Source organism: Dermochelys coriacea, chromosome 24, assembly GCF_009764565.3.
Source record: "Dermochelys coriacea isolate rDerCor1 chromosome 24, rDerCor1.pri.v4, whole genome shotgun sequence".
NCBI classification, from domain to species: domain Eukaryota; kingdom Metazoa; phylum Chordata; order Testudines; family Dermochelyidae; genus Dermochelys; species Dermochelys coriacea.
In genome coordinates this window covers 11,087,926-11,152,507 of record NC_050091.1, presented here as the reverse complement: position 1 = coordinate 11,152,507, position 64,582 = coordinate 11,087,926, and the positions used below count along the sequence as shown (strand labels likewise).

The 64,582-nt window shown below is 49.8% G+C and overlaps 2 protein-coding genes across 2 annotated transcripts; both read left to right on the top strand.

Moving 5' to 3' along the window:
• The first annotated feature begins 13,397 nt into the window (after nt 1-13,397).
• Nucleotides 13,398-31,802, top strand: ACKR1 (atypical chemokine receptor 1 (Duffy blood group)). The gene is given in 3 exon segments (XM_038382551.2): nt 13,398-13,543; nt 30,742-31,689; nt 31,691-31,802. Coding segments are annotated over 3 exon segments (1,011 nt in total). The 5' UTR covers nt 13,398-13,519; the 3' UTR covers nt 31,730-31,802.
• A 24,278-nt stretch (nt 31,803-56,080) lies between these two features.
• LOC119847630 (mucosal pentraxin-like) lies at nt 56,081-62,199 on the top strand. Its single transcript, XM_038382562.2, has 3 exons — nt 56,081-56,221; nt 61,182-61,383; nt 61,635-62,199. The coding sequence occupies exons 1-3, from the start codon at nt 56,158-56,160 to the stop codon at nt 61,636-61,638; spliced, it is 270 nt and encodes an 89-aa protein (XP_038238490.1). The 5' UTR covers nt 56,081-56,157; the 3' UTR covers nt 61,639-62,199.
• Nucleotides 62,200-64,582: the final 2,383 nt, after the last annotated feature.

Sequence of the window (64,582 nt, the reverse complement as noted above, 5' to 3'; positions counted from 1 at the left end):
GAGACATATGATCCCAGCTGGGGAGACACACACACACACGCTGAGACATATGATCCGAGCTGGGGAGAAACACACACACACACACACACACACACACACACACACACACACAGACATATGATCCCAGCCAGGGATACACACACACATACACTGAGATATATGATCCCAGCCAGGGATATACACACACAGGAAAACTACATCATAGGGGGGAAAATTCTCTTCCCCCTGCAGGTGACTGGCTGAAGCCCTGAAGCACGAGAATTTAGGGACATAAGACATGAACCAGAAGGGACCCTAAGAACTGCTGAGTCCTACCCTCCACCATCACAAGTAACCCCATTGTACAATCCCGCTCAGACATTTATCAGGCTCTCTTTTAAAACTAGTCAGTGTCTTTGCCGCACAACTCCCATTGAGAGCTTGTTCCAAAAGCTCACTCCTCTGATGGTTAGAAACCTTCTAATGTCCAGCCTACGTTTGTTCATGGCCAGTTTATCCCCATTTGTTCTTGTGCCAACATTGTCCTTTAGCTTAAATAGTTCTTCTCCCTCCCTGGTATTTACCCCTATAGAGAGCAAGCAGATCGCCTCTCAGCCTTCATCTCACTAGGCTAAACCAGCCAAGCTCTTTTAGTCTCCCTTTGTAAGATCAGTCCTCCATCCCCCTGATCGTCCACCTAGCCCCTAGCCCCTGCATCTCTTCCAGTTGGAATTTATCTTTCTTGACTATGGGAGACCAGAACTGCAGTGTTCCAGAGGAGGGCTTACCAGTGCCTTGTACAATGGCATTAATGCTTCCCAGCTCTACTGGAAATGCCTCCCCTGATACATCCAAGAGTCTCAGGTCTTTCTCCTCCTCTGTCACGTTCAATTGATGAGCCCCCAGTGTATTGCCGAAATTCTTGTTATTAGTTCCTAAGTGCACGACCTTGCACTTCATACTATTACATTCCATCCCATTTCTATTACTCCAGTCCTCAAGGTCACCCAACTCTGCCAGTCCTCTGTGCGGCTGCCTCCTAGCATTATGTCATCAGCAAATTTCATTTGCACCCTCCTACTTTTTGTGTCAAGGGCATTTGTGACCCCTGAGGAACCTGCCAAAGAACATCTCTCCAGCCCCACAGCTCATCTTTTCAGCACAGCCTGTTGTCAGCTCCGCCATCAAGTGCCTTTCTGAAGTCCAGATACATTCGATCACCTGCATTTTCCTCCCCATTCTGGCTCTGAGTTTCTGAGGCTGTAATTCACCTGGATGGCCTCTGAGCAATCCCGCGCTGGACAGAGCCACCTTCCCCTCTGCCTGGTGAGAGCCACGCCTGCTCCTGCCCCCTGGCTCGGTGGGTCTCCCTCCCTGGCTGAGGAAATGAGCTCAGGGAGGGGAGTGTACGGCTCTGTGACTAGGCTCCTCACCCCCTCAGGAGGACACCACACTTTGCATGAGCTGGGCACTCACCACTGTCTCACTCTCGCTAGCTCAGCGGGCTGTGGGCTGTGCCAGTTCTCTGCTCTGGGGCAGCCTGAGCACACACCAGCTGGCTCCCAGCTTGGTAGTCGGAGGTGCTGCACAGGCCCTGGCTGATTTATAAGCCACCAATGAGAGCCGGGTGCCCCGAGACATCGCCCACCCTGCCTCTGAGTAGCCTGAATGGCAATGGCTAGAACGGAACTTAATTAAAACCAGTCACAGCCGACCCCAGGGAAAGTGCTAATTCAGGGAGAACAGAGTCATGGTCGGGGGAGCAGGGGAACCTCACCAGATACCAGATAGGAGAGTGGCTGCACCTCACAGAGCCAGCACAGACAGGGCCAGGCGGCAACTCCTCACATCATGGCCAGAGCTGGATAGGAGCCAGGGACCCCCCCACCCCCAAACCTAGCAACATACACCCAAAGTGCGTGGAAACACACCCCATGTCGTGCCCCTTCCATGGTATCCAGAGACATGCATACATGCACAGACAAGCCTGGGCACAGAAACATGTTCATGAGCTCACGTGCACACACACACACCAGACTAGTTAGCCTGGACTTACAAGGCCCAGCTTGTTCCTTTTAGCTGATGTGCATTTCAAGCAATGCCCCAATGCAGTGGAAAGCAAAGCTCCCGAGGGGACATGTAGCCAGGGAGACTGCAGCAGGGACACGCTGGGGCACAAACAAGCCACCCAGAACATGAATTGTTTTGACTTTCCAAGGGATACTGGTAGGGTGACTTCATGTCCCAAATTGGGTGGGACAGTCTCAAAATGCAGAGCTCAAGTCCCTGTCCTGGGCTGAATGACTCCGGGACAGTATTTGTCCGGGATTCCTGTGGCTCTGTTATGTACCTGCTAAAGGATGAGGGGCAGCACCAGCCTCTTCCCGGCCCCTCTTCACCATGAGACACCCACCCTGACCCTGCTCCTCCTCTCCCTTCTCCCCGCTCTGAGGACCTGCCTCATGGTCAGGACGGAAGCTGGAGCCAGGCCGTGGTAAGGGCCGCCCAGGAGCCCAGGCTGCTTTGGGATTACACACAAAAGAATGAAGTTAAAATATTATTAAGGTTGAAAAGTTCAGCACCCTAGAATGAGGAAATGCCAGAATTTAGGTTCCCCATTGAATCTCAGTTCCACCCTCTGTTGCGTAGGCATTATGATACAGCCTTTCACTACATGATCACATACTGTTTTTTCCACAGGATCCCTGTCTCGTTAAGTGCACAGGCTGCTCTGGGGATGAAGCAGGTCTCTACAGTGAAGGAGGCGGCAGGACCCCTGCTTCATTTGTTAATTATGTGTTCCTCATTTTCCAGGTGCCTGACTTGATACCCTGGGGTCTGACTGGCAGAAGAGCTGAGCTCTCACTGCTGCAACTGACACCACTGAGAGCTTTGAACATAGGACGTGCTAAATAATGCTTGTGGCACCTTAGAGACTAACAAATTTATTAGAGCATAAGCTTTCATGAGCTACAGCTCACTTCATCGGATGCATTTGGTGGAATGCATGCGATGAAGTGAGCTGTAGCTCACGAAAGCTTATGCTCTAATAAATTTGTTAGTCTCTAAGGTGCCACAAGTACTCCTTTTCTTTTTGCGAATACAGACTAACACGGCTGCTACTCTGAAACCTAAATAATGCTAAGTACCCTGGGAAATCAGGCTTAGCATCTCCAGTTGGGCATCAAAAAAAGTAGAAACTTTTGACTTTAATCTCTATGCCTGAGTTCTCCCCCTGGGAAGTGGAGCCAATGCTCCCCCTTCCCCCTCCTCCCATCTGGCAGAGGAGTTGGGAAGATAAATGAGTTAATGTTTGTGAAGCACTCAGAACTAGCATGATGAGTACCATGGAAACTAATGGTTCAGTCTTCAGAGCAGGGTTTGTGTAGTGGGCAGCAAATCAGGGCTCGGGCCACCCATTGAACAATGATGGGAAAACCAAATATTAACTAGCTGTGCATTAAGGGAGCCCCAGCCACCCGGTGCACTGAATAAGGAAGGGGTCCTGTGGGAAAAAGAGTGTGCGATCAGGTAAGAGAACTGAGCCCTATGGGATCTCACTAGAAACTCCCCTGATGGTCCATGATTCCACAGTGCATTCCATAATGCATCCAATGAAGTGACCTGTAGCTCACGAAAGCTTATGCTCAAATAAATTTGTTAGTCTCTAAGGTGCCACAAGTACTCCTTTTCTTTTTACGAATACAGATTAACACGGCTGCTACTCTGAAACCTGTCATGATTCCACAGTGATCATTATGTTTTGTGATCTATCCTTCAGCCAGCTTCAAGCCAAACTATGAAGATGCAAGGCACAAACCCCAGACTGGCTGTGAGTTCTATACTTAGATTTCACCAACCGAGTAGCAAGTGTGAACTCCTCAAGTTCTATAGCAGCCTTAACATGGAATCACAGACTGATCTAGCTTGCTGCCCAGGTAGGCCTGCCTTTGTGATAGATGGTCCCTTATACCAAAACCCACAACATTCAGGTTACGCCCAGTCCCAAAGGATCAGGCACTTACTCCAGGTCAATTGCATCTCAGATCCTTTACCAAAGATAACATTGTAGCCAATCCTATAATAAATTAACTAAAGATTATTAACTAAGAAAAAGAAATGAGAGTGTTATTTACAAGGTTACAAAAGGTTACAGAGCAAACACTTACGTACAATCTTATAATATGAGGTACAGATGATATAAGTAAGATTAATACATGCAGCCTCCTACAAGCTAAAAAGTCTAAAGCAAACACATTTGTATAACTCTGATACCTATTGTAACAATACTAACACACAGGTGAGCCAGACTGGGTCCAGCTCTGCATTCCTCAGAGTTCATTTGATGCCTAGGGGCCTTGGCATGAGCTGGCACCTGGTCTGCCAGAGTCACAATCCACTGTATAGATTTTGTACTGAGCTCATTTTTACATGTGTCTTTGGCAGCTGCCTCGTCCCTCTGCCCACTAAGCTGCATCCCCTGGGGTTGCCTCTAATATCCCAACTGTCTGAGCACTTCCAAAATTTGCCATTTATTTTTAAATCAACCTGCCAGAGAAATGTTCCTTTCTTTCCTAAAACAGATTGCATGTCTCCCCCAAATGACATTGCTCTAACATAAGCCACTAGGACTGGAATTGGGCACTTCATACTCTTGGGGAGAGACTTTCCAAGGGCACATAGAACCGGCTTAATGCACAAGCTGCTGGGGTAGATCTGTAACTAGTGAGTCTTTCTGGTTGAATCAAGAAGAATTCAGCAGCAAAGGACCCAGCGGGCAAACAAAGAAATGAAGACTCGACACAGTTCAAGGCATGCCTAAATGCATCATTTCCTCACAGACTCTCCTGACAATGAGTTTCCTCTGCTTCTTCCTCATCAGAAATCATCCCAGGTTGGTAAATCCAAGAATGGATACGCTTGTTACACCTCTAATTGTCTGTGAGCATCCAAACCAAGAAGCCAGTCCACAGCATGCGTGTGCTGTGCAAAATGGAAACTGGCTAGCCAGCTAAGTGGGCTGACTAGGGACTGTGATCACAGCAACACATTCCCAGTTGTGAACCTTGAGCCATGGGAGAACTCAGCTGTGAGTGGCGCCCATGAGGCCAGGCCCTCCTTGCTGCTCCCACCAAAGTCTCTGCGGAGCAGAATTCAGCCCCAATGGAGATCACTGATGCTGCCCTGAAACTTTGCTCCTCCACAGTCCCCTTTCTGGAGGGGACAGCGTTTTTAGCAGCATCAATGATCGAAGCCTGAAATATAACGAAGCTGCTAGAATAGTGTGGGCTTGGAAACTGAGGCAGGGGCATGAGGCGAAGGGAAAGGGGAGCCCGGAGAAGGAGAGGAGGGAGACATACAAGCTTTCTCTGGGGAGAGGAGGCAGCTGGGTGTGGCTGGCAGAGGGTCAGGAATGGAACGGGCAGCGACAGCCGCATGAAAGAAGCTGGAATGCTCTGGGGCACAGGAACAGCAAGCCCCAGACCCAGAGCACCCCAGTGGTGGTCTAGGAGTGCTGGAGCATCCCTGCAGCTCCCAGGCATGGCAGTTTGGAAGGGAATGCAGGGAGGATGGCCGTGGGGGTGAGGGGCTCACTCTGTGGAGTGTTCAGTGGATATTCTCCCCCTCGGGTCACCCGCCCTGTCCACCCAGCCTGGATGGCTACGTGCTCCACAGAGGCAGTGGCTCTGGCAGGAAGACAGGCACTCAAGCCAGGGGATGCCTCTGCTGTCTGAGACTTCTCCCTCATCCCCATGGCAGTGCTGGGTGGGTGCAGCTCCTGGCTGGCTCCCTGCATGGCACTTGGTGGCCTGGCTTAGGTTACCTGGGCCTGTGGTAACAGCCAGTGCCATACCGCAGGGGTGGGTGTGTCAGCCATGAGAGGCAGACAGATCCCCCAGAGCTGCCCGGCTTGCTGGGCTGCTGGAGCCCAGGCCTGGAGCAGGACAGGTGCTGGCTGTGTGCCTATGGCAGCACCTCCAGTGGGAGGACACCTAGTGCTAAGAGGGGGACCTCACTTGCAGCCTACATTCATGAGAGATTGGCCTGGCCGCACCTTCCTGCCCCCACTCCCAATAGAGACACACAATGACACATACAGGCAGACACAAATCTATCGGTGTCTGCACCAAGCTCCAACCTGGACCTGCCAAAACCTGAGGGTCCAGACACCGCACGAACAAAGGGTCTGAACCCCAACCAATAAGCAATTGAATCAGCTGGTTGTATACAACGTTATCATCTATAAACACATGCCACGTAAGGTCTTGTATGAAGTCGTGTAACATTCTGAGCATGGTGGTCGGTATGGATATGCAGACATATGAATTTATGTTTGTGTAGGTATCAAAGTGTGCTCCTAATCTGTGCTGTGACATTCACTCCACCTCACAGCAGGGAGGTGGTCAGCAAGAAGCGAGGGTCGGCCTCCCCAGCCAGGTGACACTAGCCATAGGCACCGGCTTCCTCCGGGGTGCTCAACCCCCACTCTGCCCCAAGTCCCGCCACCACCCAACCCCTTCCTCCCAGCCCGCATCTCCGTCCTACCTCTTCCCAGCCCTGCTCCACGCCAGGTCCTGTCCCCATCCCTTCTCCCAAGACCTCACCCCTCCTCTTCCTGCCCTGCCTCTGCCCAGTCTCTTCCCACTCAATCCCATGAGCATGCCCCGCCCCATCCCCGCTCCTCCCCCCCCCCCAACACCTCCTGCAAAACAGCTGATTGTGGCGGGTGGTAGGCGCTTGGAGGAATGGGGTGTAGTGAGGCACTGGGGGGAAGGAGGGGAGCAGCTTGGAGCCTATGACACTAGCTCCAAGCACCTCGCATTGTCCAACCCAGAAACAGACAAGTGATGGGGAACCACTGAAACAACCTGAAACTGAAAAGAAAATCCCGGTCTTACAAAATGAAGGGCTTGTCATCACGTACAACCCTACAGTGGCACAGCTTCAGAGAAGAGGCTCCCACAGCTCTCCCGTCAGCGAAGTGAATCCACCTCTGTGAGAGGCCATAGCTATGTTGATGGGAGACGCTCTCCCGCTGACACAGCACTGTCTACATGGGGGGTTAGGTTCGTGTAACTATGTAGCCTAGGGGTGTGGATTTTTCACACCCAAGCGATGTAGTTATCCCGATATAGGGCTGTAGTGTAGACATGGCCTAAGAAAGGAGGGAGTTTCCCCACCGTGAATCACCATCATAGGGTGAGAGAGAGAAAAAACCCTGCAAAGCCTATTAAAGGGGAAAGGGTTTGATGCGGAGGCTAGCCAGATATTGAGGGCCAGCATCCAAGTGGGGTGCTATCCATGCAATGCTGGATCCCCTCTAGGACAGAGGGCATGCTGGGAAAGTGAACAATGGCAATAGGTAACGTGTTAGAAAAGGGAATTTTATCTATTGTATAAGTGTGAAACCCTGAGGGTGCGTCTTTATGTTTGTTTTCTGGGTAACTTGCTGAGTTTGCTGTCCTTCACCAGCCCATCTCTGAATCGGGGGCTCTTCTAATCAATGAACCTTTTGTTTATTTTTCCCCTAGGCAGGTCTCTGTGGTGCAAACTGTGTGGAGTGCGGGTCCCAAAGAGAACTGATAATGGGGAGGAGAGCAGAAGGGGAAAGTGAAAGTGTCTGGCAGTTAAGAACTCGTGCAGATTGTTTTGGGGGCACTTGGAACTGGAAGGGCTGCCGAGGTCACCTTGCAAGGAGTGACCAGGGTGAGACCTTTATGCTGGTACGCTGGCTACCGGTGCCAAGGCTCTGAGCCATGGCAGCATGGCAATAAAGCACCCAACGATACAGGGCAGGAGGTGACAGAACTCCTTACTGTCCTGGGTGATCCTCAAAACATCACAGACACACAGTTAGACAGACAGACGCATACACACAGACACATACTGACACACAGACACACTGATAGACAGGCGCACACACAGAGACACAGACACACAGGCACACAGAGACACAGAGACAGGCACAAACATACTGACACACTGATAGACAGGTGCACACACACAGACACACTTATACAGACACACACACAGAGACACACTGATAGACAGATGCTCACACACACACTGATAGACAGACATGCTGACACAAACACACTGACACAGACACACTGACAGACACACACACACACACACACAGACACACATGCAAATCAAACTGGTCTGCTTCAGGCATCATCCAGGAGCTTGCAAAAGCTGCTTCCTTCCATCCTTGCTGGTGCCAGGCTGAGTGGGCCATGCTCCTTGACTCTCTCTAGCTTCTCACCCCCGTCCCGCACAGCCCCACTCACCCCAACCTTGTCTCTCCTTTCTCACATGAGGACTGACCAGTCGTTCACTTTTGCTGAAGTTGCTGCAAAACGTCTTTAGACATTTTATTAAATGTTTAGTTAGGAGGGAATGACTACAGGGGGAGCTGCCCCGATGTCTGGAGCTAAGTTTGCCTAACGCTTCTTTCAAGGTTCCTTCCCCACTCTGAACTCTAGGGTACAGATGTGGGGACCTGCATGAAAACCTCCTAAGCTTACTTCTACCAGTTTAGGTTAAAACTTCCCCAAGGTACAAACTATTTTACCTTTTGCCCTTGGACTTTCGCTGCCACCACCAAACGTCTAACCGGGTTTATTATTGGAAAAGAGTACTTTGGAAACATCTTTCCCCCCAAAATCCTCACCAAAACCTTGCACCCCCCTTCCTGGGGAAGGTTTGATAAAAATCTTCACCAATTTGCATAGGTGACCACAGACCCAAACCCTTGGATCTTAAGAACAATGAAAAAAGCATTCAGCTTCTTATAAGAAGAATTTTAATAGAAGAAAAGGTAAAAAAGAATCACCTCTGTAAAATCAGGATGGTAAATACCTTACAGGGTAATTAGATTCAAAACATAGAGAATCCCTCTAGGCAAAACCTTACGTTACAAAAAGACACAAAGACAGGAATATCCATTCTATTCAGCACAGCTTATTTTCTCAGCCATTTAAAGAAATCATAATCTAACGCATATCTAGCTAGATTACTTACTAAATTTTAAGACTCCATTCCTGTTCTGTCCCCAGCAAAAGCATCACACAGACAGACCCAGACCCTTTGTTTCTCCCCCCCTCCAGCTTTGAAAGTATCTTATCTTCTCATTGGTCATTTTGGTCAGGTGCCAGCAAGGTTAACCTAGCTTCTTAACCCTTTACAGGTGAAAGGGCTTTTCCTCTGGCCAGGAGGGATTTTAAAGGTGTTTACCCTTCCCTTTATATTTATGACAGCTTCCTGTTATCAGTTGCTCAGAACTTTGCCGGACTTTACCTGTTTGGCTGAAATATTCCCTACGCTCTGTCTCAGACAGTATTTACCTTGCTAGCTAGTCAGTTAGTAAAAGTCTGAACAAAAATGGTTCAGCTGTTTCAAACGACAGGCCAAAATAAATTGCCTCACTGCTGTTAAAGACCATTCCAGCCATTTTTTGGAAAAGCTCTAGAGCTTCCATGCTGGTGAACAGAGGCTTGGACTTTTGTAGGGATATTACACTCAGGTCAACAATGTGCCTCTTGCTAGCCATATACAATCCACTCAAGCTTGGTTGAGGTAGAAACCTCCAAAAATCTGTGTTTGCCCGTGCTCTCTAGGGTCTGGTAGCCACTTGCCGATAAATTCTTGGAACAGTCCTTATGCACTGAGCACGCTCCCCAGTGCCACTGACCATCACCTGCACAGGCCAATTGCATAGAAAGTGCGCTCAGGCCCAACAGAGCTGGAGCTCCAGAGTGGACACAGGTGCAACAACTGCAACCAGATATGCTTTGGCCTAAAGGAAGAAATGCTGAGCTGAGAACCAGGAGGAGACCATGAGATCTGGGGCCTGATTTTCCTCTGGCTACACCTTGGGCCGTTATTTGCGGCTATGCAAAGTGGGTATAAAATGTTGCCAGCTTGGATGTAATACCCACTTTGCAGGTGAAAATGACAATATAAGAGGCTGGACAATGGAGAAGTTGGCCTCTAATTTCAGCTCTTACACTGGGTGGTACTGATAATTCTGTGCCCTTCACAGCATGTGCACAGGCCCCCATCTGAGAAGCAGGCAAGTAGTATAATGACCCCATTATACAGAAAGATTGCACAAGGTCTCTTCTGGCACCGCTAGGTAGTAGACCTAAGGCTCATCCCTGCCTTTCAAAATGGCTGTGCCAAATCTATGTGCTTGGCTGTGCTGTTTGTAAACACCAGAACCACACACCCCTCCAATGCCAAGCATAGAACCCAGGAATGATGTGTTAGGATATAGATATTCAGGCCTAAATATCTTTGGCTAAGCAGCAGAGGCAGCCATAAGCTGGGAAGCGACCGGTCACCTCCTCACATTCCAAACCAGTCACATGGAAATAAGGTGCTATTGGGTTGTTAGGATACAATCCTGTCCTGATAGTGCCTATCGCCTCCAGAGAAAGGGAAGTGCCTAGAAAATGTAAAAGGAAACTTAGTTTGATAGCATCCTGTCTGGCAAGAACTCACTTATCAATAGCTGGGATGTGAAATCCTCATTTCTTTGTTGTTCTATCACTGTAGTCCCATTTTTCCCTATTGTTTGTCTGTATAATCTCTGTCTGGTTCTGTGATTGTTTCTGTCTGCTGTATAATTAATTTTGCTGGGTGTAAACTAATTAAGGTGGTGGGATATAATTGGTTAAATAATCATATTACATTATGTTAGGATTGGTTAGTTAAATTTCAGTAAAATGATTGATTAAGGTATAGCTAAGCAGAACTCAAGTTTTACTATATAGTCTGCAGTCAATCAGGAAGTGGGGGGGGGGAATGGGAACAGGGAATGGGGGTGGGGAAATTGGAATCATGTTTAGCTAAGGGTAGGAATGGGAACAGGGACACAGGTAAGGCTCTGTGGTGTCAGAGCTGGGAAGGGGGACACTAAGGAAGGAAACTGGAATCGTGCTTGCTGGAAGTTCACCCCAATAAACATTGAATTGTTTGCACCTTTGGACTTCGGGTATTGTTGCTCTCTGTTCATGCAAGAAGGACCATGAAAGTAAGTGGGTGAAGGAATAAGCCCCCTAACATGCTGGTTCCCAGCAGATAGTTGTGTAAGTAACTGATACAGTGTGTGCTGCATTTCCTTCTAGTTCTGGTCCACATAGAAGGTAAATCCTGCCACTGCTACCAGATACTTTTTTAGTGCATGTGCTAGAGGTGGATGCTGTGTGACTAAAGCATCCACCCCTGAGGATTCCACATGATGGGATTCCTCTTGTTTCTGTTTTAGTTTTAAAAAGCTAGAAAATTACCTACAAAATACGTGAGCAGGATGTTAAGTTTGCAAAGTCAAGCACTCAAAAGTCAGGAAATGCCCATGCACAGTGGCCCATGAAATCTTAGCGCTACCCCTTTGAGTGTCTGCATTAAGACATAGTCGTTATAATCACATGATCACATGCTATTTTTTCCACAGAACTCCTGCCTCATTCAGTGCACAGGATGGACAGTGAGTGAGAGAGAGGACTATCTGAAGAAAAAGACATCCCTTGTGGTTAAATTGCTGGACTGGAGCCCAAGCTAGCTGGATTCTGTCCCTGGCTTTGCTGCAGAATCCCTGCACAATACTGGAAAAGACCTTTTCTTAATGTAGACGCACACAGGGGCAGAATTCAAGTTACACGGGCAGCCTTAATTCTGGCATTTCCTGACTTCTAAGGGCTTTAAATGGTAACCGTACTGGTTCTTTTATCACTGTTGTTATATGTAATGTGAAATAGTTAGGGTGAGCTGTTTGATAGATAGTTATTGTTTGGGCTATTGCCTAGTTGCTGCTATTTCACTGTACATGTTGCAAAATTATGCTGATGACTGGGAATTAACAATTCAGTTTTTTACAAACAGATTTACTTGTTCTGTGAGTAGTTCACAATAAGAGTCACTCATTCCGATCAGTGCTAAGTAGTGAATTATTTAGTATTCTCTGGTAATTAAAGAATAAGTCATTTCATTTATTTAATAAAATTATTGCAGAATAACCCAATTGCTTAGTGTGTAATTAGTGTGTAATTACTAAATACTACAGTACGTTATCCACGAAACAGCCACATTCTTTTTCCACCCCTCAGAAATTTGAAGGCTAATTACAAGTCATTAATTTTGGTGGCGCCCAGACTCCTTTCGGAGGCTTTGGTAGGCTCATAAGGGGGGTGAGTTAGTGGAGGAACCACACCCTGCTCTTTGCCCACTAGGGAGATTACACCCCATGAGTGTATGGTGGAGTGGGGGGAATCTGATCTTAGATCTGTGTCATTTTGAAGCTATTTGATAAATCTCAAGATCTATTTACTGGCTCTTGCTAATCTCTAGGGAGCAGGAAGCCATCACTTTATTCAATGTCAGTAAAAGAGTACAGACCCAGTGAAGGGTAATGATTCCTGGAGATCTGCTGGATCCCAAGGGATCCATAGGGGTCCCTGGCCCTGCTGTAATCCCACACTGGCTCTACCTTTGGTGGGCTCCCTCCAGACCACAGCAGCCCTCAGGGATTCCCGCAGGGGTTGGGGACAACATAGAAAAGGTCACTGACTTGGGTATTTGTTCCTTTCCTGAGTAACAGCTGTGAGGATGGGCAACAGGCACCCCCTTCTTGGCCCTACCCTTGGCCAACACAGCCCTCACTCCCCTGCCCCATATGGACCATGCACTGCACTGAGCACAGTCTGTGTGCAGCTCAGCACAGAGGGGGAGAGATATAGGAAGATTCCCCTCCAGGAGCTTACAAAGGGGAGGGACATCCGGTGATTGAACCTATCTTGCTCTAGCCTGGGAGGAAAGCCAAGGAGATGCTGAGTTCTCCAGGGTATAGCTGCAGAAAATCAGTGCTAGGATCCCGAGCCTAGGGGCTGCTGAATAGCTTGGGTGCTCCAGCTAAATCTAGAAAGCAGCTATAGACAGACACTGCCCAGCCAGGTTACTGAGGAGCTGACCAGCAATGGGATGAAGAAGGGCCTATGCCTTTATGTGTCCTGTTTGATTATAAGGATGACGAAGGCCTGAGAGTTTGTCTTTTTGACATGAGAAATGCAAATCTAATCTGCCCAGGCACATAAGAGATAGCAGCAGAGTGGGGAAGGGAGATGTAGTCAGACTGTCTGAAAAACTGTAGGTTGGTGCTACGTGTAGTCTGAGATATGGAGTCAGTCGGGTCATGTCTTTGGCATGCGTCTGTCTCAGGGCCTGGAACATGTATATGAAACATTCAGACAGGAAGCCTGGAAAAGAGATGCATTCCTTGGCACTGGGGACCCTGGCAGGATATCCATTACATTGGTCCCCTCCAGGAGTGTTTCCTGCCCAGAGGGCTCCAAGAACTTACTGGCAGCCCTGCCTCCGCCTGTTTCCTTCACTTGGGGGCATTTTACAGGAGCAGAAAGTTTGTTTTTAGTATCCCAGCTTTTATCTTGTAGCAGCAGCCTGTCCCCTCCCTTTGGAGAGACAGACAGAGGCAGAGAGAGCTCTCCTGTATCAGTCACAATTCACACAGCACGCGGACACCATGGGGAACTGCATCATCATTGTGGTGAGTCCAGGGGCTCCTTTGCCTAACTCCACTGTCCTCCTAAAATAGATTCGCTCCCGTAGTGAAGGTGAGGGGCTGAGAGTAAAGGCAGAGTGTGGAGTAGTGCAGGTGTAACCCACACAACTTCTGGGTGTGGTGTTCTGTCCCATCTAGTGGCACCGAGACCACTTAGAGAGGGAGTTAAATGAGTCTGCTCTATAGCCTTAGCTAACAGCCAGGTGGCTTTTAGCTCATGCGGTAGAGGTTCATGCACTAAGGCTAGCTTCAGAGGTCCCCAGTTCGATCCCACCCGCTGACCACCAGGGTCTGTCAGCATTACACAGGCACCTGCTGGGTTAACGCTCCTTGGTCCTGAGTACAGCTGGTCAGGGCTTTCTGACAAAACAGGTTTTCACTGGAAAATGGTGAGTCGTGGAAGGAGACTTTCCTGGGGAATGTCTTGGCATCTGTGAAACTGCTCAGGAAGGTTTCTCAGCTCCAGAATAAAATTTCTGGTCAAAGCCAGACAGGGCCTTGACCCAGTTGCTGACAGCCCAGTGCTGCGGGCACTCGTCTGGCCCACATCTGAACCTGGGCTATAGGACCTCTCTCCAGCATGGCTGTCTGCACTGTTCTGCTTAGTAGGAGTAATTAAGTCAGGACAGATCCTGGGGTTAGGGTACTGAGGGGAGCCCCAGATTCAAGGCCCTGCACCAAGCCAGGCAGTGCTGGGATGTGATCCCAGGTCTCCAGCAGAGCTGCTGAACCTCTGGACTATTGGATATTTGAACGCTGCTCTCACTCGCTCTCTGGTTTTTCCAGGAAAACATTGACAGGGCTTGATATTCAGCTGATGTGGAATGGGAAAAAAATTAGCTCTTGAAAACTTCCATGAGATGGGAAAGCATTTCCCCCTTCAGCTCTCCTCCTGCCTCCCCCTCCACCTGCCAGTGCCAAGGTAGAGATGCCCTGTACCTATGATTTGTGACGGGCGCTTTCCACTCACTCAGCTCCCTGCTCCAAGTGGGACAAAGACCCAAACAAAGGAGCACGCCAGCTCTCCCTGCAGGAAGGGGAAGGTACTGCAGGATTCCTTCCTTTGGGGAAAGTAGCTCGAGAATCTCCTTTGCAAGAGTCATTATTTCTGATGACAATTTCCTCCAATAAAGTGAGGAGACTCTGAGTTTGGGGGTAATGCAGGTGAGACAAAAATGAGTGACATCTCTCCAAACATGGGACACTGGAGAGGGATGTTCCCTGCTTCCCTGGGCTTCCCATATGTCTCAATCCCAACCCCCAGCCATTCCAGTCCTGGGCCACTCCTAAGTCGTCAGGAGTGGATTCCATGGGGATGAACACCAACAATGATGGCCTGGGAGAGGTGCTGTTTATCCAGAGGTGTCACCTTGTGGTTCCCCCTCTTTCCATCCAGGACAGGAGCTCAGGGGGTTGCAGTATCATTTGTACTTGCAAACTGAACCCAGACAGCTGGCTGGTACACAGATCACAGATCCCCCAGCTCCTGCCTGATCCCCTGGTCAGTGAGTGGTCATCATGTGGGGCAGACTGGATCTTGTCTGCAGAGCTAGAGCTGGGAGCTGCTGTCACTGGCTTGAGAGCTGTGCCCCGCATGGCTGGCTGGCTGGTATCATGGCTGCATGAGCCATGGCATCTGTGAAGCATCCAGCACCGAGCCTGCCTGGCAGCTTCACTGCAGCCTTGTCCTGGGGCCCTGAGCCAAGCACTGACCATGATTTATGGCCTTTGCCCCAGGAAAATGGCTTTGTAGAAGCACTACTCCTGATGCTGCTGCTCCTGCGCCCGGGGGGGGGGCAGGCAGAGGGGCCAGCTGGGCACAGGACTGGCTGATTCCCATGAACGAGCATGTGCCTAGGCCCACACTCACCCCATCTCCAGGCCTGGCTTTGGTTCTGCCCCCCTTGCCTGAATGCCAGCAGGGCCCCAGTGTCACAGGCTGGACAGCTCTGCCCCCTGGGGCCAAGCACGGCAAACAAGCCTCAGAGAGCCAGCCTGCTCTTCCCAGGGTCCCTCCTTCCCCACCTGCTGCAGCTCCAGCCGGTTCTCACTGGAATTTCCTCCACCCTGTTATTATTCTCCCCTGTCTCTTGGCTGGTCCTGCCTTGCTTTCCTCTCTGGCCCCACATTACCCCTGAGTCTTCGCTGAGCCTCCCCCATCTGTTCCTGACCCCTAGGCTTCCCTGACTGTTCCCCACATTCTCATTATGCCCCATTTCACCCCTCCCCAGCCTCCAGATTCCCCTCCAACGCTTCCTTTCCCCCTAAGCTAGGTTCACCGGGGGAAGGAGACCAAAGCCCTGGGGTAAGTGGGGATGTGGGATACCAGGAGGAAGCATGAGCAGGAGAGTGTGAGAGGGGAGGGCTCCTGCCTCATACTAGGAAAGCAGGACAAACAGCAAGTTATCTCAAGTGCCTATACACAAATGCAAGAAGCTGGGAAACAAGCAGGGAGAACTGGAAATCCTGGCACAGTCAAGGAATTATGATGTGATTGGAATAATAGAGACTTGGTGGGATAACTCACATGACTGGAGTACTGTCATGGATGGATATAAACTGTTCAGGAAGGACAGGCAGGGCAGAAAAGGTGGGGGAGTTGCATTGTATGTAAGAGAGCAGTTTGACTGCTCTGAGCTCCGGTATAAAACTGCAGAAAAACCTGAGTGTCTCTGGATTAAGTTTAGAAGCATGAGCAACAAGGGTGATGTTGTGGTGGGAGTCTGCTATAGACCACCGGACCAGGGGGATGAGGTGGACGAGGCTTTCTTCTGGCAACTCACGGAAGTTACTAGATTGCAGGCCCTGATTCTCATGGGAGACTTCAATCACCCTGATATCTGCTGGGAGAGCAATACAGCGGTGCACAGACAATCCAGGAAGTTTTTGGAAAGTATAGGGGACAATTTCCTGGTGCAAGTGCTGGAGGAACCAACTAGGGGCAGAGCTCTTCTTGACCTGCTGCTCACAAACTGGGAAGAATTAGTAAGGGAAGCAAAAGTGGATGGGAACCTGGGAGGCAGTGACCATGAGATGGTTGAGTTCAGCATATTGACACAGGGAAGAAAGGAGAGCAGCAGAATACGGACCCTGGACTTCAGAAAAGCAGACTTTGGCAACCTCAGGGAACTGATGGGCAGGATCCCCTGGGAGAATAACATGAGGGGGAAAGATGTCCAGGAGAGCTGGCTGTATTTTAAAGAATCCTTATTGAGGTTACAGGGACAAACCATCCCAATGTGTAGAAAGAATAGTAAATATGGCAGGCGACCAGCTTGGCTTAACAGTGAAATCCTTGCTGATCTTAAACACAAAAAAGAAGGTTTCAGAGTAGCAGCCGTGTTAGTCTGTATTCGCAAAAAGAAAAGGAGTACTTGTGGCACCTTAGAGACTAACAAATTTATTAGAGCATAAGCTTTCGTGAAGTGAGCTGTAGCTCACGAAAGCTTATGCTCTAATAAATTTGTTAGTCTCTAAGGTGCCACAAGTACTCCTTTTCTTTTTACAAAAAAGAAGCTTACAAGAAGAGGAAGGTTGGACAAATGACCAGGGAAGAGTATAAAAATATTGCTCGGGCATGCAGGAGTGAAATCAGGAAGGCCAAATCACACCTTGCAACTAGTAAGAGATGTTAAGAGTAACAAGAAGGGTTTCTTCAGGTATGTTAGCAACAAGAAGAAAGTGAAGGAAAGTGTGGACCCCTTACTGAATGAGGGAGGCAACCTAGTGACAGAGGATGTGGAAAAAGCTAATGTACTCAATGCTTTTTTTGCCTCTGTCTTCACGAACAAGGTCAGCTCCCAGACTACTGCACTGGGCAGCACAGCATGGGGAGGAGGTGACCAGCCCTCTGTGGAAAAAGAAGTGGTTTGGGGCTATTTAGAAAAGCTGGACGAGCACAAGTCCATGGGGCCGGATGCGCTGCATCCGAGAGTGCTAAAGGAGTTGGCGGATGTGATTGCAGAGCCATTGGCCATTATCTTTGGAAACTCATGGCGATCGGGGGAGGTCCCAGACGACTGGAAAAAGGCTAATGTAGTGCCCATCTTTAAGAAAGGGAAGAAGGAGGATCCTGGGAACTACAGGCCAATCAGCCTCATCTCAGTCCCTGGAAAAATCATGGAGCAGGTCCTCCAGGAATCAATTCTGAAGCACTTAGAGGAGAGGAAAGTGATCAGGAACAGTCAGCATGGATTCACCAAGGGCAAGTCATGCCTGACTAATCTAATTGCCATCTCGGACAAGATAACTGGCTCTGTGGATGAGGGGAAAGCAGTGGACGTGTTCTTCCTTGACTTTAGCAAAACTTTTGACACAGTGTCCCACAGTATTCTTGCCAGCAAGTTAAAGAAGTTGGGCTGGATGAATGGACTATAAGTTAGATAGAAAGCTGGCTAGATTGTCGAGCTCAACGGGTAGTGATCAATGGCTCCATCTCTAGTTGGCAGCCGGTATCAAGTGGAGTGCCCCAGGGGTCGGTCCTCGGGCCGGTTTTGTTCAATATTTTCATTAATGATCTGGAGGATGGTGTGGATTGCACCCTCAGCAAGTTTGCAGATGACACAAAACTGGGAGGAGAGGTAGATACGCTGGAGGGTAGGGATAGGATACAGAGGGCCCTAGACAAATTAGAGGATTGGGCCAAAAGAAATCTGATGAGGTTCAACAAGGACAAGTGCAGAGGCCTGCACTTAGGACAGAAGAATCTCATGCACCGCTACAGACTAGGGACCGAATGACTAGGCAGCAGTTCTGCAGAAAAGGACCTAGGGTTTACAGTGGATGAGAAGCTGGATATGAGTCAACAGTGTGACCTTGTTGCCAAGAAGGCCAACGGAATTTTGGGCTCTATAAGTAGGGGCATTGCCAGCAGATCGAGGGACGTGATCGTTCCCCTCTATTCGACATTGGTGAGGCCTCATCTGGAGTACTGTGTCCAGTTTTGGGCTCCACACTACAAGAAGAATGTGGAAAAATTGGAAAACGTCCAGCGGAGGGCAACAAAAATGATTAGGGGACTGGAACACATGATTTATGAGGAGAGGCTGAGGGAACTGGGATTGTTTAGTCTGAGGAAGAGAAGAATGAGGGGGGATTTGATAGCTGCTTTCAACTACCTGAAAGGGGGTTCCAAAGAGGATGGATCTAGACTGTTCTCAGTGATAGCAGATGATAGAACGAGGAGTAATGGTCTCAAGTTGCAGTGGGGGAGGTTTAGGTTGGATATTAGGAAAAACTTTTTCACTAGGAGGGTGGTGAAACACTGGAATGCGTTACCTAGGGAGTTGGTGGAATCTCCTTCCTTAGAAGTTTTTAAGGTCTGGCTGGGATGATTTAGTTGGGGATTGGTCCTGCTTTGAGCAGGGGGTTGGACTAGATGACCTCTTGAGGTCCCTTCCAACCCTGATATTCTATGATTCTATGAAGCCCTCCTCCTCCATCCAGCCATCTCTGCGGCCGTGCGCCAGGGGCTCTCACCGGTTATGTCTGCCCTGCAACAGGAAGCGAGTCTCCCAACTGGTCAGGAGGCTCATGCCAGCCGGCCGCAAGCTGTGCTCTAAACAGCAGTGGGCAGCTGCTGCAGTGGAGATGAATGCAGTGACTGCTTGTGCAATGCCCATGCTGCAAAGCAGCGGCTTTCAACCTTCTTTCATTTGCTGACCCCTACAAAGTTTTGAATGGAGGTGCGGCCCCCTTTGGATATCTCAGACATAGTTTGTGCCCCCCAGGGGTCTGTGAGCCACAGCTTGGAAACCACTGCTGCAGAGAGGCTAGGCCATGGCATCCTAGGAATGCAAGGCTGGACGAGCCCTCCAGAGCTCTTCTAACCCAGCCCCCAGCACTGCGGCAGGACCAAGTGATCCTGGACCATCCCTGATAGGGGTTTGTCCAGCCTGTTGTTAAAAACCTCCAGGGATGGGGCTCCCTTGGGAGCCTTTTCCAGAGTTAAACTCCCCTTAGTGTTAGAAAGTTTTTCCTACTATCTGACCTAAATCTCCCCTGTTGCAGACTTAGGCCATTGCTTTTTGATCTACCTTCAGTGGCCATGGAAAACACTTGATCCCCCTCTTCTTTATAACAGCTTTAGTGTGTTTGAAGACTGTTATCAGGTCCCCTCTTAGCCTTCGTTTCTTAAGACTAAACATGCCCAGTTTTTGTACCTTTCCTCACGCATTCAGTTTTCTGAACCTTTTCACATTTTTGTTGCTCTCCTCTGGACTCTCTTCAGTTTCCATTTCTTGTCTAAAATGTGGTGCCCAGTACTGAACAACATCCTCTAGATGAAGCCGCTCCAATGCCGAGTAGAGTGGGACAATTACCTCCCGTGTCTTACATACATCACTCACGTTAATACACCCCAGAATGGTATTAGCAACTTTTCTGCAACAGCATCAAATTGCTGACTTGTTCAATTTGTGATCCACTATAACCCCAGATCCTTTTCAGCAGTAGTACCACTAGCCAATTAATCCCCTTTTTGTAGTTATGCATTTGATTTTTCCTTGCTAAGTGAAGTGCTTTGCACTGACCTTAGTTGAATTTCATCATGTTGATTTCAGACCAATTCTCCAATTTGTGAAGGTCCTTTCAAATTCTTCTCCTGATTTCCAAAGTGCTTGCAACCCCTCCCAGTGTCATGTCATCTTTAAATTTTATAAGGACACCCTCCTCTCCATTGTCCAAGTCATTAATGAAAATATTGAATGGTAATGGACCCAGAACTGACCCCTGCAGGATTCCACTAGATATGTCTTCCTAGTTGGACAGCGAACCATTGATAACTACTCTTTGACCATGGGTTTTCAACTAGTTGTGCACCCACCTCATAGTAAATTCACCTAGACCACATATCGCTAGTTTGCTTATGAGTAAGGCTACAATTTAATCACTATTTTTAGTAAAAATCATGGACAGGTCACGTGCAAAAAACAAAAAAATCATGGCCTGTGACCTGTCCATGACTTATAACATAAATACCCCTGATTGAACTGGTGGCCGGGGTGGGGGAGAGGGAGTGGGGAGGACCAGGGGGCTCGTGGCACCAGCTTTTGGGACTGGGGGAGGAAGCCCCAGGGATCCTGCTGCCACCCTGGCCACCATTGGGGGGGAAGCCCCGGGGGTCCCACTGCCACTCCGGATGCTGCCGGGGGGTGTGGGAGAAGCCCCAGGGGTTGTGCTGCCACTCCAGCCGCCACCAGGGGGGAAGCCCTGGGGTTCTGCTCTGGCGGCTGCTGATGTGGGGGAAGCCCCAGGAGGCCAGTCACTACTCTGGCCACCCCAGGTCTGCTGCCAGGAGCCCCCGGGACCCTGCTCAGATGGTCCCAGGGGACAGCCACATCAGCAGCTGCTCAGGTGGTCCCTGGGGCCAGCTGCCCAGGGCTGCCAGAGCAGCGATTGGTGCGGCTGGCCTCAGTGGCTGGTGCTGCTGGCTGCGGGGCCACCCAAGCAGCTGGCTGAAGAGCCGCTCCAGCAGTGGCTGGTGTGGCTGTCCGCAGGGCTGCCTGAGCAGCTGTCCCTGAGGCCTGCACAGGCAGCCCTAGGTTCAGCAACACTGGCTGCTGCAGAAGCCACAGAGGTCACAGGAAGTCATGGAATCCATGACTTCTGCAACCTCGGAGACAGACCTGGAGCCCTACTTATGAGAATGTCAACAGCCCCTTACTAAAATCAAGATATAGCACATCTTGGCTTTCCTCCGCTATCCACTAGGCCAACTCTGTCAAAGCAGGAAATTAGGTTGGTTTGGCATGATTTGTTTTTGACACATCCATGCTGGCTGTTCCTTCAAACCCTATTATACTCTAGGTGCTCACAAACTGTTTAATAATTTTTTTCCAGGATCATAGAATCATCGAATCTTAGAAGATGAGGGTTGGAAGAGACCTCAGGAGGTCATCTAGTCCAACCCCCTGCTCAAAGCAGGACCAACACCAACTAAATCATCCCAGCCAAGGCTTTGTCAAGCTGGGCCTTAAAAACCTCTAAGGATGGAGATTCCACCACCTCCTTAGGTAACCCATTTCAGTGCTTCACCACCCTCCTAGTGAAATAGTGTTTCCTAATATCCAACCTAGACCTCCCCCACTGCAACTTGAGACCATTACTTCTTGTTCTGTCATCTGCCATCACTGAGAACAGCCTAGCTCAGGGGTGGGCAAACTACAACCCGTGGGCCACATCCGGCCCATCAGACCATTTAATCCAGCCCTCAGCTCCTGCCGGGGAGTGGGATCGGGGGCTTGCCCCACTCTGTGCGGCTCCCAGGAAGCAGCTGGCATGATCACCCTCCGGCTCCTACGAAATATGTGCAGGTGCAGACAGGTGGCTCTGCACGTTGCCCCGTCTGCAAGCGCTGCAAGCGCCAGGATTCCCAGCCAATGGGAGCTGCAAGGGTGGTGCCTGTAGATGGGGCAGTGCGCAGAGCCGTTTGGCTGTGCCTTGCAGCCGGAGTGGGGACATGCCTCCGGGAGCTACCTGCAGTAAGTGCCACCCAGACCCTTTACCCCTGATCCCGCACCCCAATCCCCTGCCACAGCCCTGAACCACTCCCAGCCTCCAAACCCCTCAATCCCAGCCCAGAGCCCCCTCTTGTACCCCAAGCACCTCATCACCAGCTCCACCCCAGCCAGAGCCCTCACCCACCCCCATGCCCCAACAGTCTGCCCCATCCCTGATCCCCCTCCTGCCCTCTGAACCCATTGCTCCCAGCCCGGAGCACCCTCCTGCTCCCCAAACCCCTCATCCCCAGCCCCATCCCAGAGCCTTCACCCTCGTACACCCTAACGCAGAGCCCCCTCCCACACCCTGAACTCCTAATTTCTGGCCCCACCCCAGAGCCTGCACCCTCAGCTGGAGCCCTCACCCCCTCCCGCACCCCTACTCCCAATTTTGTGAGCATTCACGGCCCACCATACAATTTTCATACCCCGATGTGGCCCTCAGGCTAAAAAGTTTGCCCCAGCATGGTCTAGCTCCATCCTCTTTGGAACCCCCCTTCAGGTAGTTGAAGGCTTCTATCAAATCCACCCTCACTCTTCTCTTCTGCAAACTAAATAAACACAATTCCCTCAGCCTCTCCTTGTAAGTCATGTGCTCCAGCCCCCTAATCATTTTTGTTGCCCTCCGCTGGACTCTCTCCAATTTGTCCACATCCTTTATAGTGGGGGACCCCAAACTGGACTCAATACTCCAGATGTGGCCTCCCCAGTGCCGAATAGAGGGGAATAATCTCTTCCCTCGAACTGCTGGCAAAGTTCCTAGTAATGAAGCCCAATATGTCCTTAGCCTTCTTGGCAACGAGGGCACACTGCTGACTCATATCCAGCTTCTCATCCCCTGTAATCCCCAGGTCCTTTTCTGCAGAGCTGCTGCTTAGCCAGTTGGTCTCCAGCCTGAAGCAGTGCAGGGACTCTGCTCTTGTCCTTGTTGAACCTCATCAGATTTCTTTTAGCCCAATCCTACAACTTGTCTAGGTCACTCTGGACCCTATCCCTACCCTCCAGCAGATCTACCTCTCCCCCTAGCTTAGTGTAAACTTGCTGAGGATCTTTCCAGGTATCAAAGTTGGCTGACTGGTCTATAATTCCCCTAATCCTCTGTTCCCCTTTTTAAAGATAGATACTATGTTTGCCCTTCTCTAGTCCCCTGGACCCCACCTATCCTCCATGAGCTCTGGAAGGTAATTGCTAATGGTTCTGAGATTGCTTCAGCTAGTTTGTTATTCATTTCATCAGGCACTGAACACATCCAGTTTATCACAATATTCTTTAACCTGTTCTTGCCCTGTTTTAGCTTGTGTTCCCTCCCCCTTCTTGTTAACAGTAGTCCTGTTGCATATCTGGTCACCATTAATCCTTTTAATGAAGCCTGAAAAAACAATTTGTCATAAAACACTCCAGCTTTCTTGCTGTCCTCAGTTATTAGCTCTCTTTCCCTGCTAAGTAGAGCACCTCCGCTTTCTTTCATCTTTCTCTAGCTCCTACTGTATTGAAAGAGGGCCTGTGTTCCTGGGTGCCCCTTACACCTGGCCTGCTGCGTCTCTGGGCCTCCCTTACACCTGAACCCCCCTAGCCCCTGGACCCCCCTTACATCTGGGCCTGTTGCATCCCTCAGCCACCCAATAACACCTGGGCCCCCCTCATCCCTGGGCCACCCTTGCACCTGGGTCCCCTTCACTATGGGCATGCCTTGTCCCTGGACCCTCCTTGAATCCAGGCTCCCCTTTCACCTGTGCTTGCCTTGTCCCTCTACCCCCACCTCCCCTTGCTCCTGGTCCCTCACTCTCTCCCTCATTGTGGCCTCCTCTGCTGAGAAACAGGAAGCCAAGGGAAAGACTGGGGCCTGGATCCCACACCAGAGCAGGCAGATCACTAGCCCTCAGTCAGGCCACCAGACTGGGCCCATGATCCCCCAACAGCCGGGTGCAGTGCCAGAGCAGAGGGGCTGTTTTCGGGAATGTCCCGTTCCAGTCTGGACTTGTCTGAAGGGCTTTTGGTGGTGAGATCCCTGCCCTGGGCTCTCTAACACTCTGTATCCAGAGACAATCCAAACAGCCAAACCCAGACTCAATTCTGTGGGAGCCCCGGCTGCCCTGCTCCCCGCAGTGCCAGGCATTGCTGGCCCCCCATGCTTCACTGCCAAGCTGTTCTGTTCCTATCTCAAACGGCCTCAGCAATCCAGTCTGAGGGGCGAGGCCCAGAAGGGGCCACCTCTGAGGGGAATCTGCTTCTTGGATTTCCCCACTGTCCGTTGGGCTGAGCCCAGCAACCGACCAAGGAGTGTTCACTTTGTGCTGGGAAATGAGGCCAGTTGTTCCCACTGTGGATGATGAGAGGGGCCCTGCCAGGCCATTGTTCTTGTCTTGTGTCACAGGTCATAAATCACAGGCCAATTAGGGAAAGGCAAGGGAAACTCTTGATTGCATGGCTGCCTTCCTGCCTGCCGCCAGTTCTGCCACAGCAGCCTGCCCTGTTAGGGTGGAGAGACCTGGGGAACTGGGTGGAGGAGGTGACTCCAGCTCCATGTCTAAGCTTTAACATTGTGAGGTGCCCAGAGAACACTACACTGGCAATTTGTGCTGTAGGGAAATGGAGTCTCCTGGCCGCACTCCATGACTGTCCACACAGCCTGTGCTGCTGGAAGCCAGTTTGCTCCTAGATCCAAATTGCAACAGCACCATCTACAGGACGGTTTCACTCTCTACAGTTAAAAATCTTTCCAAAAACTAAGAAAATTATCAAACAAAAACTCTGTGATGATAGAGTTAAAGTTCTAGACAAACATCTGTTTAGTGAAAACCTCACTCGTCACGCTTTGCAGTTACAGTAACACAAATTGGTGTTGAATGAGGGTTAAAAAACAAACTTTACTGCCCCACTCAGTTGGTGAATAGCTGGGCTCTAAGATGCTGTAGAGACTGGTGTCAATGGCTGTCCATCACTGACTCGAGGAGATTCCAGCTCATGTCACAAAACATCTGCTTAATGAAACAGCCCCAGTTGCTGCCTGACAGAGTTCAGCTTGCAATGGGATGTTAGGAAAAGGCCACTTCTAGGCCTTATTTCCTATGCGTAATGAAAGGCATTTATAGCTGTTACCTCCAGTTCAAGTGTAGCCAAGAGACACCTTTTCCTCACCCAGCATCAGACGCCAGGTGATCACTGCTTGTTTTATGGTGTTTGTCTGCCCCTCCTTCCCTCACACCAGCTTCCCCCTCTCCTGGACTGTACCGGCAGGTGAGGCCCCAGGCCCAGCCCTGCCCAGCCTGCCTCACACATAATGAATGTCACACTCAGATAACACACTTGCATAAGACATAGCAATAGTTGTAAATAAGCTCCATTAATTCTAAGCATCCTGGCTATGAGACAGTTGTTGTAATAATAAATGTTGGCAAGGCAACTTCCTCTCAGTCACAGCTATAATTCTGCCTGGGGCCCAGCCTGGCCTCAGCCCACAAAGCAGCAGCCTTCTCCTGAACCCACCAGCCTTTCCAGCATGGGCTATGAGCCCCCTGTCCCCAAACACATAGAGCCCATGGCCCATCCTCCAGCTCAGTCTCTCATTAGGGGCACAAATGTCTTGCCTTAGACCAGAGACTCAACCCTTCCCCCCTCATCCCAGCTACCCAGCATGGCCCAGTGGCTACAACATCTCACACTCCTCTTCACGTACAGCCCAGAAGCCCCACCCTCTGCTCTGACCAAAGAGACCTCTCCCAATCCTCCACCCTCCTTAGACAGCCTGTAGACCTCCACACTGCCCCTTCCCTAGTCCTTCCTGATGGGAGTCCAGATACAGCCCCTCAGCCATCTCTCCCCAGCCCGTTCCACACTTCTCCAGAGGCTGATGTTCAGAGGTGAGATGCAAGGGGCTATGACTTAGACTCCCTGGCCCTCAGCTCCGCACTGTGGCACTGGACTGTAAATGAGGGCAGAACTAGGGTTACCAGATAGCAAGTATGAAGAATCAGGACAGGGGTCAGGAGCAGTAACAGGGTCCTATATAAGACAAAGCTCCTTATATCCAGACGTCTGGTCACCCTGAGAAAACAGCTCCTCACATTGACTCAGGCAAGGAGAAAGTGGGACTCAGCTGGGGTGGGTTATAATGCAAGCTGGTTAGATTGAGAGAGCCATGGTCAGAGGTGATGTGGAAGCAGAAGGGCATGGGAGTGGCAGGCTAGGAGTTGGGGTGACGTGCTGAAAGGGCTGAGAGAAAGGGTAAGTTACATCAGACTGGATTTGTCTTTGAACTTGGCCCAGTGCCTACGTGTGGTCTAGATGGGACACTGCTTATTCACACAGCTGGATGTTACCAAAAACCCCAGTCCAAAAGCATGACACCACGGAGGTACTAGGAGATACTAGGATGTGTGACTGCACCTTTCAAGCCAGGACTGCCCATGTCCACATAACCACAATTACTTTGTGTGAATATTGCAGGAGAACAATGAATGCAAAGGTGACTATCAACAGCCAGTAAACCTTGCTCCTAGTGATTGAATGCAAAGGCAACTATAAACAACCAATAAATTTGGCTCCTAGTGGTTTATGCCTTGCTGTCACTGCAGACAGGTGTTTTTTGAATGTGGGGTCAGTGTATGCAGCCAGGGGAAAAGTGTCTGTGGAAACGGGGAAAGGAAAAGGGTCAGCCTGGCATGAAACTGAAGACCTGGGAGCATACCAGTGGACTGGCACAAAAGCCAGCGAGAAGGACACACTAAGAGGACAGGTTTCAGAGTAGCAGCCGTGTTAGTCTGTATTCGCAAAAAAGAAAAGGAGTACTTGTGGCACCTTAGAGACTAACAAATTTATTTGAGCATAAGCTTTTGTGAGCTACAGCTCACTTCATCGATGCATTCGGTGGAAATGTCCCTGAGAGTACAGGGATTTGTGACCTTTTGGAGTCCAAAAGGAACCAGAGACAGAAGCTGTGTGAGAATGAGACAAATATGAGGACTTCCCCCTGGCGCGGCAGTCTGTGAGAGACCTAAAGTGATGGAGCTGCAGGGCCAGGTGGGACATTTCAGGGGGGCCCATGGGGGCTCCTTCAGGCAGGCCCCCAAGCGATGCAGCTTCATACAGAGAAACGTCTCGCTATGAAACAACCCTGTGTTTGTGTCTGAGCAGGACAGCCAGGTAGATGGGGCAGAACTGAGGAGGCACCAGGAATCAAACTCCACCCCAGCAGCTGGAATCAGACTCTCGCAGGGTTGCCAATTCCACAGAGCAGGAAGTCACCAGACAAATCCTGAAAAGTTACTAGATGTAGTTGTATATATATATATGTATATATATATTTGCGCCCAGGTGAGTATAGTCACAAAATCATTCACAAGCAGCTCGATAGTGTTAATAAAATCTATTCCATGCTCTTCTTACTACATTCTGCTGCACACCAAGCCAATGTCATTATGTCTCAATTGAGCATGTCCTCGGAAGGAATCGCATTCCAGGGCTTCTTGAGTTGAGATCACAGTAATCTGCAGGCGAGGGAAAGAAGTTTGTGGAGGCTAAGTAAATACTTTGTTAAAGCCAGGTGCACTTTGGAGAGAGCAGCACATTTGCCAGGGCTTATTTTTACCCAAATGTTCGCTGCTCAGTAGTAGGTAGCACAGCCTTTGATGCAGGGAAAGATGGCTAATGAAGTGGGCTGGGTGGGCAAGGCAGCGAGGAGAGGAGCACGGATGGAAGGTGTGGAGGGATGAGACAGGGTCATGTGCCCCAATGGGGCAGGCGACACTGTGTCTCCAGGAATGAAGCCCTTATTACAGGATCAAAGATGGAGCTAGCTTGATTTTGGCTCCCCTTTACTCCTTCCCCTGGCTTGGCTGGGGGTTAGTTGCCCAACTGTTTTCAGAAATCAAACCCTGGAAGCGGAGGGATTGGGAAGGGGTCTAGCTAGCAGATTTTTGTTTTTAAATCTACTTTCTTGGCTCCCTGCAGAACCGAGCTCCAGTGAAGCCCTCTTCTCCTCAGCTCTGAGCTCTTCCTTTCACTAACCTGTTGTGATTTAGTTGGGGTTGGTCCTGCTTTGAGCAGGGGGTTGTACTAGATGACCTCCTGAGGTCTCTTCGAACCCTGATATTCTATGATTCTATGACTCTGAAAGTAAACAAAAATCTGCTAGCCGAACTCCTTACCAATCCCCCCCCCCCCCAGTGGGGCAGGTAAGGCCAGCCAGGTGAAGGAATAAAGGGGAGCTGAAATCAAGCTAGCTCCGCCTTTGATCCTGTAGTAAGGGCTTCGTTCCTGGAGGCACGGTGACCCCCATCCCCTTGGGTCACATGGCCCTGTCTCATCCCACCCCACCTTCCATCCGTGCTCCTCTCCTCACTGGCTAACCTGCACTTTCCCAGCCCGCTTCATTAGCCATGTTTCCCTGCATCAAAGGCTGTGCTACCTACTACGGAGCAGTGAGAAAGAACATTTGGGTAAAAACAAGCCCTGGCTAATGTGCTGCTCTCTCCAAAGTGCACCTGGCTTTAACAAAGTATTTAATTAACCTCCACAAACTTCTTTTCCTCGCCTGCAGATTACTGTGATCTCAGCCCAAGAAGCCCTGGAATGGGATTCCTTCCAAGCACATGCTCAATTGAGACATAATGACATTGACTTGGTGTGCAGCAGAATATAGTAAGAAGAGCATGGAATGGATTTTATTAACACTATCGAGCTGCTTGTGAATGATTTTGTAACTATACATATTGGTGACTTCTTTCTCTGAATGTCACAGTAATTGGCAGCGAAAGTCGCTAGATTTGTCACTGGTCACTTTGACCCTTATTTTATCACTAGGGAAACCAAAAAGTTGTTAAATCTAGTGACAAAATAGCTAAGTTGGCAACACTCAGATGTGACAAATGGATGTAAGGAGGCTCCCTCTGAGCCATCAGTGCAGAACTTGGTCAGAGACTAAGACATAGGAGTGCAGCCTTTAAAACTCCTTGTCCAAACACAATGGCACAAACCAGAAGGTTCCACAGGCTGGATTGTGCAATACTTGTCACTCAAACGTATGAACAGAGTACTCGCTAGCAGCAGGAAGTGTTGCACAATCTAGGCCCATGTCTGTGTGACCAACAACCTCTGCTCAATGGAGCAGAGATTTCCAGGATGGAGCAGGGATTTCCATGGCACGCCTTGTAAAGTAGAGTTTGTTGGGAATAATCTGGTGCAATGATTTTCTGACAGAAATACGCAGTTTCCACAACAATTGAAATTCTCCGCAGGAAAATTTTGATTGTACTGAAAAATTTAAATTTTCTGTTGAGTAAACTGAAATGTGATAGTTCATTGCAGGTCATTTTGAGCCAAATCAGAATGTTTCATTGGTTTAAATGGCCCATTATACCGTTTCTCACTGTCACGTTGCCTTTGGGTAGGCCCTACCAAATTCACGGCCATGAAAAACGCATCACAGACCATGAAATCTGGTCTCCCCCCATGAAATCTGGTCTTTTGTGTGATTTCACGGGAGACACCAGCATTTCTCAAATTGGGGGTCCTGATCCAAAAGGGAGTTGCAGGCGGGTCATAAGGTTATTTTAGAGGGGGTCACGGTATTGCCACCCTTACTTCTGCACTGCATTCAGAGCTGGGCAGCCGGAGAGTAGCAGCTGTTGGCCGGGCGCCCAGCTCTGAAGGCAGCACTGCCACCAGCAGCAGCACAGAAGTAAGGGTAGCAGTACCGCAACCCCCCCCCCACAATAACTTTGCAACCCCACACCCCCACAACTCCTTTTTGGGTCAGAACCCCTATAATTACAACACTGTGAAATTTCAGATTTAAATAACTGAAATCATGAAATTTAAGATTTTTTAAATCCTATGACCGTGAAATTGACCAAAATGAACCGTGAATGTGGTAGGGCCCTACTGAACTCAATTCCCATAATGCAATGTGTCATTATGGGAAAATGCAGTTTAATGTTGCAATGAAGCATTTTGATTTCAGGAATATTGAAATATTGAAATAAATTTTCATTGTTTCATTTTGACTGTATATGCTGAAATAAAACATTGCCACATTTTGGAACTGAAATTTTTCAGAATGTCTGTTCCATGGAAAAAATTAATTATTTTTGCCTCATTTGAGGATGTGGGGAATGTGGGGATGTTGGAATTTTCCAGGGGATGGAAATTCCAAATTTTGCTCACACATGCATTTCATACCAACCCCTTGTCCTTGTGCCACAGTAGTTCCTGCCCCTTTCCCTAAAATGGGCCTGGAGGTGGAGGGGCGTGGTACTGCAGCAGTAAGCTCACCTGATAAGAGCCATCGCCCCAGCAAAAGGCACCATCCAGCTCCAGCAGCACAAGAGTTCATTGGAGGGACACTACCCAGGGCCTACAGCCACATGGCCCAATAAACTCTGAGTCTGGGGTGAGAAAAAGTAATCCCTAGTCAACTCCCATGCTGGCCTCATGTGGTATCCCAAGAATGACACCTCCCTCCAGCACCCGGCATGTAAACCCTGCTACCCACAGAGCTGCCTGGAGTCCAGAGAACCACATCCTCCAGTACCCAATAGGTGAATTCCTGGGACTTGCTGGTGGCTAAAGAATGCACCCCCATCACCCAGTGAGTGAACCCCTGGGGCACACAGAGCAGCCCAGTGATCAAGGAATGCTGGCCGGGTGGGGCACAGGGCTGAATTACCTGATGTTTTTCTTTTCCAGACCAGACATCTGGAACTGAACATGAGCAGCTACAGCTTTGAGGACATGATGGTGAATTACTCCTATGACTCTGAACTGACTTATGATACCCTGGCCTCTGCGCCCTGCCACAGTGGCTACTGTTCATTCTTTCGCAGTTATGCCTTCAACTTCCTGGCTGTAGTCTGTGCCTTAGGTCTGCTGAGTAACCTGGCCCTGGTGGTGGCCTTGGCCAACTACCGGAGTCTTTGGAGCTGGCCCCCTGGCAGAGCCTCCCTTTTCCAGCTGACCCTTGGCACCACCATCTTCACAGCCATGCTGCCATTTTTTGCTGCCAGCATCAGCCAAGGATGGGTCATTGGCGACGGGCTCTGCAAGGTGGCGTACATGCTGTGGCACGGGAGCCTCTTCTCTGAAGGGCTGCTGGTGGCTGCCGGTGCCTGCAGTGCCATGTGGGGCAAATGGGTTCCCAGCCGGCACCACTGGTGTGTGGCCGTGGCTCTCTGGGTGGCAGCTGTTCTCCTGGCAGTGCCAGCTGCCTTGCTGAGTGGGATGGAGGGGCACTCACAGGTGCTCTGTATCATGAGGGACAGCACCTGGTGGCACCTGGCCCATGTCACATCTTGCCTGGCTGTTTTCATGCTGCTCCCTGCCGCACTGGGCGTGGCCAAGGCAATGCTGACATGGCGCAGGAGTGGGTGGCGGCTGCGGGTCGGGGTGACATGTCTGTTCTTCCTTCTCTGGGTGCCGTACGGGACAGCCCTGTTCCTGGACTTACTGGTGAGGAGGCAGCTTCTCTACACCAGCTGCCATTTCCAGGAGTTTCTTGACTTCTTCCTGGGGCTGTCAGAGGGCCTCGGCATTCTGCACTGCTGCCTCGGGCCCCTGCTGCTTCTCGGGGCAGGGCTGTATCACCAAAGGATGCATGCTGACCCAGGCCCCCTCCAAGTGCCAGCACAGCATGTGCCAGGGCTCAGTATTGCCAACCCCAAATGTTCAAAAAGCATGAGTCAGGGTCACCAAAAATCATGAGATTGGCTTTAAAATCCTGTGATTCTGTAAAAATACTATTGGGGCACTTTTTATTTTCCTTCTGCTTTTTGAGCCTTTAGTGATGCTTTCTCTACAGCCACAAGGGCCAGAAATTGACTTTTTCTTTAAGAATAAAGGCTGAAGTCATCACATCTCCACTTGGCTCCAGAAGCTGGGGCTTTCAGGAAAACAAATAATTATCATGAGACTCATGACAAACTCATGAGAGTTGGCAACACAGGGGGCAGGGCGGCCCAGGTACCCTCCAGCTCATGCTCTGCATGTACATGTAGAGGCCCATGCTGAAGTGCCTGAGCTCGACTTGCCATTCCTGGCACTTTGTGTCATCATTTCCACCCAGGCAGAGCGGCTGCATCCCACTTTCCAGTGGGAATGACAACACAAGGTGTCAGGGGCAAGGGGGAAATGAGACCCACATCTCTCTGCCCCAGGGCTGTGGAAGCAGCATTCACAGCCATGGGACTGAGTTGACCAAGCTCCCTTGCTCACCTGAGCTTCCTGCCATCAACTGAAGCAGGAGAAGGTGGGTGAGGTATCATCTTTAATTGGACCAACTTTGACTGGTGAGAGAGACAAGCTCTTGAGCTGCACGGAGATCTGAGAACCTGTCCCAGACCTGGACTCTGCAGCTCGAAAGCTTGGCTCTCACTGACAAATGTTGGTCCAGTCAAAGATGTTACCTGACCCACCTTATCTCTGTCATATCCTGAGACCAACATGGATGCAGCAACCTGCAGGCGATGGACAGGACCTCTTCACTGCAGAGTTAACTCGAGTTATAACAGGAGCGCTGCCTCTTGTTCCCCTCCCATCCACACACAAACCCCTCACTTGAGTGTGCTGCTTTTAACTGGAGCTGGCTGGACCATCAGGAGTACAGGCGACAGCTCGGGCGAACACAACTTGTCAGCAGCTAACACAATCACTCTAGTGTGGATGCAGGCCAGCTCCAGCTCGAGTGCTGCTAGTCCTCCAGCACCTTCCTACAATTCCCCTGTGGGCCCAGCAAGGACAGACAAGTTCCCCCCGAGTTCACTGGGAAAGAATCCACACAGTGGCAGCTCACAGCAGCACTAAGAACCAGGGGATGTGCCCCCAGGAGCCGTAGCACCTCACAGGAGCCAGGGCAGCACTAATGTGGACACAGCAGCTGGAGGGTTACTGCACAGTGGGGCTGCTCTCTCATGAGCTGGGCTGACTTGAGAGGAGTCACCGAAGCATAGGGAGCTCGAGTTAACTGTGCCCTGAAGACAGACCCTGAATCTCAACCTGGCCAAAACAGAGCACTTAATCTGTCCCCCAAGCTCTCCGAGCACTCTGCTCTCTCGGTCCCCTGCCATCACCATCACACCAGTAACCTGGGCATTGCCTTTGACTCGTCCCTCTGTCTAGACATCCATGCTGTTTCTGGATCATATCCCTCCTTCCAGCCAGGCATGTCTAAGACCCAGGCCTTTGGCCACACAGCTGTGTCTCTGGTCCAGGCCTTCATCATCTCTCACTTTCATGACCACATCCTTCTCCTCCTCTTTGGCCTTGACAAACCCCATCTTCCCCCTTAAACCCTTTCAAAAAGCTACTGACAGATCATTGCCTGGCTCATTTCGCTCAGCAGGTCACCCCCCTGTGCCTCCCTATGCTGGCCCCCCCTCCTCCATGGCACTGAACACAAACAATACATCAGCCCTTCCCAGATATGGCCTGCCCAACTAACTCTCATCTTTTAGATGGCACTGAGCCATCAGCCTTTCCCCCTGGTAATGATGCAGCCTTCAGCACCCATCAGTCAGCTCATCCAGAAGCACCTTCTCACTCCCTCCCCCACCTGCCCTTATGCCGGGGACAAGCAAAACCACCATTTCTCGGCCTTAAACCTCTCCAAGCCTCACCTAGGTCTGCTGCCTATGAAAGGCTGGGCAGTGGCTGGGTGGCTGCTGGGCTGTGACTGCTGCACAGTCCCTGTTCACTGTGCTCCCGGAGCTGTCTGTGTAACCTCTGTGATGCTCTGTACTTCAGGGGAACATCCAGCATCCCCATGTTCATCCTTATAATATGATAGTGAGGTATCCAATGAAAAGTTTGTCATGTCAGGTGTCTTCGGAAGGCTCACGATGTACTGAGCATTGATGTTATAGTAATTAATGTTATAGTAATGTTATAGGTTTTAATTTCATGTATATAGTTATGAGGCTGAAAATGTATCCTCATGGCTTAAAGCAAGCCTAGGAAAAAACTCTCCAAGAGCAGAGGAGCAGTTCACACCTCATCAAGGCATGTATGGGACAAACCCAGCCCAGCCTCACAGGAACAAAAGACGTTGGCCTAGGCAGCAACAAAAGGATCTGTTGGACTCTTGAGTGAGTCACCCCCCTTCCTTTGGTCAGTTTGGGACTGCGATGAGGTAATGCTCGCCTGACTCTGAAGGGGGGGCGGCAAAGCCAAGTGGGAAGAAAGAACATGATAAAAGGGAGAGACATTTGCTATGATCTATCTCTCTTCCACCTACACCTACAGATACCACCACCACCCAGTGACTGAGGCGCTGATCAAAGGGAAGAGCCTGGCTGAAGGGCAACCAGCCAGCCTGTGGTGAGAAGCATTTAAGTTTGTAAGGGCCCTGAAAGTGTTCAGATCAGCTTAGAATGAGTTTTGCTTTTATTTCATTTGACCAAATCTGACTTGTTATGCTTTGACTTATAATCACTTAAAATCTATCTTTATAGTTAATAAATCTGTTTGTTTATTCTACCTGAAGCAGTGCGTTTGGTTTGAAGCATGTCAGAGACTCCCCTTGGGAGAAGAAGCGGGGTACATATCAATTTCTTTGTTAAATTGATGAACTCATATAAGCTTGTAGCGTCCAGTGGGCATAACTGGACGCTGCAAGACAGAGGTTTCTAGGTTTGTGTCTGGGACCACAGGTATTGGCTAGTGTAATTCAGCTGCATAATCCAAGGAGCAGCTTACATGCTAGAGGCTGTGCATGAACAGCCTAGGAGTGGGGGTTCTCACAGCAGAGCAGGGTAAGGCTGGCTCCCAGTGTCAAGGATTGGTGTGACCTAGCAGATCACCAGTCCAGACAACACCAGAGAGGAACATCACAACCTCCCTCGTCTCTTGTCACATACATCGATTGTAAGCTCTTTGGGACAGCCCATGATGTGCATAGTGCCTAGCACAATGAGGCCACCATTCCTAACTGTGCTTCTAGGTGCTTCTGCCATTCAAACAATAAATAATAATCTATTCCTGGTTCTGGCAGGGAAGTGTTGTCTAGTGGCTTCCGACAGGGTAGCCAAGTACATAGTTATGGCAAATGCCTTCTGAATGGCAGTGAGTCTGGGGCTTGGATTTGCTGTATTCCTGACCAAGGGTCTATGCCCATTTCTGCCAGAGGGTACGGGCTCTGTAAAAAAGTTGCCTCCCTCATGGAGAGGGCTCCGAGGCCTTGCTCAGTTGTGGAATGCACAGAGATGCTCTCGGCAACCAGTAAGTGTCCAGACTCCCAGCTCAGTGCATCTTCCCCTGAGCCCCCGGGTGCTGAGCAGTGGAGGTGCTCTCCCCAGACATGTGGGGGAAGGAGGGAGGGCAGTAAGTGTTAGGGAGGAAGGGTGCAATGAAGGGGTTAGGGTGGGAGGTGAGAGGACAAAGTAGAAGGGGTCCAGTGGGGCAGACAGACAAGGAGAGGGGACAGGGGTGTAGGGGAGAGAGGAGCTATGGAACCAGAAACCCCAACCCAGGGCTGCCGCTGGCAAAGCTGCATGAGCGCAATGTGGGATGTGGCCAAGGAATGAGGTGGGAAAGGGAAGGAGGGAACATACCCCCCTGGGAGCCCCATTGGGGTGCAGCCTCATGGGGCTGTGGGGAAGGGTCTAAGAGTACAATGCCCCCCCCAGGGTGAGATCTCATAGGGCTCGGGGAGGGGTCTACGTGTACAATGGACCACCTCCCCCATGTCCCTGCCCCTCACTGGTCTGTGCAGAGAGCAGAGGTGACAAGCTGTGGGTGTGGGGGGCTTCTCCCCCGGGGGGTGACATTCCCTGTCCCAACAGGCTGGCCCTGTCCTAACGCTCCTATCTCTTGGGCTGCTTAGGGCACTATGACTGGCTTGTTAATGAAGTACCCCCCACCCCCACAGTCCCTGAGAATGCGTGAGGGCTTCCTGTGGATGGGCATGGCCCACGGGGGGCTGCTCACTGGCCAGCCCACCACACTAAGCTGCAGCCCCTCTGCCAAGCCAGACCCCTCTGTAGTTCACACCGTGGCCATCTGCCCAATGCCTGCCTGCAGGCAGCTGTACAACCACAACTCCATCTGTTTGCCGGCAGGCAACTCCCTGGGGGCGGAGACAGGAGGCAGTGCTCTAGCATGGGGAAGGCATACCAGAATCTGCAGCCCCTCACCCGGGTTAAGGTCCCAGATTCCCCCCCACCCCTAGTCTTAGCATAACCCAATGGCCAACCCCTCATCCCAGGGATCAGGGGCTGGGGAGCACCCAATTCACAGGTCACCCAGCGTGGCTGACCCCAAGCATTCAAAAACCATAAGTCAATCAGACAGTCTCTAAAATGAGAGATATTAATACATAACCAGCCAAAGGAGGACTCTTTGCCTTCTGGCATCAGAGCTGTTACAGGTCATATTTTCCAGATTTTTCCCAAAACAGGAAGGCTAGAAACTTATCTTTTTTTGTAATAAAGTGGATGATGGTATCACAGGACTCCAGCAGCTGGGTCTTTGAGAAACCCCCAAATATCTTTGGGAAATCCGAGGAGCCCAAGCCCTCCATTGGCTATCCGAGCGTCATGTGCCCAGACACAGGTAGGTGGAGTTGTCTGTCTCTGGGCTGCTGCTGGGAGAGGAAGGCCCCATTTCAGTGTTGTTTGATGGCACCCACTGAAGTGTTGTGATGCCAGGGGCTGGGATCCCATCCAATGGGAATCCAGAGTGGTGCAATGCCCTCTCTTTCTCCTGGCAGCCTGTCCACCAAAATGATCCAATGTCAGGGAATCCGTCACTGGCCTCACAGAGAGACACTTACAAAGCTCAGTCTGTTTAGCTCATCAAGGAGACAGTGAAGGGGTGGCAGGATCACACTCAGGGGTAGAGGGCTCTTCAGTATGGCGGACAAAAGCGGAGCAACATCCCAAAGTTGGAAGCTGAAGCCAGACAAAATCAGACCAGAAATAAAGTGCAAAGTGTGAAGAGTGAGGATCATTAACCACCCAGGCAACTGACCTGGGATGCGGTGGATTCTCCATCACTCAGAGTCTATAAATGGAGATTGGGTGGCTCTGTGTAAACACCCCACCCCAGCCTAGTCCCCAGGGATGGGCAGGGCTCTGGAATCCCTGGGTGAGTGTCTCTGGGCTGTGTGTGGTGGGAGGTCAGACGGGGTAAGCGGAACAGGCCCGTCTGGCCATACCCGCCACGGATCTACAAAGGCATCTGAGGGCCGCCCTGAGGAATTGCCCTGCTCCTGACTCAGGAGGCTCTGCCCTAGGCCGCACGCCGGAATGCAGCCTCCAGGGATGACAACCATCTCCAGCCCATGGTGCCCAGGTTGCTGCAAGCTGCAGTGACAGCCGGGGCCCCAGGGCTGCCTGGAGAGATACAAGCTACAAGGATCCAGGGCAGAGTGAGAGCAGCCACTGCGTGCCACCCACCTGCCAGGCGCACACCACTTTACACCCGCACCAGAGCCACTCCAGACTGACCCAAATCTGCCTCAGCTCCTTGCACCGCTGACAGCCACTTGCAAATGCCTGGTGTTCTCACTGCCCCAGCTGCTGTCACTACGACACCCTGCACAGTTGTTACCCCTCTGCTACTTCCCTGCCCAGCTGTTACCTCCTATGCTACCTCCCTGTCCAGCTGTTACGCCATCTGCAGCCCCCTGCCCAGCTGTTATCCACTCTGCTACCACCCGTCTCCGCTGTTACCCACTCCACTACTTCCCTGCCCAGCTGGTACCCCCTCTGCTGCCGCACGGCTCAGCTCTTACCCCTCTGGCTCCACCTGCCTCTCCCTGTGAGATGCTGAAACTTTAGCTGCTGCTATAAATTGATGCAGCAGTGGCACTTTCCCTGCTCATTGTCAGGCCCAGCAGCTTCGGCAGGGAGAGACAAGACACGTTTGGAGTCAGGGCAAATGCCAGGTCTTGGGGGCAGCTGAGGAGAGAGCTGGACGAGCCAGGGAAGGGCTTCAATGCACATAGGCTGGTGGGGATGGTTAACAGCGCTCCTGCACTGCTCTGCTCCATGCAAACCCAGATCTTCACAAATGGGCAGCCTGAGAAGAGCCTGGTTTTCCCACCTGCTGAGCACCCAGCAGCTTCATGACCCTCATGTGACGAAGTGGGACTGTTCTTAATGTTTCCTCTGAACATTTGCCTCAGTTTCCCCTATGCAGTTCTTAAGTATCTAGGTGGTGGGATAAGGGTGTGTGATCATTGCAGAGCCCTAGAGGGCAGGTGTGTGCAGGGGTCTGGACACAGCGAATGGCCAACACCCTGCTTCCTGGCAACTGATGGCCTGGCCCTTCCCCCCTGCAAGGTGAGAGCTAAAGGGTTGGAGAACAAAGGAATCAGGTGGCGGAGGAGAAGTTGGGCTGGGCAGCAGGTGGGAAGAGGGAAGGCAGCTCAGGCTGGATTTGGACCTGGTTCATAGAATCATAGAATCATAGAATATCAGGGTTGGAAGGGACCTCAGGAGGTCTCTAGTCCAACCCCCTGCTCAAAGCAGGACCAACACCAACTAAATCATCCCAGCCTGGGCTTTGTCAAGCCTGACCTTAAAAACTTCTAAAGAAGGAGATTCCACCACCTCCCTAGGTAACGCATTCCAGTGTTTCACCACCCTCCTAGTGAAAAGTTTTTCCTAATATCCAACCTAAACCTCCCCCACTGCAACTTGAGACCATTACTCCTGACTCCAGCTGGCCTGGGCAGGCACCAAGGAGTCCAGGTGCTAGGGGTGAAAGTAAGTCTAGGAACTTACCGGTACAGGGCTGTGCTGGGGCTGGCTCTGGCCCCTGGAAGGGGCAGGGCCTCGGGTGGAAGGGGTGGGGCTGGAGGAGGTCAGAGCCAGCCCCAGCCCACCCTGTACCGGCAAGTGCCTCCTTTCCCCTCCCCGGGAGTAACAGCAGCAGCCTGGGGCTCTGGCAGCGGTTTAAAGGGTCCTGGGCGGTAGCGGCGGCCAGAGCCCTGGGCCCTTTAAATCGTCCCTGGAGCCCCGCCGCCGCTTCCTCAGGGCTTTGGCAGCAGGGCTCTGGGGATGGGGCTCCAGCTGCCACCACCGCCCTGGACCCTTTAAATCATCCCCGGAGCCTGCCAGAGCCCCAACCACGGCAGCACAATGGCGTCTGGGATGGTATGACGGTGCCTGTCCCAAAAGCTGGCCAGGGCTGGAGCAGGAGGGCTCAGAGGGGTCCCAGTCCCCAGTGCAATGGTGCACCGGGGTGAGCTATGCCAACACTAGCCCTGCCCAGATGTACAAGGGCAGCTCGATGGGTACTGGAATCCCCAGGATGAGCGAGGCCCAATGAGGGTTTGATCTGAGCAGGGAGAACTGGCTCAGTACCAAACTGATGGTTCCTAAAACTCAGCCAGTCGTCCTCCCCCACCCAGAGAAAGAGAGGCGCTGTGGGGTCTGGGCTCAGTGGGGCAGGGCAGGGGCCACACACTGCAGCGTCCCCCCGTGCCCCTAGGATTTCTCTGCTGAATGTCACATGTGCTTCTCCCTCTGTCCAGCACTGCTTGAGGGCACGATGCAAGGCCTGGGTCCCTGGGCAAACCCTCGCGCCCTGCCCTGGGCTGCAGGCAGGCATGAGCGCTGGAACCCTGCACTCCATGTGGTGTGGGCTGTGTCTGTTCCCAGGAGGACAATACAATACACCCGCACTCCCCAGTCTCAAAGCCAGGCCTTGGCCCCCCCATCCCTGCCTGCCACACCATGGCTCCGCAGCCCCCAGGGACCACCCACGGCTGTGTCTGTCTCCACGGTGGTGACTGTGGGGGTCACAAGCAGAAGCCAATCTCATAGCTGAGCACAAATATCTGCAGGGAGTGGGATGGCCAGACACTGAAGTGCCAGAGTGGGGGCAGGGGCATGCAGGATACTGTTTGGGGGCTCAGGGTGGTGGGCAGAGCAGGGTCTTGGCAATAGGTGAAGCAGACAGCACCTCTCTCTACCCATCCTTGGCCAACAATGGCCCCATGTGCAGGGAAGGGCTGGCTTAGGGCCATGGGCCAAAGGGTGGCTCGGGGTGGGGTGGGGGCACACGTGACAAGCATGATGCTTTATCTGTCCCCATACACAACTGTTTGTCTGTCTGTCCATCTGCGGGGAGTGGGCCCTTGAGGCACTCATGCACCCCACCCACCTGTTGCAAGTCTCATTGGCACCCCCTTTGGGTGGGCACTGTGTGCTGGGGTGTAAAGGAACATGCCTGGCGCTTTGAGCTGCCTGGCCACCATTACCCCCTGCACTCTAGCAGGGGGAGCTGCTCTCTCAGCTGGTTGGCCCTGGCCTTTGGTTCAGGGCTACCCCAGTGACTGTGGATGCCCAACACACCTGAACTTTGCTGTTCTGCTGGGATGCGTCCGGGGAGATGTTGTCCTGTCACCTCCCTGCCCGTTCGAGCTGACAGTTCGCCCCATCCCACGCCCCAGCCTCGCAGCTTGTGCCCAGAGGTGTGGAAGCATGTGGGGCGCCTGGCCATGCAGGCATTGTTCTGCACAGGTAGACACTGTCCTTTGAGCTGGGGCAGGAGTAAACAGGGAAGCCCCAACCAGGATGAGCAGGCCCTGGTAGTGCACCACCACAAGGATACGCAAGTGTGACAAAGAGGAAGGCTCCCCAGGTGGATGAAGGACCCAGAATCAAGGCCAAGGATGGAGCAGTCAGTTCTGACAAAGCAGTTCAGAATCACAGCTGGAACAATGACACTTGTTTGCATTTCCAAGCATCTTCCACACCCAGGTCCAGTGTCACGGACCCACAGGATAGGTGCTACGTGCCCTGCTTTGCAACCGCATCTAGGAGGAACCCCTTTGTTGGGCCAGACTCTCAAGAGCTTTCACTTGTCCTTCAGGGTCGACCACACGGCCTCACTGCCTCCTGAGACTGAACCTCTGGGCTCCAGCACTCCTGCTTCAAGTCGTGAGCTCTGCCCAGTGAGAGACAGACTCCCGGGAGAGACTTGCCCATTCTGCAGGAACTAACCCACCTCAGCCAGTATTTGCAGTGACCCTCAAGCAGTGTTTTCAGAACAATCAGGTTTATTAGTTGACTGGAACCCAGCACAGGAAGTCCATAGGTCAGCGCAGAGACAGGAAGGTAAAAGCAAGGACCATTCTGCTCAACCCAGAGCAACTCACCCACCAAGCTGTAATGAACCCCATTTTCAGACCCCTTCTGACTTCCTTCCTCAGTCTTCTCCAGGCTGAGAGAGCCAGGCTCCTTCCAGAAGCCAAATCTTTAGATTCATAGATTCATAGATACTAACGTCAGAAGGGACCATTCTCATCATCTAGTCTGACCTCCTGCACAACGCAGGCCACAGAATCTCACCCACCCACTCCTACAAAAAACCTCACCTATGTCTGAGCTATTGAAGTCCTCAAATCGTGGTTTAAAGACTTCAAGGAGCAGAGAATCCTCCCTCAAGAGACCCGTGCCCCATGCTACGGAGGAAGGCTAAAAACCTCCAGGGCCTCTTCCAATCTGCCCTGGAGGAAAATTCCTTCCTCACCCCAAATATGGCGATCAGCTAAACCCTGAGCATATGGGCAAGATTCACCAGCCAGATACTACAGAAAATTCTTTCCTGGGTAACTCAGATCCCACCCATCTAATATCCCATCTCAGGGGATTAGGCCTATTTACCATGAATATTTAAAGATCAATTAATTACCAAAATCACATTATCCCATCATAACATCTCCTCCATAAACTTATCGAGTTTAATCTTAAAGCCAGATAGATCTTTTGCCCCCACTGCTTCCCTTGGAAGGCTATTCCAAAACTTCACTCCTCTGATGGTTAGAAACCTTTGTCTAATTTCAAGTCTAAACTTCCTGGTGGTCAATTTATACCCACTGTGTCTTGTTCTTGTGTCCACATTGGTACTTAGTTTAAATAATTCCTCTCCCTCTCCGGTATTTATCCCTCAGATATATTTATAGAGAGCAATCATATCTCCCCTCAACCTTCTTTTAGTTAGGCTAAACAAACCAAGCTCTTGGATGAAGATTATCTGGGCCCCCCGATTTAGTCCCATTAAGCTGTTTGAGTTTCATTTCTACCTCAGATATGGTAATATCTACCTCCATATCCTCATTCCCATTTGTCATGCTACCATTATCCCTAAGATCCTCTTTAGCCTTATTAAAGACTGAGGCAAAGAATTTGTTTAGATATTGGGCCATGCTTAGATTATCCTTAACCTCCCCTCCATCCTCAGTGTTTAGTGGCACCACTTCTTCTTTCTTAGTTTTCTTCTTATTTATATGGCTATAGAGCCTTTTACTATTGGTTTTAATTCCCTTTGCAAGGTCCAACTCTACTTGACTTTTAGCCTGTCTCACTTTATCCCTACATGTTCTGACCTCAATACGGTAGCTTTCCTTGCTGATCCCTCCCATCTTCCACTCCCTGTATGCTTTCTGCTTTTTCTTTATCACCTCTCTAAGATGCTTGCTCATCCAGCTTGGTCTACAACTCCTGCCTATGAATTTTTTCCCCTTTCTTGGGATACAGGCTTCTGATAGCTTCTGCAGTTTTGATTTAAAGTAATCCCAGGCCTCCACTACCTTTAGATCCATAAGTTCTTCAGTCCAATCCACTTCCCTAACTAATTTCCTTAATTTTTGAAAGTCAGCCCTTTTGAAATCAAAAACCCTAGTTGCAGATTTATTTTTGTTAATCCTTCCGTTCAGTTTGAACTGAATTAGCTCATGATCACTTGAACCAACATTATCCCCTACAACCATTTCTTCTATGAGGTCCTCGCTACTCACCAAAACCAAATCTAAAATGGCATCCCCTCTAGTCGGTTCAGCAACTACTTGATGAAGGAATCCATCAGCTATCACATCTAGGAAAATCTGAGCCCTATTATTATTACTAGCACTGGTCCTCCAGTCTATATCGGGAAAGTTAAAGTCTCCCATGATCACGCAGTTTCCATTAGTATTTACTTTATTAAAAACATTAAAAAGGGCTCTATCCATATCCAAATTAGATCCCGGTGGTCTATAGCACACCCCAAGCACTATCGTAGGGGAGGCTCTACTAGTTTTCTTCCCCAATGTAATTTTTGCCCAGACGGACTCTGTCTTATCCATTCCATCGCTTCTTATTTCTTTACATTCTACCTCATCATTGATATACAATGCTACTCCACCACCTTTACCTTTATTTCTGTCTTTCCTAAACAGCACATACCCTTCAATACCTGTAGTTCAGTCATGACTACTATTCCACCATTTTTCTGTTATCCCTATAATATCTGGTTTCACTTCCTGCACCAGTAGCTCTAGTTCCTCCATTTTGTTACCTAGGCTCCTCGCATTGGTGTACAAACATCTTAATTTTTGCTGTTTGGCCTCGCTCACATTTTGTACTCTATTAGGCAGGGTCATTCTACAGCCAGTATAACCTATTAGACTGGTATCCACACTGCCTTTCCTCCTTATATACATTCTCCTACCCACGGCTGTATCCTTTCTTACTTCGTCTTCTTCCCTCTCAATGCTAAAATCCGGCGTGGAGATTACCTGGACATCTCCCAACCATCTCCCCCAAATTCCTAGTTTACTTCCCCCCTCACACCCCCAAGTCCTTTGTTCTGAGCTGGGGTCTCTGCTCAGGTTCCCTGCTGAGAGGCAGGGAAATCCTCCTGCCTCTGGGTCTTTGGTTGCTAGGTGTCCGTGTCCTGGTGACTGGGTTTTCCATTGACATGGGTTGGCGTCACTCAGACAGCTAGGCAACACCCATCCACCTATGTCTCTTGGTCTGCCATGAGAGCAAACTTAATCCTGTTGCCCCCACCTCCCCTCCACACCCCTCCTAAATAGCAATAAAACATATGCAGGGTAAACTGAAGTACTGGGTCTCAGTTGCTTGCCGGTGGGGCTGGGTCTTGGTTCCTGGTTAGTGGGGCTGCCACTTAGTGCTGATTGGGGTGAGAGGAATATTTTCAAAATTCATAATTTGATGGAAAAATCTGGCCCCCATCTGGGGAATGTGTTGCTAGCCGTGGGCTCTAACGCTGCCTCTCCAGGGCCTGGCCCTTCACCTCCACCCTGCTGCTCTCGCTCCAGCAGGCACTGGCCTTTGGCACAGCTCTGAGGACCTGATCCAGCTCCATTGGAGCCAATGTCCAAATGCCCATAGACTTCAGTGGCTTGGGATCCAGCCCTTGCTCACATGCCCAGTGCTTTGTCTCCCCTGTAACGGGGGCTAGCTGCAGTTTCCCCATGGCTCCTGAAGGTATAATTGTGCTGATGGGTGTAATTAGGGGGAACTGGAGAATTAAATGTGGGCGTTAAACTTGCCACACACACAATTCGCTTTATGCTTCAGACTCAAATCATGTTAACAGCAACTCAGAAAGTAATAAAGGGAAGAAAAGAGGAAGAAGCAATAATTACCACTGAGCAGAGATTAATAGCAGCCTCGGTCAATTGTGACAGGCTTTTCCCTGTCTCTGAGCAGTAACATGCCGCTGCCTTGACTGTTATCTTCAGTACAGGTTCCTATGCAGCAGACGCCCCCTGGGTGTCTCAAAACAGTTGCCCCAGAATCTGGCTTCCTGCCCAGCCACATGCACTTGCCTCCCCATCCCTAGCATGTGAACCTGGGTCTTGGAGAATCTCACCTCTTGTAGCTCAAAGAATGTAAAACTAACTAGCATCCAAAAGCAGGAGAGAGCTTTCTCTCCGACACCACCTGCGTAGCCAGTCGTTGACTTCCACGATTCGACGGTCTCTACCCAGGCCTTTTCTTTCCATGGGGAGGATGGATGAAAACACCACTTGCACCTCAAACGCCTTTATCCTTCTTCCAATTTAATTCTGAATCTAATTTTGGGCCTAATTCTGTTAGTAACCTGTGTACAGAGAGGAGTTAATTTACCAAGTGATTTTTGAGTTGACTGTGTCCCTTTTAACTTATGGGAAAGGGGTTTCAATGTCTTTTCCCCATCCATCTAATTTACATAATGCATCCTTGGTGATGTCATCTTTGTGCTTGAAGAGGAATTGAACTGCAGATGTGACGTCACCTGAAAAGCCCAATCTGTGCTGAAGTCCTATAAGCTAAGAATTATACCGGGAGCAGTGTCCACTATCAGAGGAGGAATGGGGACAGCATGGAGCTGGAGCCCCTGTCTAGAATGAATCACTCTACTCTCCCGTGTCATAGATTCATAGATTCATAGATACTAAGGTCAGAAGGGACCATTCTGATCATCTAGTCCGACCTCCTGCACAGCGCAGGCCACAGAATCTCACCCACCCACTCCTATGAAAAACCTCACCCATGTCTGAGCTATTGAAGTCCTTAAATCATGGTTCAAAGACTTCAAGGAGCAGAGAAGCCTCCCTCAAGTCAACCATGCCCCATGCTACAGAGGAAGGCGAAAAACGTCCAGGGCCTCTCCAATCTGCCCTGGAGGAAAACTCCCTCCCGACCCCAAATATGGCAATCAGCTAAACCCTGAGCATATGGGCAAGATTCACCAGCCAGATACCCAGGAAAGAATTTTCTATAGTAACTCAGATCCCATCCATCTAATATCCCATCTCAGGGGATTTTGCCTATTTACCCTGAATATTTAAAGATCAATTACTTACCAAGATCCCATTATCCCATCATACCATCTCCTCCATAAACTTATCGAGTAGAATCTTAAAGCCAGATAGATCTTTTGCCCCCATTGCTTCCCTTGGAAGGCTATTCCAAAACTTCACTCCTCTGATGGTTAAAAACCTTCGTCTGATTTCAAGTCAAGTGTCACATGCCCCATCATGCCCATACATAGAGCCCTCTACACCAACATTCCACACAAAGATGGACTACAAGCCGTCAGGAACAGTATCCCCGATACTGTCACGGCTAACCTGGTGGCAGAACTTTGTGACTTTGTCCTGACCCATAACTATTTCACATTTGGTGACAATGTATACCTTCAAATCAGCGGCACTGCGATGGGTACCCGCATGGCCCCACAGTATGCCAACATTTTTATGGCTGACTTAGAACAACGCTTCCTCAGCTCTCGTCCCCTAATGCCCCTACTCTACTTGCGCTACATTGATGACATCTTCATCATCTGGACCCATGGAAAAGAAGCTCTTGAGGAATTCCACCATGATTTCAACAATTTCCATCCCACCATCAACCTCAGCCTGGACCAGTCCACACAAGAGATCCACTTCCTGGACACTACGGTGCTAATAAGCGATGGTCACATAAACACCACCCTATATCGGAAACCTACTGACCGCTATTCCTACCTACATGCCTCTAGCTTTCATCCAGATCATACCACTCGATCCATTGTCTACAGCCAAGCGCTACGATATAACCGCATTTGCTCCAACCCCTCAAACAGAGACAAACACCTACAAGATCTCTATCATGCATTCCTACAACTACAATACCCACCTGCTGAAGTGAAGAAACAGATTGACAGAGCCAGAAGAGTACCCAGAAGTCACCTACTACAGGACAGGCCCAACAAAGAAAACAACAGAACGCCACTAGCCATCACCTTCAGCCCCCAACTAAAACCTCTCCAACGCATCATCAAGGATCTACAACCTATCCTGAAGGATGAGCCATCGCTCTCTCAGATCTTGGGAGACAGACCAGTCCTTGCTTACAGACAGCCCCCCAATCTGAAGCAAATACTCACCAGCAACCACACACCACACAACAGAACCACTAACCCAGGAACCTATCCTTGCAACAAAGCCCGTTGCCAACTCTGTCCACATATCTATTCAGGGGATACCATCATAGGGCCTAATCACATCAGCCACACTATCAGAGGCTCGTTCACCTGCGCATCTACCAATGTGATATATGCCATCATGTGCCAGCAATGCCCCTCCGCCATGTACATTGGCCAAACTGGACAGTCTCTACGTAAAAGAATGAATGGACACAAATCAGACGTCAAGAATTATAACATTCAAAAACCAGTTGGAGAACACTTCAATCTCTCTGGTCACTCGATCACAGACCTAAGAGTGGCTATACTTCAACAAAAAAGCTTCAAAAACAGACTCCAACGAGAGACTGCTGAATTGGAATTAATTTGCAAACTGGATACAATTAACTTAGGCTTGAATAGAGACTGGGAATGGATGAGTCATTACACAAAGTAAAACTATTTCCCCATGGTATTTCTCCCTCCCACCCCACCCCCCACCGTTCCTCTGATATTCTTGTTAACTGCTGGAATTAGCCTACCTGCTTGTCACCATGAAAGGTTTTCCTCCTTCCCCCCCTGCTGTTGGTGATGGCTTATCTTAAGTGATCACTCTCCTTACAGTGTGTATGATAAACCCATTGTTTCATGTTCTCTGTGTGTGTGTATATAAATCTCTCCTCTGTTTTTTCCACCAAATGCATCCGATGAAGTGAGCTGTAGCTCACGAAAGCTTATGCTCTAATAAATTTGTTAGTCTCTAAGGTGCCACAAGTACTCCTTTTCTTTTTGCGAATACAGACTAACACGGCTGCTACTCTGATACATAGAGCAGTGGCTCCAGACATGAGCTGTTAATATTCACCGCATCTGCACTCGGGATGTCCCAGACTCATCACACCTTGTCAAGTTGGACACAGGATATTTGTAGATAGGTGGAAAGAAATCTGGATTCAGAGTGAGCAGACACCAAGTCCATGTAGATCAATCCTTCCAGTTGCAAAAAAGAAATTTTGAAGAAACAAGTTTCTGGGAATAGAAATATTATACAAAATCTTCATGTAAAGAAAGGTTTTACATTAAAAAATAAAATGTTTAAAGGAGCTCTTCAAAAACAGAGTTAGTTTGCTTTTTAAAGTTATGCCTAAATAAATTGCCCAGAATACAAAAAACGCCAGCCAACCAAAACCTGCTCTAAAGACTTATCACTTGTAAATTGTAAAGAAAGCTTTACAATCCAGCGTATAGTATAAAACCCACAACTGATGGTTTTTACATTAAAAAATGATTTTTTTAAAGGACAAAAGCCCTGGCTTTCTGACCGCAGGAAGTTCAGTGATAAGGCTGCAGCCTCTGTCTTGGTTAACTGAAGAAACAGTCCAAAGACCTACCGCCTCCTTCCCTGACTTTTTTTTTCCCCCCCAAATTAAAGCTGTCATCTTTTCCTGTTCTTTTGCTTAACATAGTTTTTAATCATATCAAATAAAGTTTGGAGTTTTTTTAAATAAACTTTTAAAAAATGATCGTGTATGTAGTGTAGTTGTAATGTGCAGTCCCAGGATATTAGAGAGACAGGGGGTAGGGGGGTGGCTTATGTAATATCTTTTATTGGACTAATTTCTATTGGTGAGAGAGACAAGCTTTCCAGCTACATAGAGCTCTTCTCCCAGACCTGAAGTAGGGTAAGACCTGAAGAAGAGCTCTGTGTGGCTTGAAAGCTTGTCTCAGAAGAGTTTCCAAATCTTATGAGATAAAAGCGAATCAAGGCCAAAAATCAAGCCAATCCCATTTCAAAACAAGCCCAATCCATTTTCGCTCCTAACAAATAAGCCGCAAACAAGCCACACTTCAAAAGGGGTCAGAGTAGCAGCCGTATTAGTCTGTATTCGCAAAAAGAAAAGGAGTACTTGTGGCACCTTAGAGACTAACAAATTTATTTGAGCATAAGCTTTCGTGATGCATCCAATGAAAGTGAGCTGTAGCTCATGAAAGCTTATACTCAAATAAATTTGTTAGTCTCTAAAGTGCCACAAGTCTTCCTTTTCTTTTTTCAAAAGGGGTGTTTTTGAAAAAATTCCATAATGTATTTTTAGCAATAATGTAGAGTACACACAACAAAAAGGTATATTATGAACTTGTAACCATTCTGCCAGATAGACACTGCAGAAAACAGGAATAGGTTCTATATGTTGGGGGTATTTTTCTTTTAACAACACTTTGAAAGAAAGTCTTCTCGTCTCCGCTCCGGCTCCTCCCCCAGGCTCCCAGCCGCCCACCCTTCACGCCTCTCCGGCCACTCCCCCGCCCACCCCCTGCACGTCTCTGGCTTCTCCCCCAGGCTCCCAACTGCCCACCCCTCGTGACTCTCCGGCGGCCCCCCCGCCCACCGCTCGTGCCTCTCTGTCCCCTCCCCCAGGCTCCCAACCGCCCACCCCTCGCACCTCTCCAGCCACTCCCCCGCCCACCGCTTGCGCCTCTCCGGCTTCTCCCCTAGGCTCCCAACCGCCCACCCCTCATGCCTGTCCGGCTGCTCCACCTCTCATGCCTCTCTCTCCCCACACTCTAGAAGTGCTAAGTAAACACATGGCCTGCAGATAAGGTGCTATGGTTTTAATTTAAAAGACGGGGTGGTGGGGGGAGAAGTAAACTGGCCCCTTCTAGTTGTATTTAGAAACCTGCCAAAAGCACTAATCCAAGTTTCCCACAGATAGGTTCCTTTGAACTAAACCTCCTGTAGTACAGTTGATAGGGAACTCTGACCCTTCCTCTGCACCACATGCAGTCCTCCCTTCACAAATGCGAAGGCACATGAAAGTTGTCAGTACAGCATCAACAACATGCCAGGCTCTTTAGAAGGGTATTAAGACCCGGTCCCTGCCCCCAAAGAGTTTATAGTAGGTAGGCAACATACCAATGCAGGGAGATGGAAAGAAGGCAATAGAAAGCCACATACCTGAACACCAAAGTAAGGTGCAGTGTCTGGTTAGCTCCCTAATTTTTTTAAACATGTGTTGGCATGGAGGAGCGAGTGGGTACATGGCAGCTTGGTGCTGAGAGGGGGATCCAACCAAAGCAGATGGAGTAAGAATCAATTCCCTGGGCTCTTCGTTCCCTGAATCCTTTCCCTCATTGGCCTGCAGTGCCTTGCCAATTGGGCTGACCTAGAGCATTGGCCTCTCCCCATTGGCCCTGGGGACTCTCAGTCTCCTCCATATCCTTTCTTTTTGTTGGAGGTGTTAGGTGAGAAAAATTAAATATGAAGCAGTTATGCCAATCGAACCAAAACCAGGCCAATAAAGGTTGCTGGGAAAGTCCCTGAATGAGATAAATAGAATGAAAGAATACTTGTTTAAGTTGCAGGGAGTAAGAAAAAAGGGGAGGCCTGCATTCCTGCCTTTTTGTACCAAATGTTCAGTTTGTTGAGATACGGGGGCACTGTTTTCCACTCCCTGTTCTTGTGTTATGTCTCTTTTTAACTCCTCGTCTTCTGGTTGACACCCATACCGATAAGAAAGTTAGTGAAGCATTACGATTTGCTAAAAGCTATCTACAATAAGGGGGTAGAAGTGCATGCATAACATAGGGGAGGGGTGGGCTGCTTTATGAATAAATCTGTGACGCGACGGGACTGTCTATAAAAACCTATTAGTTTTACTTAGAGGCTGCTAGTTCTCTTTGGAGACGGGCTGCTCTCTATTGTTGTGTGCACTCTTCAATAAAGAGCTTTGTGTTCGGACCTTGCTGGTGTTGCCTGTCTCTCTCCAGTCAGACAACGAACCGTGCCGTCTGGGGTTCAAGTCCTCGACAGAGGGATTGTGCTACTGGGAGCCAATCATGCTCTTCAGCGGGAAATTCAAAAAAAAGCAGCAGCCATTTACAGACAATGTTTTCCTACACCAGCTTGCACCCGGTGCATAGTGCATACTGAAAGGGCACAGCAACAGAGATTATGCAACAGTCTTGATGCTGTAGGCTTGATGGGGTCTGTGATTTGGTAAGCTTTGCATGAGGGGTTGACCTGTTCATATCACACAGGGCCCACCACCCCTCCCCTCTCCCACCCTGTGATGGGGAGCTCCAAAAAAATATGCTTGACACAATCATTTTCAACTGATATTTTATTTACAACACACACCATATTTTCATAGATTCATAGATTCATAGATACTAAGGTCAGAAGGGACCATTCTGATCATCTAGTCTGACCTCCTGCACAGCGCAGGCCACAGAATCTCACCCACCCACTCCTATGAAAAACCTCACCTATGTCTGAGCTTTTGAAGTCCTTAAATCATGGTTTAAAGACTTCAAGGAGCAGAGAAGCCTCCCTCAAGTCAACCATGCCCCATGCTACAGAGGAAGGCGAAAAACCTCCAGGGCCTCTCCAATCTGCCCTGGAGGAAAATTCCTTCCCGACCCCAAATATGGCAATCAGCTAAACCCTGAGCATATGGGCAAGATTCACCAGCCAGATACTACAGAAAATTCTTTCCTGGGTAACTCAGATCCCACCCATCTAATATCCCATCTCAGGGGATTAGATATATCCGGTTTTGTTCCCTACCACACTCAAACTTTTAGGGGGTTTTTTCAGCAGGGTTTTGTGATTTGCTGAACAAAGAAGACATTCAACATGTTGTATTAAACATGTATCCATCAGCTTGATTGTTTCCTCTAACGCTCTGTCTGGGTCCTCAGTCACTTTGTCCACCAGCTCTGCCCCTTGAGCTAAGTGTTTCTGGGTTAAACAGAGGCCTATCCCAGTGTGATGATAATATTTAAAACACTCTCCATGCACAAATTGCCACTAATTCCTTTGATTTTACAGTTCGCATCACCTACAGTCCAGTTCACACAGTCGTGACTCCTCTGGCAGGGGGCATTATGAGTAACCCTGGGCAGTCCTCAAATTGTTTGTCTCTCAGGCAGTGCATAACAAGTCCATGCACAGCCACTCGACGAGTACACACATAACAGTTTTACAATTCTGGCCTCGCACAGGCTTAATACCATATTTCTTCCTCAACGTTAAAGAGTACGGGCCTATAGGATAAGCACCCTCTTCTCTTTCAGTATCCTGCTGAGCATCTGGCATTGGGTCTGAGCAAAAAGAAGATCAGGCCCAATCCATTTGCTCCAGCAGACAATTGGTGTCCATATTCTCCAAATCCTCTGAGCATCTTTGTACTTTTATATGATGTGCTTTTAAAACCTTTTACTTTGTGTGTCAAGAGACCCCTTCAGCTCACAGCTTTTACAATAAAAGAACTGCCTCTGGATGGGCTCGATCCAAAAGCCTCTAGCCAATTGAGCTACCTTGGCCAGGTTCCCTCCAAGCCCCTAAACATTCTGATGTAAGCAGAGTCAGGATGAGCTCTACCCTGACATCTGGTGGCAAATCATGGTGGGTTGTAGGAAGAACTTCAGGGGCTGAAGTTTGCATAGGCACACCCACCCTGCCTAGATGGTCACTTTGGCTGTTGTAGGAGCCCCAGTTTCACTGTTACTGGTGCAGGAATAAACTGTTATTATCCGGATCATGTGAATCAAGGACAGTTGAACTGTACGTGGCCTTTTGTTATGATGGAGGGACTCGCCATCAACTTAGCAGCACTCGCTAGGCAAGGGTCATGGGTTCCAAAACCTAGTGAATAGAGAGAGGCTATGGATAGGTATTAATGTCTGGGAGTATGGGTCCCTGGGGAGGGCTTTACATGTTAATTACACCTTCTTCCTGCACTGTGGAATATTTGAGCTAGTTTTGATCCTAATAGGAGTCTAGTTACAGACTGCTAAGCTGAATTCACTTTAGGCCAATGGTGCATCAGCATTGGGGCTCCCCTACTACAAGCTGAAATCGCTAAAGAGCTAAAATTACTAAGAGCTGAAATCACTGAGCGTTGTGTTAAGTAGTGGGGGGGCTTGAAGCTATATTGTGGAGCAGTTTGTGGGGTGGCTGAAGCAGCTCATGGGGCAGCTGGTGGAGCGGAGTGGAGCAGAGCCCCATGGAGAGGTGGGACAATTGGCTTTGGACCACATAAGATGCCCCTTAACCCCTCCATTTCTACCCAGGTTGGGAGGTAAAACTCTGCAGATAAACTTTTGAACTCTGGGGCTGCACTGACCAGGGACAGAAACTTTTGGGTTGTTGGACTTTTGGGACTTTGGGTGACTTTTGGGTTGCTGGACTCAAGAACCAAAGGTCCAATTTGCTTGGAGTGGGTTTTTGCTCATGGGTTGTGTTATGAATCCTGTTGATGGTGTTTCCCCAACATAATGCCACCTTGTCTCTCTCTGTTATTAAAAGGCTTTTGCTACTCAGATTCTGTGCTTGTGAGAGGGGAAGTATTGCCTCTTGGAGGCGCCCAGCGGGGAGTGGTATATATTTGTCCCAGGTCCCTGGATGGGGGCTTGAGCCGGTTTTGTATTGTGTTATTGGAATGGAACCTCTAGATACTGAACCCGGCCCTTGTTGCTGCCAACTCTGATGGGCAGAAGGGTTACACTTACATACAACGTAGCTGTGACTCACTTCTGTACAACCCTCCCTTTGAATCATTTGGGTCTCCTGCTTGGGATCCAGAGTCTCAAACAAACTTGGGTCAGTGATCTGGCCTCATATTTCTCCTCCACATTGTCCTTGTGATCACATTCATCGGCAGCTATTCTGTTGGCCCGTTCCCATGACGCGTCTCAAACACCATATGTGTCAGTAGTATATTTGTTTCTTCATTTCCCACAATTTTCACCCATATAACATCTCTTCCTGAGCCACTTGACTGCTGGTGCTAGCAAGGGACTTCTAGGCGCTTCCATCTTCAACCAACAGGCCTCTTGAAACAGATCATTCTCTTTTACGAGAAAAGCTGCGCTATAGTCTTAGCCAATAGTTCAGGGCTAACCTTTCAAAAGTCCATGGATCTCCCTCCCTAAGTAAGGAGGAATTTCTGTTTAAGGGCACAGGAGGATGGGAGCTGTTGCACCCTTAGTTTTGTATTATTTGTATATCTTATACTTTCCTGAGTCAGTTGTGTTACAATCCAACCCAAACCAAACCAAGTTTTCTGATGAAAAGGCAGGGGTGGTGAATTATATGTGCCCGTGGTGCCTGGGCTCCAGCAATATTCAGGGCACAGGGTCCTGGCTCCACCAACGTTCGGAGCTGGGTCTCTCCCCCTGTGTTTTGCCAGGGGGGAGGAGGGGCCCATCCCTCGGAGCTCGCTGCTACCAGCAGGGAGAGGGCTGGGGGGAGTCCTCTCTCTGGTCCCAGCCCCGGGGCAGCCTGCCTGCACCCCAGCCTCCTCATCCCCAGCCCCACCCCAGAGCCCTCACCCCCAGTCAGAGCCCTCACCCCCACACCCTAACCCTCTGCCCTAGCCCTGAGCCCCTCCCACACCCCTCATCCTCTAGGACCCTGGAATGTAATAATAAACAGAAATGTACCTGATGCTTTTGCAGGTCCTGCTACAAAATGTCTCCAAGCCTGTAATCCCCCAGTGTTTTCCTTAATCTGAGTTATTGATTGTTTCATTTGTCCATTGTATGGGGGAGATAATGCCTGGTAAAGGAGGGAAGTGTTTCTGAATGATACACGCTTGCCCATGCTAAAGCATGACAACTAACAAAGAATGGCTGCCTACAAAACAGTTTCACTACAAAAGATTTCAGTCAATTATCAATATTCCCCTAAAACTCAGGACTGCTCTCTGACCCCCATGACCTGGTCTACCTGTTAAACTTTCAAACATTTCTTTGTAAAATAAACTCATTATCTGATAGGATGAGAACCTGTATGGTCAGCAAGAGAAGATGAAAAGACCACAGTTTAAAATTGAAAAAAAAAAAAGCAAGAAAGGAGGGGTGGGGCCCTGTGGCTGTTTCTTCAGATAACTAAGGCAGCCACTTGAGTTGGTGCCTTAAGCACACCGAACTCCAGGCAGGGAGCCTACCTTGCCCCTCCACAGCACTCTCCTGGCACTGCTCTGTCCCAAAGCAAGGGGAATGCCACCATTCCCAAGGTGCAGAGCCTGTAATCAGCGCAGGACTTCCACCAGGTCACACAGCAAGGGAGTGTTATCGCAAGAACTTGCTCCCTTGTCCTTCCCGATCCCCTGCTTCACCATGTGCAAAATGGCACTGTCAGAGTTGGGCCCTTCATTACAGATGGGGAAGCCAAGGGGCAGAAAGGCTGGCTAATGACTCAGCTGAGTGCCTGGGACCTTGGACTGGTGATAGCCAAGCCTCTCACAGTCTCAGCTTCCCCAGATGCGAAACTGGGCTAAGGATATTCACCTGCCTCATGATCAAATGCTTGCCAAGTGCAATATAATGGCTCAGGTCTCTAGATCAGTGGTTTTCAACCTGTGGGCCGCAGGCCCTGAGAGTCCACAGAGCATGTCTAAGATTTCCAGAGGTCCACACTGCTATTTGAAATGAAAAAAGGTTGAAACCCACTGCTCTAGATCTAATGTTGTCAGCACAGGTGCCTGATCTTCACCACTCAGCAAGGGAGACCTTTGGCCAATGCAGCATCTGGGGAGAACCAGACTGACAGGGGCAGGGATATCAGAGGCAGATAGATACTGTGAGAGGCACCTTGCCATCACCACCTCATAGGGTGATAGCTCAGCTCTGGGGCTTCCTGCTGGAGGTCCAGGCTTTTGTGGCCCCAGAATGGGCAGGGAGCATGCACCCGGTTCTCCAGGGTGCACTGCTTTCCCTTCGCTGCCAGCAGCAATTCATGGTGTGGATCTCTAAAGCTCTGGGGTTTGAGCTGGGCCTCACAGGGAGACCTGTCCCCTCTGTGTGTCACCAGTACGTTCAAGGCCAGCCAGGGCTCTTCTACACAGCCCAGGATTTGGGGGATAAGTGTAACAGCATTTGTATCGGGGACAGCATTTGTCTCAGCAATTAACGTCCTGGCTGCACTGACAGAGCCTGACTCTCTTCACAAGCAGAGCATGAGTCAAGGCCCAGAGCTTTGGCTTGGGGATGGGGCTTGGGGGAAAGGCTCAGTTAAATGGGGAGCGCCTCTCACTGCCAGGACATGCCGCATGGTGTTTGTGGGTATTTCACACACACACACACACACAGTCTATGTAATGGGCAATGAGTACAACAAATTCTGAGACTGCTGTGTGCATGGGGAGTGTCTCTGTCAGTGGGCACAGCTGGCTAGGCTGGGCCCCACCCTGCACAGGAAGGGGTTGATAATGGCCATTGCCCCATGAACAGCATGAAATTGGCTTGAGTAGGCAATTCCAGACTCCGCCCCGGAACGGGATTGGTTGGACATGTTTCCTCTTCCACCTCCACGCAGGGATAAATCAGGTTCCTGCGCCACAGCAGGTTTCGGGGCAGAGCAACCCAGGGCTTCCCAATCTCCCTTCTCCACATTCCTGCCCCTCTGAGTCTCCTCTCTGGGTCGCTCTGCAGGTGAAGAACATGGAGAAGCTACAGCTTTGGCTCCTCGTCCTCGCTGGCCTCTTGGGAGCCGTCACCCAGGAAGGTAAGGGCAGATCCTGCTGCACAGGGTGATCAGGGCGGAGCTGGTTAGGGCTGTAGACTTGGAGACTTCAGTTAAATCTTGAGTTAGGTGAGCTACCACGGGTGCATTACAGACCCAAATCAGACTGCAGAGCAGCACAAGCAAATCTCTCCGGTGCGGGAAAGACACCTGCATTTCGTCAATCTTGGGGCAAATGCTGGAAGACTCATACTGCATTAGTTAAATGTCTTGTGAGTTTCTAATAATTACAGATGGTTTTCTAACATAAGGTACCTCTGTACAATATCTTCCAGTGGCTAACGGTGAATTAATTGGTTGCTGCACAAAAAGTGATAGTCTGGATGCAAATGATCACAACCTAATTGCTACATTTGTTATTTGCAAACACAATACAGTCATAAAGACATTTGGCACCCTAAAGAGGCCAATTTTCCAAATGTGAAAACAATCATGAGTTAAATTGATTGGGAGGAAAAAATTAAAAGGCAAAATGTGAGCAATAATTGGGGGTTGTTTAGAATCTTTTGTTAGATTCTCAAAAAGTCACAATTACAAAGAAGACTAAAAAAGCATCCTGGATAAAAAAGGAAGTGAAAGCAGAAAGGCACAGGTTTTAAAAACAAGTTTGCAGAGGCGAGCCAGGAACGTTATAACAAAGGTGGGGAAGAAGTGTCTGTCTAAGACCCAGTGTTCCAAAGTGCTGTAAGATCCATGCTGTAAGGGCCCGTATGCACTGCATCCGAGAGTGCTAAAGGAGTTGGCTGATGTGATTGCAGAGCCATTGGCCATTATCTTTGAAAACTCATGGTGATCGGGGGAGGTCCCGGATGACTGGAAAAAGGCTAATGTAGTGCCCATCTTTTAAAAAGGGAAGAAGGAGAATCTGGGGAACTACAGGCCAGTCAGCCTCACCTCAGTCTCTGGAAAAATCATGGAGTAGGTCCTCAAGGAATCAATTCTGAAGCACTTAGAGGAGAGGAAAGTGATCAGGAACAGTCAGCCTGGATTCACCAAGGGCAAGTCATGCCTGACTAATCTAATTGCCTTCTAGGATGAGATAACTGGCTCTGTGGATGAGGGGAAAGCAGTGGGCGTGTTGTTGCTTGACTTTAGCAAAGCTTTTGACACCTTCTCCCACAGTATTCTTGCCTGCAAGTTAAAGTATGGGCTGGATGAATGGACTATAAGGTGGATAGAAAGCTGGTTAGATCATCGGGATCAATGGGTAGTGATCAATGGCTCCATCTCTAGTTGGCAGCCGGTATCAGACAGAGTGCCCCAGGGGTCGGTCCTGGGGCCAGTTTTATTCAATATCTTCATTAATGATCTGGAGGATGGTGTGGATTGCACCCTCAGCAAGTTTGCAGATGACACGAAACTGGGAGGAGAGGTAGATATGCTGGAGGGTAGGGATAGAATACAGAGGGCCCTAGACAAATTAGAGGATTGGGCCAAAAGAAATCTGATGAGGTTCAATTCAACAAGGACAAGTGCAGAGTCCTGCACTTAGGACAGAAGAATCCCATGACCCGCTACAGACTAGGGACCGAATGGCTAGGCAGCAGTTCTGCCGAAAAGGACCTGGGGTTACAGTGGACAAGAAGCTGGATATGAGTCAACAGTGTGCTCTTGTTGCCAAGAAGGCTAACAGCATTTTGGGCTGTATAAGTAGGGGCATTGCCAACAGATTGAGGGACGTGATAATTCCCCTCTAGTCGACATTGGTGAGGTCTCATTTGGATTACTGTGTCCAGTTTTGGGCCCCACACTAGAAGAAGGATGTGGAAAAATTGGAAAGCGTCCAGTGGAGGGCAACAAAAATGATTAGGGGACTGGAACATATGACTTATGAGAAGAGGCTAAGGAACTGGGATTGTTTAGTCTGCAGAAGAGAAGAATGAGGGGGGATTTGATAGCTGCTTTCAACTACCTGAAAGGGAGTTCCAAAGAGGGTGGATCTAGACTATTCTCAGTGGTAGCAGATGACAGAATGAGGAGTAATGGTCTCAAGTTGCAGTAGGGGAGCTTTAGGTTGGATATTAGGAAAAACTTTTTCACTAGGAGGGTGGTGAAGCACTGGAATGCGTTACCTAGGGAGGTGGCGGAATCACCTTTGTTTGAGATTTTTAAGGTCAGGCTTGACAAAGCCCTGGCTGGGATGATTTAATTGGGGATTGGTCCTGCTTTGAGCAGGGGGTTGGACTAGATGACCTCCTGAGGTCCCTTCCAACCTTGATATTCTATGATTCTATGTGTATGCTGACATTGTCCTGAACGTGGGGCTGCCTCACCAGGGCCAGGGTGGTACAAACCTGAGGTCACCTGGTCAAGGGGCTCCAGAGATGTGGTGTCATGGTAGAAGGAACCATGTTCTACCAGTAGAACTTCCTCGTTCTAATAACTTGTTTTTTCACACATCTGTGGGAGGCTCAAACAATGGCCCTGATCTTCCCCAGATTAGGATAACCAGATCAGATTTGAACTCTGCTTCCCCAACACAGAGCTGGGCACTAGCTATTGTTACCAAGTTATTTGCTAGTCTGTCCTGCTCTAAACATTGGCATGTATCTGCAATATGTGCCAGAGGAGTGATTAGCATGTGCATGGTGAGATGGAGCATGTCAGGCCTGGGGTGCTGTGTGGTGGTACCCAACTGTGTTGCAGAGAGGTGTTTATGCTGCAGTCACTGGGTGGCTTAAGGGCCCAGGTCGTACACTATGCTCCCAAGAGTGCTGTGTTCTATGCCCGCCCTTTGCAAGTTTCTGCAAATGTTGCTGTGTGTTACTATTCAGCATGCTTAGCTGGACCTTAACCAATCATTTTACTAAAATTTTACAACCCAATCCTAATACAGTGTAACAAAATTCTCTAACCAATCCTACCCCACCACCTTAATTGATTTACACCTAGCAAAATTAATTATGTAACAGACAGAAACAATCAAAGAACCAGACAGAGATCATAGACAAACAATAGGGAAGTGGGGACCATAAAGACAAAACAATAAAGAAATCAGAATTTCATAACCACAACTATTGATAAGTTATTTCTTGCCAGACAGAATACTATCAAACTAAGTTTTCTTTAGCCATCTTAAGATCTGTTTCTTTATCTGGTGATAGTGGGTGCTATTAGAACAGGATCTCCTTCTTAACAGCCCGATATTACATTTTACATTTTACATTACATTACATTTTATTTTACATTTACATTACATTTTAAAATTACATTTTAATGTAATTTCGATGGAATGTGAGGATGTGACTTCCTGCTTCTTAGCTAATGGCTGCTGCTCTTCTAATCTGGCTGCAGACAAAGGCCTTGGGCCTTACAATATGGCTACAAGCCTTACAATTAGGGTAACCAGGTGCACAGTTTTCGACTGGAACACCGGGTCAAAAAGGGACTATGTCGGCCATTAAAAGTCCGGTCAGCGGTGCTGCCGGGCTAAAGCAGGCTAGTCCCTTCCTGTTCTGGCACCATGCTGCACCCCAGAAGTAGCCAACAGACACATTTTGGTCCCCTGCACAAATTCTGCCCATTCCTTCCCTTTGATTTGCCCCCATCTTCCCACCTTCTGCCTTTCCCTCGTCCCCCACACCCATTTATAGCAGGGAGCAGGTTCTGATAGCAAGTGAGGGCAGAGTGATGGCAGTGGCTTCAGCAGATATCACAGAGCATTCTCAGATTGCTCCAGCCTGCTCAGTCAGAACAAAGGTGCAGATTAGCTACGGTTCAGGCTTTCTGTTCAATCGCTGATTTTAATACTCTAAAATCCACACGCCTCGGGTCCCATTTTCAAAAGTGACAAGGCCCTTAGGAGCCTGAGTCTAACGGAGAGTCAGTCATGTCTATGGCTCAGTGACACACCTAAAAATGGGACTTAGGCTCTTAAGTCACTTAGGTGCTTTTGAAAATTTTACCCTGATCTTGATGTAAAGATTCCGAGGGTGGAGAATTTACTGCACTCCTTAGTAAGCTGTTCCCATGGCTAATCGCCCCACTGTTCAAAATGTGCATTTTATGAGACACGGTTGTGACAAGCAGGCTCACAAGCAGATATGGGGGCACCACTTTCCACCCTTAATCCGAAGTGTTTCACACACAACCTGAGCAGGTCTCCCAAGTTAAACGCCATTGAGCATGGTCATGGAGCAATATGAGGGGGTGTTCACGCCACACTAGCCCACAAAGGGTTAATGTGGCTCAGCAGGTTTAAGTAATCTTATAAGCCCACCTCTCTTAGGCTTCTGCTCCCACACCCCGCTGGGTACCCCCTTCCTTCAGGGCCAGGATCCCAGGGCTTCTCCTCTCCCCCCATGGTCCCCTCCTTTCCCTCTCTAAGCCCAAAAAGTGACTTCAGGCTTCCACACTGCATCCCCCTTTCTGCTGCCAGCTTCCTGGCTTCAGAGGAGCCTTGCCTGCTCCTGCTCAGCTGGGCTCCATCCTCAATCAGGGCTTGTCCATCAAGCCAAACTCTCCCTCAGATGGGTTTAATCAGGTTATTTAACCCTCTCTGAGCCACATTAACCCTTTGTGGACTAGTGTGAGGTGAATACCCCATTGCAGGCAGGCGCATCTAAACCTCCTGCCTTCTGGGTGGTCAGTGGGAGGGACTCAGATGGCATGAGAAATTAAGGAGGGATTTACGGGAGTACGGACTGTACATTGGTCAAAAAGGGTTGAGTTGGCATTTGGCAATGACTGCACAGCCTGTTCTCTGATTGGCTGGGGGAGGTGTGGGCCATACATTGTTCACACTTTGACACGCAAGGGTTACTGGGTAGAGGGGTGTGGAAGTGGAAGAGCAGATGGTGCTGAGGGCCAAGACTGAGGAGTCCAGGGCAAACTGCAGAGCGGCGCAAGCACTGGAATGAAGAGCAGAGTCTGTAGCGAGGGGCCTGAGTAGTGATACCATCACACCAGTACCAACACCCAACATGTCTCTCATCTCTCCCAGATCTTTATCAAAAGATGTTTGTCTTTCAGAAGGACCCTAGCGATGCCCATGTGGTCGTGAAGCCGGAACCGGAGTGGCCGCTGCAGAACTTCACCGTGTGTCTGAGATACTTCACTGATCTGACTCGGCCATACAACCTCTTCTCCTACGCTGCCAAAGCCCAGGACAATGAGATCCTGCTCTTCAAACCCAAACCCAGGCAGTACGGACTATACGGGGGGGGGGGGGGGGAATTTGTGACTTTCAGAGTCCCAGAGACCCATATGGACTGGGAGCACGTCTGTGCCGGCTGGGACTCCACCACCGGCATAGCCGAGTTCTGGGTGAACGGGAAGCCCTTACCCAGGAAGGGCCTGTGGAAAGGCTAATCCATCAGTGCCGAGGCTGTGATCATCCTGGGGCAGAAGCCGGACTCCTTTGGAGGCGGGTTTGATTTGTATAATTCTTTTACAGGTGAAATGACTGACATGTACATGTGGGGGTATGGTCCGTCACCAGGCAAAATAAGAGGTACATATCAGTCTCTGCAGCTTCCCCCCTGCACCCTGGACTGGAGGAACTTACAGTATGAAATAAAAGGTGATGTGGTTGTGAAGCCCAGGCTGAGAGACACGCTGATCACATGAGCACAGGCTGCATTTGGGCATAGTGCAGCCAGGGCCGGCTCCAGGCACCAGCGAAGGCAGCAGGTGCCTGGGGAGGCCAATAGAAAGGGGCAGCACTCCGTCCGTCATCGGGGCGGCATGTCCAGGTCTTCGGCGGCAATTCGGCAGCGGGCCCTGCAGTCCCTCTTTTCCTCTTTGGCGGCACTTCGGCGGCAGTTCAACCAGGCTTAGTTTTTTATTTTTTTTTCCTTCGTCACTTGGGACATCAAAAAAGCTAGAGCTGCCCTGGGTGCAGCCCCAGCCCAAAGCCATGGAGCTCCAACTCCGCCTGTCTCATTTCAGAGAGGCTGACCTCGCCCAGGGTGTGCTCTCTGCATCTAAACCATGATGATTCTGACATAAAGGAGAATGTGATCTTCCGCTCCCCTGGTGTTCGTGTCATTCCTTGTCACACACACGGGGAGAAAGCACAGAGCTGGGAAAGGCCATGAGGTCCAATCTGGCCCTGAGCTAGACTAAGAAGGTTCAGGGTCCTGGGCACAGAATATCAGAAAAATTTTAAATTTTTTAGGAAGGTCGCAGGGGGGCTCAGTTTCAGATTTTGCCTCGGGGCCCCAGAAACTTTTGTGCTATGCCCCCAGCTTTGGAACAGTCTCTTGGAGGAACTCCTCTGATGTGCCGCACCCTCAAAGACTCTCATGTGTCCTTCAGGGTCACCCACACAGCCTCACTGCCTCCTGACACTGAACCTCTGGGCTCCAGTTCCTGCTTCATGCGTGAGCTCTGCTCAGCGAGCCTGACTGAGACAGACCCCGGGAGAGACTTGTCCACTCTGCAAGGATTGATGCACCTCACCCAGCATTGCCAGTGACGCTCTGTCAGGGAGTCGTTAGGCTGATGCTCTGGAACTGCTCCATATGAAGCCAGCCAGGACTCTGGGGGAGCCTCCTCTCTCTGAGTATACTGTCTCCAGGGCAAGAAACTTACACAGCTTTGACCTTCCTGGGTCTGACCTCAGAGCTTTCAGCATCCCTTTCCGCACTGTGCATTTCCCTCAGCAAGTCTGCCTGGGGAAATCAGAGGGCCCTGTACCCCAATTCCGCAGTCAGCAGTGACTCTCAACCAGTGTTGCAAAAAAAAAGTATTTATTATTTGACAGAAACAAAGCATAGAACGGAGCTTGTTAGCCCAGAAATCAGTGACTTTCAGCCAAGTCCATCTTGGGGGGACTCCGGGCCGGATGCCCTGGACTCCCTACTCTCAGAGTCCCAAAACACAGACTGCCCAGTTTCCAGCAACCTGACCCCGACATGCCCGTTGCTCCTCTACCTGGTCTTTGTCCCATTTCCCATGTGACCTGGTTGCATCCCCCTCCTGGAGCTCAGGTTACGAAGGGCACTGGCCATAGCATACATGCAGGCAGCTGGAGCAGCCTCATCTGTCCCCAAGGGTCTCAGCAAAAGTTACACCCTTATTCCCATCACCTAAGCATTGGTGCAACGCAGAGGGAAACTGAGGCACACACAGCATTCATGCAAAACAGTAAGACTCACATAGGCTCACTTACAACATAACAAGGGAAAATTCCCACTTTGTCATACAAACACACAGCATTTCCAAAACAGCCGGGTTTATTAGTCAGCTGGAACACAGCAGAAGGAGACTATAGGTTAGCACAGAGACAAGAAGCCATTCTTGTCAACTCAGAGCCCAGCCTCACTATAACATAGGTATCGACTCTGTGGGAAAAATAGTGGGTGCTTGGCACCCACCAGCCACCCGCCAATCAGCTCCTCCCCCTCCTCCCGCCCGCCAATCAGCTGTTCGGCAGGCCCTACTGATCAGCTCCTCCCCCTCCTCCCACCCGCCAATCAGCTGTTCGGTAGGCCCTACTGATCAGCTCCTCCCCCTCCACCAATCAGCTGTTTGGCAGGGGTGGGAGGTGCTGTGGGGAGAGGGAGGAGTGGGAGCGGGAAGAGGCGGAGCAAGGTTAGGGTACACTTGTGGCGGGGAGTTGGGAACAGAACCGGGAAGAGGCAGCACAGGTGGGAAGAGGCAGAGTGAGGGTGGGGCCTCGGGGGAAGAGGTGGAGTGGGGGCGGGGCCTTGGGGCCCAGCATAGGAGGAGCATTCCCCCTTCCCCCCTGCAGGAAAAACTGAAAGTCAGGACCTGTGCATGGCAGTGAAGCCCATGTTCAGGCTCTATCTGTTTCTGTCTGATTTCCTTAGTCAGTTCCCAGGTGAGAGAGATCCCAGCTTTCTCCAGGAGCCAGCACTTCTCCCTCACCTCCCTGTCCTTTCTTCTCCAGCTGGGCTGTTTGCTCAGCTTCCCTGCTGAGATGTGGGGCACTGGTTGCCTGGTGTCAATGTGTAAGGATAAAGCCTTTGTCTGCAGCAATATTGTAAGGCCTAAAGCCTAAGGCCTCCATCTGCAGCCAGATTAAAAGAGCAGCCGAGCAGCAGCCATTAGCTGAGAAGCAGGAAGTTACCTCCTCACATTCCATCTAAATTACATTAAAACTAATGACAGGTGAGCTGTAGCTCACGAAAGCTTATGCTCTAATAAATTTGTTAGTCTCTAAGGTGCCACAAGTACTCCTTTTCTTTTTGCGAATACAGACTAACACAGCTGCTACTCTGAAATCTGATTTAAATCATTTGACTATGAACAATTTAGTCAAATTCGCTAAAAGACATAAGGGGTTTCCATTGGAACTTAACTGCCCCCAAATGTATACAAATGTAATCTATGTACAGCTGTGTAAAAATTAAAGCAGTGTAAGGGATATTAAGCAAA

Bases quoted from the DNA above. Each gene is read 5' to 3' on its own strand.
- LOC119847630 (XM_038382562.2), top strand. From the start codon at position 56,158: ATGGAGAAGCTACAGCTTTGGCTCCTCGTCCTCGCTGGCCTCTTGGGA. The intron at 56,222-61,181 runs GTAAGGGCAGAT...CATCTCTCCCAG, and splicing joins GGGAGCCGTCACCCAGGAAG to ATCTTTATCAAAAGATGTTT.